The 72089-nt window shown below is 34.7% G+C and overlaps 2 non-coding genes across 2 annotated transcripts; both read right to left on the bottom strand.

Annotated features, from left to right (window-relative positions):
• Positions 1–18688: 18688 nt before the first annotated feature.
• Positions 18689–18759, bottom strand: TRNAG-CCC (transfer RNA glycine (anticodon CCC)). The gene has a single exon. It is a non-coding gene; the product is annotated as a tRNA-Gly (tRNA).
• Positions 18760–21667: 2908 nt separating this feature from the next.
• On the bottom strand, positions 21668–21741 carry TRNAN-GUU (transfer RNA asparagine (anticodon GUU)). The gene has a single exon. It is a non-coding gene; the product is annotated as a tRNA-Asn (tRNA).
• Between the last annotated feature and the right edge of the window lie 50348 nt (positions 21742–72089).

Genomic DNA, 72089 nt, shown 5'->3' on the forward strand with positions numbered 1-72089 from the left:
TCTCCCTTCGGTGAAAGAGCCTTGATATATTCTACAATTGAACATTTCACAAGGCATACTCACTTGTTCATTCAAAAGTACATGTACATTACTCTCTTGTGCTAACCATTGCAGCAAAGGAAAATCATTAAGAATAATGGTAGTCTAGCCTTATTTCTGGAAGGGCTCCTATACCAAACGATGTGCAATCTAATTGGGACTTCACATAGGGGATACCCCCTTGCATGTTGGTGGGTTCCAACATTGTCAACAGGTAGGTAATTTTTATGATTGCAAAAGTACTAGAGGAGGATCATTTTACTTGGGCCCACATTTAGTTTCTTGGTTCAGTAAGAAAAAACGTTCTATAGCTTTATTAACTACTGAAGCAGAATGTGTTGTAGATGCTACCTTTTGTACACAAATTATTTAGATGATAAAAACTCTACAAGACATCCAAGTCATTTGTCCTCAACCTATGCCTATTCTTTGTGAAAACACAAATGTCATAAGTATCTCCAAAACTATTTCAAGCATTAAAAAATTAAACACATTCCAATAAAGTATCATTTTATTTGAGAGCAAGCCTTGGAGCAGAAAATAAGGTTGGAATATGTTCCTTCAAAAGAAAAAATTGAAGATTTATTCACCAAACCTCTTCCATACAATTATTTTGAGTATCTTTGACAATAGTTGGAAATGATTTTTGTTTCTTCCCTCTGCTAATTATTTTAACACAACAGGGAAATATGAACTCACAGGGAGTTTTAGCTAAGCATAAGGTAGCATTTTATATTGTATACATGTTTCTTATGAAGGACAATCGTGTATGTACATGGTTCTTAACTTTGTCAACCACGTATTATTCTATGTGGTGAGGAAGGAGCAGCATAAAATCAAGGGGAACTTCTTGTGCTTCCATCAGTTCCTTTCTGAAATTCTGGTTCTGACATTGGTTTATTGCAAACTATTAATGATTTTTGGCTAATTCAGGATGAGTTTATGAGATGTTATTATTTTGTTGATCTATTTCTTTGATGGATTTCTTGTTTACATATTCATTAATGAAAAGGATATATATGTTACTAATGTTTCATTTGAAAAAGATAATGAGATCAAGACTTGGTTATGAAGAGTTGACACTGGTTCAGGAGGAGCATCTTCTATGCATCTAATGGCCCATCATTGGCATTATGGTTTCTTGAGAACTATTGGAAGATATATATGCTACTTCCACTCTGTCATGAATTATCAATGATGCATATATACTACCTGGTTATTAACTGCTAAAGTTATTGATGGTGCCTTATTAATTATTTTCATATTGTAAACCAATCTTCATAATGCACTTGATGAGGAGGATATATTTCATGCTTATTGTTATGGATTGTTCGCTGTTAGACATGTTGTTAATTAATCATATCTTCTTTGACTTCACATATGTTGTTGACGAGTCTCATGGAAACTAATCAATGTTATATTATATGTTATTTTAGATGGATGTATTGTATGATGAATCTATGTGTTATCATCTTTTGGCCATTAAAATACCCATGTTGTAAACATTGTAAAGTTCAATCATGTATGGGCTAATGGGATCAAGTCATGTCTTGTATGTAACCCAATTATTTTCAATGATTGATGTAAACATCAGATCACAAATTCATTGGTTATAGGATATGTCATATGTCCTTATTGATAGCTATGTAAATCCTTGTATTTGCATATATCTATAAGGTCTTGTATATGCTTAGGGGGAGCATGGTTAGTATGAAAGGTGATATCTTGTAGTTTTGCTTCTTAGTTCATATCAACATATTAGACTTATAGTGTTGATCATGACATGGGGTGTACTTATATCAACATGGTTCTACACTTTTCCCTTGATTTCAAAGTGGGAGAGAAGTATTGGTGCTTGCAGGATGTTGCCTTCAAGTCCAAAGGGGAAGGTTGTTGGCACTATGGCTACTATGTTTTCCTTGATGACAACCTGCATGTCAAATATGTCCTTAATGTCAACCTGGTTATAATATGATGTGTTTGATGATTATAGAACTGCTACAAATGACATGAATATTGCTACATGTATTGCATAAATGAGGAAGTGCATTGGCATCCTTGTCACAGGTTTAACTTGAGAAAATATGAAAATGTGAAGTTGGAAAAGTATACATGACCTATGTGAAGCAAAATTGCATACATACATGAGTTTAATAAACAAGAGTCACATACATGAACCTACCCATGGCAAATAGAAAACCATGAGATTTTTCGATGGTAATCCCCCACAATTTTGTGATGATAACATCCATTTCATCTCGTTAACAATTACCGACATCAATTACGAAAGTATTTTCCTGTGGTATTGGCAAGAAAATGACTATAAAAGGAGAAGGAGATCAAGGAGTTGGGCGTGCATTTGATCATATTACTCATGTATGATCTGATCTAGAATAGGTGTGTACCAAGGAGCAAGGAGGAGGATCAACTATAAGAGATATGGAGTTGTTTGAGAAAACTAATGAATGTATTGCAGGTATATTAGAGGGAAAATGAAGTGATCTAGTAATGTTTCATGATTGCAAATTAGTCTAAATTTGCTTATGTAGGGATTATGTAGAAGTTATTTGCAGTAGATCTATCTATGTTTTTTGCACCTTTCATATATGGTTGACTGACTAATTGTTTTGTGATTTGTATGTTGTCTACATTCTTGAATGTCATGTACATATGTGGATCTTCTTTCGAAAGGTCGTATATATAGTTTGAATAATTGTTGTTTGATTAATGTTGTCTCTTATTGATGAATATGGTCCTTTCTGCTATTAGTTGATGATTGACAGAGCTTGATGAAGTCATTGTGATGAAAGGTTTACTACCAGGGTTTAATAAATATTGATTTCAGATATGTACATTGTTCTTATCCATGCGAAGAGAATATATACATAGGTTGTAGAGAATGAAACGACTTAATTTAATGTGGATTATTTATTTGGTTGGATTCAGAAGTTATGTTTGCTATAGGGAAAGTTTGGTAGAGAGGCTGATCTAGCTAATAGTGATTTGAGATATGTATGTTGGTTTCATGTTCAACAATCATGTACATATGCTAATAATCTTAGTGATAGTTGTGTATACGTTCTGAACTAATTTGAGTTTGCAATGTTTCTCTCGCTATGAGAGTGAATGAATCTTCTGTTATTAGTTGTTATTCGTCAAGGATGTCTTAATTATTGTTATGTTGATTGATTGATCAAAGTTTGGTTCTTGGTTTGGTTGATATATGATTGGTTGATGATTATTTTATTGGTATGGGCATATTGGTTTGATTATTGATTGATTGTAGAGGTATATTTTATATTCAGTGATCCAGTACATCAATATACAATGGTTCAACTTGATCAATGTTTGGTAGCTTGGTATTCAGTTTACGGTTAATGTGGGTGGTGGTTTACATGATTTGGTTTGATGTAGGTAGATCTAGTATGAAAATTTTGAAATATGGTCTGCAAAGTTGCTAAGGGTCATAACCTTCAGTGAGGGGGTAGGAGCTTCATTCTGGTAGGAGTAAGTAAACTTGACAAGGAGTAGTAGCTTCCTTCCAATTGGAGTTGGAGAATTTGTGGAGCTTGTAGCCTCCTACAAGTAGGAGCTTTCATACTGGTAAGAGCATGTGCCAGTACTAGATGTAAGAATATTTTTTTATAATAAGAATTGAGTCAAAGATGACAACAATGATGGTTTTCTCTCAAAATGGGTTTCCACCTCAAATCTTGGTGTCCGTATGTGTTGATGTATTGATTATGTCTTATGGTCTATTTTCTTTTACTACTCATCATTAATGCGGAACGAATGGCTAATAATACAATGAGTTAACCATTGATGGAAATTATAGAAAAAATAGTAATTTTCATATACACGATTTTCACTCACTAAATCCGCGTACACACAGAAGTTTTCTAAAGAAAAATTGTGTGCACTTTTGTACATTAGAAATTCAATATTAATTTCAAATAAAAATATTGATTCCCCCACTCTCAACATTTTTCCTACATTTGACATGCATTAAAGAGCATTGGAAGGGAAACAATCTCTAATGGAATGTTGAGAAAAGAAAGGGATGATCTTCCTTTCCTTGTGATATATATTGATATCAACTCGAAGGATCATTTTTACTAGTAAGTCCCAGTTTTGAAAATTTGGATTTGAGACCTTCCAAAAATAGATTGAGGCATCAAATGGAATATATATATATATATATATATATAGATATAGGCAGGGGAATTATCCGCTTAGGTGTGCCACCCAATATCACTATTATGCACATAGATTAAGAATTTCTTCAATTTGAAATCATATGTAAACAGAATGCCATATAGAAGTTAGTGTTTCTATTTTGACATTGACATCCATGATTCTAGAGGATGCGATGTCAGTGACATCCCCTAATTCACTATTTCAATTTCTATAATAAAACTAAACTAGTAGTTAAAAACCCTAATTCACTATTTCAATTTCTATAATAAAACTAAACTAGTAGTTAAAAAATTGAATGTAGATTTAGTAGGATTGGATTTTAAAACAATTTTAATGGCATACACAATTTATTAAGATTGAAAAAAATTGAATGTAAATTTAGTAGGGTTAAAACAATTTTAATAGAATACGCAATTTTATTAAAAAGATTTCCATCTATGGGAGCTAACAATGTGGAGGAATTTGGGAAGTAAATTCCAAATTTGATGAATTTCATAATAAATTCTTTAAATGAATTATATTTTAATGAAGATTTAGTAAATTAAGTTTAGAATTTTTTAATTATGTTTATTTTTTAAGATTTTTTTTACAATTATCTTAATGATTTGATATTAAATTTCGCTATATGGCTTTTGATCGTATGGTAAAATCAAATTAACTCTAGATCTACCAAACACCCAGAGGGATCAAATCTTAAAGATGCAAACATTTCCTCAAGTTTTGCATGCAAAAAGATATTTCTATCTCGAAAGATTTGATCCCTCTAGACATTTGGGACATCCAAATTTTGGATGAATCTATCCTAGTTTTTACTTTATATATATATATATGTGTGTGTTGTTTTTCCTTTATAAATTTGAACCACTTAATAATTTATATTTCCATCTAATACAAAAACATTTTAACTGTGATATCCATTTACGAAATTTATATATCTAAAAAACTTATTAATTTTTACTTGTACAAATTTAATCTCACAAGAAATTATTTTAACTCTGAAATTAATCTACATAATTTATATATCAAAAATACATATTAACACATTTTTAAATATGATATCAATTTACTCAATTTGTATGCGTGAAATACTAATTATTTTTACTTTTTTTAAAATTTACTTCACACAAATACATTTCAACTATGATATTAATTTATGTAATTTTTGTAGGAAACTTTTTATTTTTGTAATTATTCCAATTTCATGCAATATTATACACTCAATCAGAGTTTACCTTTGTTTAATCCGATTCACATTCTGCAAATAATCTTATATGAATTTTTTACATTATAGGGAAAACATAATCTAATATTTTTTTTGTCATTCCCAATGAGGGATCAAAGAGAAGTGTAATGAGAAATGGGGTGTTTCTAAGTTTTATAGCCATGTGAGTTTTGTTGGGTGTGTGTTATATTCTTTACTAGCCCCACGCTTTATATGTTGTGCCACGAGCAGCCCCCGAAGATTTTTTTTGTGCAGATCCAATAATAATTGGTCAGACCCAAGGATGGGGATGGTCCCAAAGATGGTTGGTGGACCTACCCATGGTTTTGTGCATGGGTTTTGCACATGGTTTTAGGCACAATGGTTCTTTTCCCACGGTATTTTGTAGCTTCAGTCAAGGGAACTACAATTATGTTCTGATCCAGGGTTAATGGATTGGGTTTTATGAATGATTTGACATGTATATATATATATATATATATATATATATATATATATATGTATTGTAACATTGAAAGGAATATAATGAAAAATAAATCTGGTAGTCCCGATTTTGGGATCCATGGGAAAATATATATGTATATTTGTTTTATGTTCTCACCATTTTTTATATTTTCTGTTTGAAGAATTCGTTTGCAGGTAATTTTTCTATAGGGTTAAAACCTACATTTAGTATTAGAGTTGTTTCGGCTTCAAGGGGATGTCTGAAGAAAAACCTACATTTAGTATTAGAGTTGTTTTGGCTTCAAGGGGATGTCTTTGCTGCTGAGAGGTTTTTCTCGGGCCTGTGGTAAACCCTGTTCAGTGGGAGATCTGTGAGATCGATTCTTGCGGTGAAAAAGGATGGCGAATAGTGGAAAGATTGGAGATTGAGAAATTCAATGGAAAAACTTCTCATTTTTGAAATCTCAAGATGGAGGATATGTTGTTGGATAAAGATCAGAGGATTGCAGTAGATTTGAGTACTAAACCAACGAAAATGTCAGCAGAAAACTAGGCGAAATTAGATTAGAAGAAAAAGAGCACAATACGGTTGTGTATCTCAGATTCAGTATTGTTGAATTTATCAAGGGAAGCTACATCGAAGGCTTTGTGGGACAAGTTAGGGACTTTGTACTAATCTAAATCTCTGGTGAACAAATTGTTCCTACGGAAAAAGTTGTATAACCTAAGGATGAAGGATAGAGACTCGGTAAAAAAGCATCTAAACGCCTTTAATAATGTGGTAAGCCAATTGTTATCTGTTGATATAAAAATTTCAGATGAAGATAAGTGCATCAGTTTGTTTTTTTCTCTACCAGATTCGTGGGATAGTCTGGTTGTTGCTATAGGTAGCAATACAATTACTTTGAATTTTGATGAAATAGTCTCATCCTTGTTGTCGAAGGAGATGAGAAGGAAAAATATGGAGAGCCAGAATGGTCCAGATGCCTTGTCTTTAAGAGGATGGTCTTCGAACAAAAACAAAAATAAGTTCTCAAGTGTGAGATCAAAATCTAGAGGGAGATCTAAATCTCTAGGAAACCCTGCAAAGGTATGCTAGAAATGTGGAAAAGAAGGGCACTACAAAAAGGATTGTAGATGTAAAGCTCTCGTGAAAGGAAAAAGATTTGATGATACTCCTTCTGCAGAGGAAAAAACCACCTCAGATGAAGGTGAGGATGTGTACTTGGCTTCTTCTTCAAGTACACATGTAGATCATGAGGCATGGTTGATTAACTCGGGTGCATCCTTTCACTTCACTCCCCATAGGGATTGGTTTCACGAATACAAGAAATATTGGTCATGTCTTCTTAGGGGATGAAAAGAATGCCAGAATCATTGGACGCGGAAAATTCAAGTTGAAGTTGCAAGGTGGAAGTAGTATAACACTTCTTGGTGTTCTACATATTCCTGCATTGGCTAGAAATCTGATTTCTGTATGCAATATGGATGATGTAGGTGTAAAAACAATGTTCGAGAAAGATACTTGCAAGATGGTTTGTGGAGCACTGATATTGATGTCAGGAGTTTAGATTGGAACTTTGTACAAGCTTCTGGGTATCACTGTTATCGAGGGTGCAACAGTTCTTTGGTTCCTAAAAGTGAAGCAAAAAATATAGTGGCCTCTGTAGAAAAGGTCATGCTATGGCATCAAAGGCTTGGACATATTGGAGAGAAGGGCCTTTGAATATTGCATGGTAATGGAATGGTAGAAAGTGTATAATTTCTCTTTGGATTTCAATTTATGTGAACATGGTGTATATGGGAAGCAGAATTGTGTGAGTTTCCCCTCCAGTTCAAAGAGGGCGAAAGGGATATTAGAGCTTGTGCATAATAATGTGTTTGGACCTATGTCGGTTCCACCACTAGGTAAATCTATGTACTATGTCTCATTTATAAATGACTTCTTGAGGAGTACTTGCATATATTTCGTAAGGAAGAAATATGAAGTCTTTGATAGGTATAAAGAATTTAAGGCTCTAGTGGAAAATCATACAGAGAAGAAGATCAAGGAGTTGAGGACAGATAATGGTGGAGAGTTCTGCAAGAAGGAATTTGGAGAGTTATGTAAGAAGTGTGGTATAGCACAATTGAAGGCTACTCTATACACACCTAAAAAAAATGGAGTTACAGAAAGAATGAACAAGACGTTGATGGAAAAGTCAAGAATCATGCTCAATGGTGTCGGGTTAGGATAGGAATTATGAGCAGAGGCAGTGGATACTACATCTTGCCTGGTTAACAAATCACCTTCATCAGCATTGGAGGATAAGACTCCACATGAGGTATGGATTGGTCAGAAACCCTCTCTTTAACATATAAAGTTTTTTATTTTGATGCATATGTAAACGTTCCGAAGGATAAAAGAACCAAGTTAGATAGTGAATCATAAAGGTGCATCTTTATCAGGTATAAGGATGGTTTAAAAGGTTGTAATATTTAGAACCCATAAACAATGAAGGTTGTGTACAGCTAAGATGTGGTGTTTAGAGAAGTGAATGAGATTATTAAACATGAAGTACTACCAAAGGAACTTGGGAAGGTAGAGTTTTAGCTAAAGGAGGAAGAATCAGACTCTACAGTAGAACAAGAATCATAAAAGGAAGAGCCACAAACTTTAGCTTTGAGAAGATCAGTTCAAGAAAGAAGGTTGCTAGAAAGGTATATTTTGTCTGCTTTCTGTTCAAATTTTTCTTTATCTATTGTTGATGATGATCCCGGAACCACCAGGGAGGCAGTGGATTTAGAGGATGACAAAATCTAGAAAGAGGATATAGTTTATGAAATGATATCTTTGGACAAAAATGAGGCTTGGGATTTGGTGGAGTTTCTAGTTGGAAGGAAACCCATTGGCGGCAAATGGGTGTTTAAGAAGATGAGTGCAAAAAACAAGGTGGAGAAATACAAAGCTTGGTTGGTAGTAAAAGGTTATTCCCAGATGCCGAGAATTGATTTTGGTGATATTTTTTTCCTATTTCCAAGTTAGCTTCTATTAGATTAATTTGATCTGTTGTTGTTGATTTTGATTTTGGGGTAGAATAGATGGATGTGAAGACAACATTTCTTCATGGGGATTTGTAAAAAGATATCTATATGAAGCAACCTGAAGGTTTTGCACCAAAGGATAAAAAAGAACTGGAATGCTAGTTAAAAAATTCTTTGTATGGACTAAAAAAGTAACAAGGATGTGATATCAGAAATTTGATAATATCAGAACTGGATAATATGTTGCTGACTGGAAATGATAAATAAATTATCCAAGATTTGAAGACACAATTTTCCTTCAAATTCGACGTGAAAGATCTTGGTGCTGCAAACTATATTTTGGGCATGGAAATTAAGCAATATCGAACAAAGAGGAAGCTCTGGTTAAACCAAAGGAAGTATTTCGAGACAATATTGCAGAGGTTTAATATGCAGTATAGTAAATCAGTGAAGGTTCCTAGCATTATAGGTGTAAAGTTATTTGTTGAACAATGTCTTATGAAACAAGAATACAAAGAGGATATGTCTAGTGTTACATATGCGAGTGTAGTTGGTTGCCTTATGTATGCAATGGTTTGCATTAGACCAGACATTGCACATGTGGTGGGAGTATTGAGAAGGTTTATGTAAAAACTAGGGAGGACCATTAGACAATAGTGAAGCGGGTTTTAAGGTATTTGTGTGGCACTAGTGATTATGGTTTGTGCTACCAAGGAAGACCAGGATTGGACAAAGTGTTGGACATTTGTGGCTTTGTTGATGCAGACTAGGTTGGAGATATGGATCAAAGAAGATCTACAAGTGGGTATGTGTTTAACCTATTTGAAGGAGCAGTCAGTTGGATGAGCAAGAGGCAGTATGTAGAGGCATTTTCAACTACAGAGGTTGAATACATGGCAACTACTCATGCAAGCAAGGAAGAAGTTTGGTTGCAGAGATTGTGTTCAAGTATGGGGTTGGTGCAATGAGCTATAAGGATAGACTGTGACAACCAAAGTGCAATTTTCTTGGCTAAGAACCCTGCTTATCATTCGAAGAAAAAGCACATTGATGTTCAATATCACTTTGTGAGGGATATGGCTGAGGAAAAAAAGATGTTGCTGGTAAAGGTGAACACTTTAAATAATGTTGCAGAGGATTGATGATGACTATGAGCACTGAGAAGTTTTCTTGTTGTAGAGAAACAATGGGTGTTGTAGGGTTGGACCAATGACAAAGTTCTTCTGTTAACCCCTGTGTAGAAAGAAGAAAACAAGTGGGAGAATGTTGGGTGCAGTGTTTTTAAAACCGTTTTCAAAAATCGGTTACTAGTCAAACCGGCCGGTTAGCAAGGCGGCTGGTCCGAACCGGCCAAAAAACCCGGTTCTATATGGCATTTCACCTTTTTTTGGCCCTAATCGGTGAAAACTGACCGGTTCCGTCCTAAACCGGCTGGTTTTTGGCATGCCCACCGAACTATGCAAAATGGCGGATTTTGACTGTGGTTTAGGGGTTTTGGGGGGGTGGTAAAGGTGTTTTATCTCCAAAAACACCCTCTCCAAGCTATAAGAGACCCCTCTCACTCTCATTTGTCTCACACAACTGATTTGGAGTGTTTGTGAGTGTTTATGAGTTTGTTTGTGAGCTTGGAGAGTGTGGAGTTTTTTCTGAAGTAGTCATCTTGGAGTTGGAGTTGGAGCTACTTTGGAGATAGTGTGTAGTTGTCAGTGGAGTTGCCATCTTCAAGAGGAGGCTAAGGGAGCTAGTTTGCATTTCCAGGTAAGGATTTGCACTTGATAATTCCTCATTTGAGTCTGTTGTCCATGATTTTTTTTTTTTTATGTGTTATAAACTTCTCACTTCTATGATCTATCATGTATGCTATAAACTCTCTACCTCTATGCTATCAAATTTTGTAGCTTGAGCCTTGCATGTGCATTTGTTTTCCTACATTTACCTTTGGTTTTCCATGTTGCTTAGCTGCAATATTTTTTTAAATGGTAGATTTCTTTGCAAATTATTATTATTTCAAGCAAACATGGCTCCAAAAGGAAAGGACAGTGCATGGGCTCATTGTGATGTAATTGATGGAAAAATGATATGAAAATTATGCCATAAATCTATTGGAGGTGGGGGTATTCTTAGGTTGAAACAAAACTTGGCTGGGATAAGAGGCCAAGTAAAGCCATGTGATGCACCAAATGCATTGTTAGGTCCTATTAGGGCAGAATACATTTCCAAGCTTGAAAATTTTTATGAGGATAAGGCTAGGGAGAAGGCCATCCAAGATGACATTGCATTTCCAGGTAAGGATTTGCACTTGATAATTCCTCATTTGAGTCTGTTGTCCATGATTTTTTTTTTTTTATGTGTTATAAACTTCTCACTTCTATGATCTATCATGTATGCTATAAACTCTCTACCTCTATGCTATCAAATTTTGTAGCTTGAGCCTTGCATGTGCATTTGTTTTCCTACATTTACCTTTGGTTTTCCATGTTGCTTAGCTGCAATATTTTTTTAAATGGTAGATTTCTTTGCAAATTATTATTATTTCAAGCAAACATGGCTCCAAAAGGAAAGGACAGTGCATGGGCTCATTGTGATGTAATTGATGGAAAAATGATATGAAAATTATGCCATAAATCTATTGGAGGTGGGGGTATTCTTAGGTTGAAACAAAACTTGGCTGGGATAAGAGGCCAAGTAAAGCCATGTGATGCACCAAATGCATTGTTAGGTCCTATTAGGGCAGAATACATTTCCAAGCTTGAAAATTTTTATGAGGATAAGGCTAGGGAGAAGGCCATCCAAGATGACATTGCAAGGAAGAGGGAATTATTAGAAGCCATGAAAGAGAGTGGGTATGATGATTATGAGATTCAAGACTCCACTTCTATCCCTTCCACCAATGACACCTTTCACTATGTTCATCCCTCTGTTGGCCAACCATCAAAATGAACAAAGAGAACAAACATCCAAAGTTATTTCTCATCTTCTGCCAACATTGCCTCTTCTAATCCCACTTCCTCCCAGCCAAGTTCTCAACCCACTTTGGATCAACATTGGAAAAGACAATGCAAAGAAACTTCTCACCAATACATTGCTAGATGGTGGTATGATTCAGATATCCCATTTAATGCTGCTCGCTCACCTTATTACCAAGCTATGTGGGACTTTGTTATAGCTGCAGGAAAGGGCTTCAAAGGCCCTAGTATGCATGACTTGAGGGGAGCTCTTTTGAAAAAAGAGATATCTTCCATTGATGAGTATTTGGTTGATTTTAAAGATTCATGGCTCAAAACAGGTTGTTCCATTATGTCAGATGGATGGTCCGATGGAAAGAACCGCACTATCATTAATTTCTTTGTTTCTTGCCCTCAAGGAACCATGTTTTTGAAATCAGTTGATGCATCTGATAAGGTAAAGGATGCAATCCTTCTATTTGAGCTTTTGGATAACATTATTCAGGAAGTTGGGGAGCAACATGTTATGCAGGTCATCACTGATAATGCCTCAAACTATGTTCTTGCTGGAAAGATGGTTGAGGCCAAATATAAGACCATATTTTGGACTCCATGTGCTGCACATTGCATAGACCTCATGCTTGAGGATATAGGAAAAGTGAAGTGGGTAAAAAACACTGTAGAGCATGCCAAGTGCATTACAAAATACATTTACAACCACTCATGGGTATTGAAACTAATGAGGAAACACACTGGAGGCAAAGAGCTTGTTAGGCCTGCAATTACGAGATTTGCAACTCACTTCCTCACGTTGCAATGTCTCAATGGTCAACATAAAAACTTGCAGAAAATGTTTTCCTCTGGAGAATGGTCTGAATCACCAAATGCAAAAGACACCAAAAAGAAAGTGTTAGACACTTATTTTTGGAAAAGTCCTGTAGAGCTTGTGAAAATTACCGAGCCCCTTGTTAAGGTGCTAAGGTTGGTGGATGGGGAAAGATTGACCATGGGCTACATTTATGAAGCTATGGATCAGGCAAAGGAGCAGATACAGGCAGCTTACAAGGACAGATTAGCTAAATATGGCTGTATATGGGAGATCATTGATAACAGATGGAACAATCAACTCCATCGTCCTATACATGCAGCTGGGTATTTTTTGAACCCAAGGTATCACTATAAAAATCAGCTAGGAGATCAGCATGATGGGGAGGTCAGAGCTGGATTGATTGATTGCTTGGAGCGCATGGTCCCTAGCCATGTAAACTAGTTGGAAATACATAGACAGCTTACTATTTTCAATATGGCAAGTGGTACTTTTGGCAAAAACTTGGCAAAGATGGCAAGAGATGTGGACCAACCAGGTAAGCAATTCCAATTTCCATTTTGTTTTTCTTTTCAAGTTAAAATTGTTTACGTTCTTTACAATTCAAATTATAAACTAAGTTACTAATTAATGTCTTTTTCTTTGCAGCACATTGGTGGGAGTCATTTGGTGGCCAGTGTCCTCAATTGCAAAGGTTTGCAATTAGAGTCCTCAGTCAAACTTGCAGTGCTTCAGGTTGTGCGCGCAATTGGTCTGTTTTTGAGCGCATACACACGAAGAAGAGAAACCGTTTGGAACAAAAACGATTAAATGATATTGTTTTTGTGCAATACAACCTTCGACTGAGGAGGAACCAAATGATGAGCAAATCCCCTAATCTAGATCCCATTGTGTTGGACGATATTGATCCAACATCAGAATGGGTGGAGGAGACTGAAGATCCTATGTTTGAGGCTGATTTTGATATCGACATGGCTTTAGCGGGGGATGAGGCAGATTATGTGGCGGCATCAGAACCAAGATCAGTAGCGGCATCAAGGAAAGGCAAAGAACCAATGGAAGGCACTAGTCGTGCAGGTCGACAAACTCGTGCTTCCATTAGGTCCACTTCTATTGTCGTTGGTGGTATTGATACTGAGGTTGCAGATCAGGCTGAGGCATCCTCAGACTCTGAACCAATGATGTCTATGTAGCTCCTGATGATGATCCTGTGTCTAGTAGTGGTGATGGACTTGATGATTGATCATGTGTACATTGTAGACTTGTAGTAGGCCAATGGCCTCATAGCTTGCAGCATTGTTTTTGGACTTTATAGGCCATTTAGAGCCTCATTTCTTATGTATTTTGCTATTTTGTCGATGATATGTATTGTACTCGGTGCCATTTTGATATATTCACCTTTACATGGTATATAAATGAGCAAACTTTGCATATTTTGTCTTTATTGGCTTGGAATCATGGTTTTACATCTTAAAAATAGTTTTGTTTCATTAAAAATTAATTATTTAATGTATTTTTTTAAAACCGGTTCGTTTAGACCAAACCAGTCCCGGTTAGACCGGTTCCGGTCGGTAAACCAGTTCATTGGGTGGACCGGTCCGGTCACCGGTTCCGGTTTTAAAAACATTGGTTGGGTGTGTGTTATATTCTTTCCATGACTAGCCCCACGGGTGGTATGTTGTGCCAGGCACAATGCCCCATGATTTTTTTTATTTTTTTTTATGCAGGCCTAATAATAGTTGGGCAGACCTAAGGATGGGGGGCGGACCCAAAGATGGTGGGTGGACCTAACTATGGTTTTGTGCATGGGTTTTGCATATGGTTTTGGGCATGATGGTTTTTTGCCCATGGTATTTTGTAGATCCGGTCAAGGGAACTACATTTATGTTCTAATCCAAGATTAATGGATTGAGGTTTATGAATACTTCGGCGTGTATATATATGTATTATAACATTGAAAGGAATATAATGAAAAGTCAATCTGGTAGTCCCAGTTTTGGAATCCTCGGGAAAATCTTTGTGTATATTTATTTTCTGTTCTCATCATTGTTTATTTTTTCTGTTTGAAGAATTTGTTTGTAGGTAATTTCTATACAAGGTTAAAACCTACAAGTTTGTTGTCCCAATGTGAAGTGAGGTTACCATAGGTTACATATTATATAGTTTGATAATTTTTTAAGAACAAATTTTGTCACCACTGCTCCTTGTCTAAGGAAACCTTACTCTTTTTGCTTTCTTAAATGTTTAATTTCTTTTTCTCATCAATAATAATATACTGTATATATGTGTTTTTTTAAATTTTAATTCAGTCAAAATATTCAATATTATTTTTATTTTTCACCAATTAACTTACCTATACTTTTGTTTATAAGGTCTTAGATAGACTGTGATTGGGTGTTTTGTTAAGGGATTCCATGATGTGATGTCATTGGTTCAATTCTCCAACCCTATCAAGATGATATATTGGTATTAGACATAATAAAAATATAGTCCCACCAAACTTAAAAAAGAAAAACCTACCTATATTTTTTAAACTTTTTTAATAATGTTATGTGATAACATCTGTTATCTCCCATCTACATTATTTTAATGAGTTGATAGTGAATTTCACATTAGTTTAGATTCTTAAAGATGTCGTAATAAGCTTCTTAAATTAAATTAGAGCTTACATATGATAAAGTCAAAATATTTTGGAAGGTTTATAGTTTTGAACATGCTTTCAAACTTGGAGTTGTCTTTAGTGTGATTTTTTGGACTTTACCGTACCGAATCCGGTGGAAAAAATTAGGTGAAACCTTGATTTGTGTTATTTAAACTGGTTTTTTTCATAGTGTACTTGGATTGTACAGAGTTTACCCATCAAATTTGTAATTTCAATAAATTACGACTAGATTTTAGAGAAATTAAACCAAAACAGAAAAACTTCCAAAAAAACAAACTAAAAACAGTCGTTCAAAATTTGAAAAATTTGTAATTTTGAACCCGATTTCAAAATAATAAAAAATTGAAACCTATTTAGTTGTCTCATCGGATTCCACGATCGTTTAGGGGCACTGTTCATGGGTGCTGGCCAATGCATTTAAATCATAGAGCTAATTAAACGGAGCAGCTCGGTTAGTCATTATAAATAATGGAAAATTTGTAATATTTTTAATAGTGATCAATTATGATGTATGTTAGGTGCAAATGTATTTTAATTATATAAAAATAATAATATATAGATATAAATTTTTTAAATTTTTATTTTTATTTTTATTTTTAATTATAATTATAATTATAATGTGTAGTTAAATTGGTTTATAATTATGATAATGTTTATTAAAATTATAAGTTTCAATGGTGTATTTTGTATTATTTGAATATTCTAAGTTTGAATATATTTATGTATTCAAAAATATATTTAAAATTGGAATTTCAACTCAAAAATATGTAAGGTACAAAAAAATTAAATTAATACTATCACAGATTTTAAAAGAATGTTGATATGTTAAAACTATAAATACAAGACATATTAATATAGTTTTAATATCACTGTAGGTAATATTTAAAATTAGGCAAGTATATTTGCGTTTCTCTTCTTGTTAGGTGTATTTTGGAACAGAACTTCTAACATTTTAATCTAATCATCATTATCTTCTTGTTATGTGTATTTTGGAATAAGGCTTCTAAAATCCATGGTATTATAATAAAACCCATTTACAAATAAAGAATCTCCAAGAATCTCTAGAGTAAAATGGAAATAAATGTTTTGATACTTATTATGGATTGATGTCTATCAACATTTGCCAACCATTTAATTTATATAACTGTAATAAACATTTATAATACTTGCACATGCTTATATGTTATTATTTAATCAAAATAATTTACATTATTTCGTAATTTCATATTTTAATTTTATCATCTCTCTTTTTAAATTTAAATTTTATGATTTTTCTTGTATTTAAAAATATGGATCTATTATATCGATTTCATGATAATTTTCATTTTCAATTGTGGAGTCAACTGGTTTTGAACCACGAGTATGATTTGAGTCAACCAATTTTGAACCACTAAATATTGTTCATCAAAATTTTAATGATAAACCATACTTAGTGGTTCAAGAAGTTTACTCAAAATTTTGAAATGTAATTTACCTAAATAATTACCTTGAAAAATCAATATGAATCACAAAAATTTGTATTCTCAAACTTTGAGATCTATAAACATTTCTCCCACTCTTATTCAGATTAACAAAATAATATAGCAATTAAGAACAGAATTACATGCTTAAATGAAAAAATTCAAGGTTGAAGTAATGTGTAAGGAGGATTCTCCCACTCTTATTCAGATTAACAAAATAATATAGCAATTAAGAACAGAATTACATGCTTAAATGAAAAAATTCAAGGTTGAAGTAATGTGTAAGGAGGAATCTTAAATGTAATGGTCAAAATCCGAGTAACCATTGGGCTATGGGCTATAGTGTTTAACAAAAACAGTTATTCAATAAGTTCAGTCTCATTAGAAAAATTTAATGATAACTTCCTCACCTCTCATTAGAAAAATTTAATGATAACTTCCTCACCTAAGTTTCAGTCCCATGACCATGTTGAAATATCCTGAAAAACCATAACAATGTTCAAATATCCTGAAAAACAATAAGCGGTTTCCTCATTTAAAAAAAACAGGCAGGGTAGGGTGTATGTGTAATTTCCAACTATCTACGTGTACTGCGAAGCTTTTTTGTGCCATAAAAGTTGAGTTTTAATCTTTTTAAAGAGATGAATGAATTAACAGTAATGATCCTACATGAAAGGGAGTTTTGAAAAGGGAGTTTTGATTAATATTTTCCAAGCCAAAGCCATTTTCCTCAAGGATCGTGCTTGTGTTCAGGCAGAAATTTTTTTTGACTGTGGCCTTGTAGGAATTTACAGGTTAGAATCCCACGGGTGATGAGAAAGACTGTTGGAGATTGGGGATTATGTTCTGTTAGCATTAATTGTATAGCTTAACGCAATACTTGCTTGCTTCAGATTATTTTAAATTTTCGTCAACGCTGGTAAAAATTAAATTAATATAGAATTTCTACATCCCGTATGAATTCCTACCGTTGGGGCAGCATCGGTATGTTGAGGATTTAGTCAATGAGCAGCTTCACGATGGTCTCCCCTTCTGTCAGAAGCTATTATTTTTTCCAGGTAAGTTGCACATACATTTTCCAATGTTTTAATTATGCTGCTGCCTAATAGTTAATCCCTGTTAACACTTTTTTGCAGGTATTCGCTACCACGTACCCTTGTTTACTATCAATCTATTTAACCGGCTCATGCCAAAATAACCAAATTAAGGATTACTATCAATCTATTTAACAGGTTCATACCAAAATAGATGGATTATGGGAGAAACAACATACTGTAGCTGGATTTGCTGTGGGTGGATGCCCCAAGTCGAACGACAGTTGTGACAGTTCTTAAAGATTTAAGGTATGATTATGTCTGAGCCAAGGTTCAGACTCGGGACCTACCTTTAGTGACAGTTCTTGAAGATTTAAGGTATAATTGTGTCAGAGCCCAGGTTCGAACTGTGGACCTTTAGTGATTAAGATTTAAGGTATGATTAGGTCTGAGCGAAGGTTCGAACTGGGGACCTACGTTTAGTGACAGTTCTTAAATATTTAAGGTTTAATTATGTCTGAGCTCAGGTTCGAACTGGGGACCTACGTTTAGTGACAGTTCTTACAGATTTAAGGTTTAATTATGTCTGAGCTCAGGTTCGAACTGGGGACCTTTAGCGGCAGTCATTAAAAATTTAAGGTTTAATTATGTCTGAGCTCAGGTTCGAACTGGGGACCTTTAGCGGCAGTCATTAAAAATTTAAAAAGGTACAATTGTGTCTGAGCCCAGGCTCGAACTGGGGACCCTTAGTGATAACGAAAAACTGTGTCTGAGTCCCACCGCGAAAACTATTTTAAAACACTCCTACAAGAGGCATGACCGTACCTATAGAAAGTGCGCATCCGGGGAATCGAACCCCGGTCAGTACCGTGGGAGGGTACTATGATACCACTACACCAGATGCGCAACTGATATTTTCGGAACATGACGTCTATCTTCTGTAACTTTGACGGAAACCAACCAATGAGATTCGTTTTCATATGGTTTTCCTTTTTCTTCATTTTATCATCCAAATTCGAAAATCCAACGCTTTTTTATTTTCAGAGTGCACGGCACTGCTCTCGCCGGCAACAGATAATTAGCGACGAATTGTATCAAATAATTATGATTTTTATTGTTCGATCAAAATTTACCGGTACTAGAAATGAGGAAAGAGCTAACCAACCATCTCCAGGGTATTTAATGGCAGGGACGCCCGCAAGCGAAAACCATGTTTCGACATTAACTAATATTTTAACTTTCGCGTGTTAATATTTTGCGTGTTAATATTTTGACTTTCGGGTGTTATCGGCTAAGCGGCGTGCATATCCCAGGCATTAAATACCCTGGGGATGGCTAATTTGCTCTTTCCCTTTTACTGTACCTGTAACTATACCAAGCAGACTACGTAACCTGTTCAAAAAGAAATAACACGGCGGGCAATGCACAAACTACTACGAATTTGGCGCTCAAGCTGATGACCTGCTACTAATTAAGATCTTCATTGGCAATCTCGTAACTCTTATTTCAATCAAGATTTCTATCTTCGCCGCCTTCATTTATTTGTCGAAGTGGAAATGTGAATTGGAGAATTGTCATGGAAAACTGTCCTCTTTCTAATCGCAAGGGAGGAAAAAAAAGATTCATGCGCCATCGTTGGAGCAAATAAGAGAGGACTTGAGGGTTTACAGACTGGTCGTGAAGACAGTTTTTATTTCAGTAGCAGCTTATGGTACTGTTGTTCTGGGTATCAACTGTTTAAAGGAGTTCTATTCACAAGGGAGGAAACAAAAGATTCATGCACCATATTTCGAGCAAAGAAGATGCCTCTAGGGGGGTGTTGACGGTCTACAGATTGGTACGGAAGAAAGTTTTCAATAGTAGCGTATGGTACTCTTCTTCTGGATATCAACAATTTAGAGCTTCCGAACTTGGGTGTCAAGCATTTGAAGGGCTGCTATGTTATTAATGCTAGGAGGGCTTGAACTGCCGACCTTGGGTATTAAGAATTTGAAAGATTGCTCTAATATTCAGGAGGGCTTGAGCCTCCGACCTTGGGTATCAAGAATTTGAAGGGTTGCTACGATATTAATCCTAGAAGGAGGACTTGAACCTCCGACCTTGTGTATCAAGAATTTGAAGGGTTGCTATGATGTTAACGCTATAGGAAGGGTTCCAACGCCCGACCTGTTTTCATTTCAATAGTAGCTTATGGAACTGTTGTTCTGAGTATTGACAATGTAAAGCCCTCTGAGCTTGGTTATCAAGAATTTGAAGTTTAGATATTGTTGTTCTTAGTATCAACAATGTAAAGGATTGCTCTAAAACGCTAGAAGGGCTTGAACCATCGAACCTTCGGTATCAAGGATTCAGAAAAATTGCTATGATCTTGGATGAGACGGATGATTCGAATTCAGGAGATAAAGATGACCGCTAGGAGGGCTTGAATGTCCGACCTTGTGGGTAACAAGAATTCAAAAAAATTGCTATGATCTTGGATGTGAAGAATTCAGGAGATAAAGATTGATTAACAAGAATTCAGAAGAATCGCTATGATCTTGGATGTGAAGAATTCAGGAGATAAAGATTAGTTAACAAGAATTTTGAAGAATTGCTATGCTCCTGGATGTGAAGAATTCAGGAGATAAAATTACCGCTAGAAGGAGGAATTGAACCTCCAACCCTGTGGTTAACAAGAATTCAGAAGAATTGCTATGATCTTGGATGTGAAGAATTCAGAAGAATCGCTATGATCTTGGATGTGAAGAATTACTATGATCTTGCATATGAAGAATCCAAGAAAGAGAAGAATGGCTATGATATGATCTTGGATATGAAGAAATCAGACAAATTTAACCACAAGAATTCAAAAGAATTGCTGCGATCTTGGATTTTTGCTATGATATGATCTTGGATATGAAGAATTCATAAGAATTTAACCACAAGAGTTCAGAAGAGTTGCTATGATCTTGGATGCGAAGAATTCAGAAGAATCACTATGATCTTGGATGTGAAGAATCCAAGAGAGAGAAGAATTGCTATGATCTTGGATATGAAGAATTTAAGAGATGAAGAATTGCTATGATATGATCTTGGATATGAAGAATTCAGAAGAGTAGATATGTCTTGGATGTGTTGGATATGAAGAATATGGGTATGAAAAATTCAGAAGAATAATTATGTCTTGGATGTGAAGAATTTAAGAAAAGAAGAATTGCTATGATATGATCTTGGATACAAGGAATTCAGAAGAATAACTATGTCTTGGATGTGAAGAATTACTATGATCTTCGATATGAAGAATCCAATAATAATTATGTCTTGGATGTGAAGAATTTAAGAAATAAAGAATTGCTATGCTATGATCTGATCTTGGATATTAAGAATTCAGAAGAATAGCTATGTCTTGTATGTGAAGAATTACTATGATCTTGGATATGAAGAATCCAAGAAAATGAAGAATTCAGAAGAAGCTATGTCTTGGATGTGAAGAATTACTATGATCTTGGAAGAGAAGAATCGCTAAAATCTTGGATGTGAAAAAGGATATGAAGAATTCAGAAGAATAGCTATGTCTTGGATGTGAAGAATTACTATGATCTTGGAAGAGAAGAATTGCTATAATCTTGGATGTGAAGAAGGATATGAAAAATTCAGAAGAATAGCTGTCTTGGATGTGAAGAATTACTATGATCTTGGATATGAAAAATTCAGAAGAATAGCTGTCTTGGATGTGAAAAATTACTATGATCTTTACTATGAAGAATCCAAGAAAGAGAAGAATTGCTATGATCTTGGATGTGAAATGCGAAGAATTTAAAAGATAATTATTACCCGCTAGAAGGAGGGCTTGAACCTCCGACCTTGTGGTTAACAGCCACACGCTCTAACCAACTGAGCTATTCCAGCAACACTTTGGATTTGTTTCCGACCTTCTGACAAAAGAGCCCTATCAAGACACTGCTCTGCTGAGTTCTGTAGCGTACGGAGTGTTTATCAAACAACACTGAATGTAATGTTGAATATGAAAAATTCAGTCAGTCCAAATTATGCTGTAAGCGGAAGAGCAGAATTCCCTTGATCTGACCCACCGTTACCGTTACGCCAATATTCTCGTAAATTAAATTTGGCCTGTAAACAAAAAAACAGAATTCCCTAATCTATCTGCTGTTACCGACACGCCATTCTCATAAATTTGGTACGTAAACAGAAAAGCAGAATTTCTCATAAATATAATTTGCTCTGTAAAGTAAAAATGTAACTTCATCTTCGTCCAGTCCAGGGATTCCCGAGCAAACAGAAACCTTGAACTCTATCTTCCGTTGCCGGGATTTGAACCCGGGTCGCCTGGGTGAAAACAAGGTATCCTAGCGGGACTGGACGACAACGGAATTCACAAGGATTGGGAAATATATTTAATAATTAAAATTCCTAGTACTCAAATCAAATATCCTTTTTACTTTTCACTAGCTTTCGGAAGCTTCCACCTAGCGTGGTGTGCCAATGAGCCATTGACCCCAAAGTGGAAACCGCCCTTGATATTCCTTGGATCAGTTGTAAAATAAGTTAGTCTATCACATGTTTGTACCCGGAGAACCAGAGTATTTAAATCGTAGGTTAGAGGTATATGGAGCTTACTGAATTTAATTTAATAAATTATAAAAGGATTATCTCATATAAATTTATTTTAAATATGGATTTAAAAATAAAAAAATTTATGTATAATTTTTTTATAAGGTAAAATATAATATATTATTTTTTATGGTTTAAATTGTAATTTTGAGTACTATATAAAATATATAAGATTAAATATACATTTTAACCATAAATTATTTTTTTTTCATAATATATACATAATTTGTTTAAAATAATATATAATATGTATATAATTGATATTAAAATATTTGATATAAAATGTATATTAAAATATTTTATAGTGTAAATTAAAATTGTTTTTTATTATTTATATATATATATATGTCAATATTAATTTGTATTAAAATATTTTATTTTAACAAATTTTCTATATATAGATATATATGAAATTCATATCTACATGTTAACATAAATCTTCAAATAATTTATTTAAATTTTTTGTTGAAATATTTTTGAAAAGTATAAGATTTAAACATTTTACTCACATTTTTTTACTTCTAATTACTTTATAGCATATTCACTTTTTTTTATTATAACTGATATTATTTTTCTATTTAAAATATAATTTTTATTTTTTCAAACAAACAAACAATCTCAAACAAACCTATCCATTCAACAATATCTAATTATTAAAAAAATTATAAATTTATATTTTTTCAAAATAAAAATAAACTTTGTTTAACACTCATATTCAGGGTTCATGATCTCTTCGAAGGCCTATTCCAACAAAGCCATCAACTGACACGTGTCCCTGTTTTTTTGTGTCTACTTGCAATTCTCAGCTTCTATTAATCTTATCAATAATAAAATGTATATTTGTACTTTAATTTTACATGGTTTAGTATTAAAAGTTATATAAAACCATGGTTACGAAATTAAATGATTATACCATGTTCATTTTTTAATAGTTTTGATGTTTATTTTTAGCTCATACATATAATTTTTATTTGACTTTTTATTTTTGACATAATTTGTGTTACAATTAAATTTTAATATTTGGTTTTATTTACCTAATAATAATTTCTAGATCTAGAATTAACATGAATCTATTTTAGTGTGTATGTTAATTCTATTTTAGTGTGTATAAAAAAAGAGAAAGTGCAATATAAGCTTGACATTACTTAATAATTATTTAATCATTTTCATATTTTTGAAATTTTAGAAAAAAATCTTGGTGATTATTTAGCTAATTTAATTTCAAGTTATATAATAATTGTTTAATTATTTCCATATTATTGAAATTTTAAAAGTAAATCTGGGGACTATTTTAACTAATTTAATTTCAAGTTATATGTTTTTATTGTTTTTTACTCTAATTCAAATATATTTAAAATAAGCAAGAGTAGCTACTTTGTGAACTTTGTTCAAATGTGTCAGTGAGTTCATACCTTTTAAATTTCAATAATTAAATTAAGCTGTAAAAACGTCAGCTATATTGCCTTATTTAATTTTATATTTATAGTTAAATTAAATAAATATATAAAAAAAATGTTTTTGTGAAAATGCATTACTTTATATACTTTTGCTTTTCTATATTTACAACAAAAATACATCTAAAAAAACATAAAAATGATTAGTTGGATGAAAATGCATAATATTCTCAATTTATTAAAGGTTATTTAAATAAATTTAATTATTTGTAAAATTTAAAAGTGATTCAAAGTTTATTAACTTATTTGAAGGGATATAAATTTATCAATTTTATTTATAAAAATAAAAATTTAGAAATTTTTTAGGTTTATTAATTTTTTGTAAATTTTTATATGAAATAATATGTATTATTAATTTTATTAAAAAAAAAGAATAATTTTTTATTTCAAAATTAGAAATTACAAATATATATATGATTAAGTTATTTTCGAAATAAAACATTAATATCTATATCTAGATATATATGATGATGATGATGGTGGTTAACATTCGCTGAGACCAAACATTGGTCTATGGCACCTAAAGAAACAAATTATTTATTTTGATTTAAGATTCTATACATATACTCAGAAAGCTTGGAGAGAAGCCTCCTAACCTCAATATAATTTTGACATTGTAAAAGGTTATGAAGGTCAGTATTTTAACATAGATTGTGAAACTGAGATCTAATGTTGTTGCTCAATATAATTTTGACATTGTAAAAGGCTATGAAGGTCAGTATTGTAACATAGATTGTGAAACTGAGATCTAATGTAGTTGTACGTGGGGCACCCTAAGAGGAAGTGGTTTTCATCTTCAATGTTCCTATTCTCACATATATATAATTTATAATTTTGAAATAAATAACTATATATATATATATATTCATAATTATTTTGGTGTATAAATTTTGATAAATTTAATAATTTTTAATATGATAACATTAAAAAGTTTTGTAATATTTTTATAAAAAAAATAAATTTATAAGAATTTTATTTAGTTTTTACTTTTTACTTTTTTGGCCATTCAATTTAATTTTCAAATTATTAAATATTATTATTGGAGGGCATTTTTACTATGTTAATAATCCAATCCTTTTATTAATGTATTTTGATTAAATTGATATAAATAAGAAGAACTCATAGAATATATTAAAGTTGATGTGATAATTATGTTTAAATTATGAATATATTGAAATTCACTGGATGATTTTAAATATTATGGTTGATGTGTAAACCCACGATTTGATAACATGATTAATAGAATTGAATTGATTTATTATCCAAAATTATTAATAGAATTGTTAAGTGTAATAGTTAGGAATTCCAAATGCATGGATTGTAAAGGGGGTTCATTTATATGAACCTTAGTCGGTTAATAGATTGGTGCTTCAATTGGGATATTATGTTGCAAACATGTGGATATGATTTATATTGTTATCAACAATGTTATTTAATGTGTTTCTAAATGCATAGAGAGATAAAGAGGTGTGTCATGTGTATTATCACGAGAGGAGGAGGATGAATCCTTGTGCCTACCTAGTAGGCTAGTAGCAATTCTATTCGTGTAATGGGTTGAATATTGTGCTCACATAAAGTTACATGTTACCATGAGGGAAGGTTATAGGTTGGTCACTCACGAGGTATATACATTAACAAAGTATATTGTATTCTTTAATGATCATGAGTCTCTCACCATGAGTAAATGAGATGGAGTTAACACATGTATTTCCTATTCTACATTAGTTTCCACCCACCTTGAAAAAACATTTGCAACTAGTAGGATTGGGGTGGCCATAACTTGACCCTTGATACTAGTTATATTTATTGGTACTAGTGTTGATTGATTGGTACTCATTATTATCAGACAAAGTGTTATTTATGTGTGCAACATTTGAAATGGTATATTAAGTAATTTCACTCATTAAATTGCATTCATTTAATTAGAGGGGACATCTATGGAGAAAATAGATTTGATTTCATCATGCTATTTGAAATGGAAGCTAGGCATGAAATACACAAGTTAATAGAAATAATTCTTCTGCTATTTCAAGGTTTTATATTGAAATATGAAATCTAGATTATGAGGGTTAATTTTACTTATATTTTGGATTTATTCATTACTATTTGTTTTCTTATGCATGTAATAGACAAAATGTAAAAATAGAGATCAGTGAAATACAAACACATTCCAATCACAATAAGCACTAAGATATAATATGGGATACCCTTTCGGGAGAAAACCTAGCTGGAAGGTGAACCTGCTCTACTCTCTTTTGTCTAAACGAAAATGATGCAAACACAAAGGAGTAGGTACTCTCTAACCTGAAACTTGTGGTAGATGGGCTACCAATCTATAACAACCCCTTGTTGATTTTCCATGTAAATAAAAAAAAGACCAAGGTCATAGGACATGTATTCAAAGTTGAATGGTGGATAAATATTATAGTGGGAATCACTTGTGGTTTATTAATGGCTTTGGAAATTGGTAAAGGCATTAGCAAAAATTTAAAGAGGCAATAATCGACATTTAATTATGAGAAATAAAGAAAAATATGAGAAATGAAGGTGAAAAGACACAAATATGCATGCAAGGGAAATTAGAGAGAAAATGAAGTAAAATGAAAGAAAAAGGAGAAATCAATGATAAAAAGGCACCAAACAAATAGTTCACAACTTTTGTCAATTCAAATTTTGGATCCCTTACACTTTTGCACTCTTATACCATTCTTGGAGCATTCTAGCATTGGGACTTGGAGAGAAGCAAACTAGAAAGCAAAGGAATTCATGGGCAACATGAAAATAAGGTTGGATCAAAAGCTACATGAGACGTACATTGTAGGTAATAGGTTGCATGTGTGATTTCCTTGTTGAGATTTGGATGCATGGTACATGCATGTGGTTCTATGACTATTTTTTATTATTACCATGGATATTTTCCAGGATTGACAATGGTTTTTAGCCTTGTCTTTACATTTCCTAGATAGCCATGATGTAGTGGTTCTTTATCTAGAACTTTGATTGGTTCTAAGGTTCCCTATTGGTTGTAGGTTGGGATAAAATCTTTGGAGCCCTGGAACAACTTGGGTTCCTGGGAGGCTGTGGGTTGAGATGGGATATTTATAGAGCCATGTAATAGCTTGGGTTTCCTGGAGGCAGTGGGTTGAGATAGAATCCATGGAGCCCTTGATAGCTTGGGAAGAGACCAATCTATTTGGTACTAGTGATTTCTGGACCAGTTAGGTGAAATCACTATAGTTGAGGGTTGAGGTGGTTTGGCCTCTAGAAGCCCTGGTTGGTTCTATTTTGATATAACCCATACGATCCCACATTCATGCTTGGAATATGGTGTGGGGGTGATTGGACGAAAGAGATATTTTGGTTAAGCCAATCTATGGTCAGGTGGTACGTGGAAGTCCTCGACGTGGTTGACTTTTTCATATGTTAATATGAGTTATTTTTCCATTGTGACCTATGAGCCCATTAGTCATCATTGTTTTGATTTTATTAATGAATGTTGTATATTCTATTATGGTTATATGTTAGTTATATGCTTGGTTAGATGATGTGATTTTACTATGGATCTTGTTCATGATTTGATAAGTTATTGAATAATTGATGAATGCATGGGCTAACAAATGTTGTTGCTTCTAGTTTGAGAGGGAATTGAGCCTTCTTGATGATTCTCTAATGAAGTTAAGATGATCGTGATCATATATGCATTCATGACATGTAACTACTATGTTTACTACATGTTTTATGAAATTTTTATCATGACACTGGCATGTTTTGAGTGATTTCTAGCCTTAGCATTTATTATTTAGACTTGTTAGCATCTTAGACCTGATTTTGAAGAGTTCTGGGCATTTCTGGGTAGTGGCCTGTAGGCCATTCCTAAAAAATTGGCACAGATCTCACAACTAGAGGCACAAAACAAGGAGATCTCGGTCATAACCACATGTAGGAAGGCTTGCAGATGTGGTTGGAGCCTCCAACCACATGCACAATGTGTCAAGAGTGCAGTTGGGGTGTCAATCTTGTGAAAATGAGTTCTAGCTCAAGAATTGATCACCAGGGGTGGTTTTGAGGCTGCTAAGTGATCTAGTGTCCCTAAGGGGTGGTAGTATGTGTTCTAGTTTGTAGGCCTCACTTCCATAAATGGAACTTGGAGGTCAGGTCATGTCATAGTAGCACTCAACTCATGTTTACCCTGGAGAGATTGTAAAAGTGGGTAAATGTGGGAGGAGGTGGTTACAGATTGGTACCAGAGCAAGGTTACAACACTAGACCTTGGGGTGTATGTGATTGTTATGCATGCATGTTAGTTGTATATGTGTCTGCTATGCATCCATTGTTTTAGTTATGGTTATCATGTAGGCAATTAGTATTACAATTTTGTGTTAACATCCATGATGTTGATATGTTGATGCCATTATATATATATATATATATATATATATATATATATATATATATATATCATGCTAATCTGAATTGATTTGTGGAGATGTGATAGCCTCCCCTGAGATACACTGAGGTTTGATTTTTATTATGTATTCTATTTGGTTTATCTAACATGGTATGTTGTAGGATATATAATATCAAAGATGAAGAATAGAATAGTTGAGTACAGTCCATATGACTCTCCATACATGCTTGAAGAGACATTGGTAGGATGGGAGAGATTATTTGGGTAACATGGAGAAGGACATTCTCCTAGTTTTGAAGATACATTGAGATGTTTAAAGGAAAAAATTGTGAGTTGAAACGAAAACAATGAACGGTTACAATTGAGGTGCAGGAAAGGCATGGGTTCAGGAAAAGAAAGAAAAATTCAATGCAGTGATTCTTCAAAGACTTTCAGATTTGCATAAGCAGGGATAGTGGGAATCAGTCATGGAGATTGGCAGCAGGAGAGACAAATGGGGCATATGGTAGCAAGTCTCAGAGAAGACACATGATGGAAAAATATGATACCGTTAGAGGTGGTAGATCTTTGGATACACTTGATAGGAGGGGTAGCACTTATGGATTATAGCCTAGCTCTGTTCTAGGAGACATCACTACTAACATCCTTATAGGAGTAGTGAGAAGCATTATTTTCCATAAGAGTTCAAGAAAGTCAAGCCTCCTACATTTGATGGAGAAATGAGGAAATCAGAAGATGCAGAAGCATGGCTGAATAGGATGAAGAATCTCTTAAATTTGTGTGACTACCAAGAAAACATGAAAGCCAAGATAACTAACTTCAGCGTCAAGGGAAAAGAAAACATCGGTTGGGAATGTGTTAAGTGCATCAAAGGCATTAGAGATGACGTGCCGATTTAAGATCATTTTGAGAGACTATTCAAAAATAAGTACCTATCTAAGGGGTATTATGATAAAAGGGCCAAGGAGTTCTATGATATTACGATGTAGGTAACAAGGAAAACATGGATCTATATAAGAAGTTCAATGCAATTGAGGGAGGACATGGGTCTCAACCTATGGAGCAACATAATAAAGGCAATGGAAGAGAACCATTGTCGTGTTGAACCTGTGATATAGCTCATCGTAGGAAATATTTTCCTTTGTATCAGAGTGGCGTAGCAGAAGCGTGACAAGCCTCAGATTTATAATGCATAGGAGGTGTGGGTGGTTGGGGTGTAGCTCTGAGCATTCCTCGGATTTATGTAGTAGTTGATAATAGGAAGGAAAATCACCAGGCATCCATGATCGAGATGGAAGGTGGAACTAGAGGGAGAGTTTCAAGTAGAGCCTTAATGCATCCTACGGAGGAATAAGTTCATGCTCCAAGACTAAGCAATAGAGAAAGTTAAAGTGCATGGAAGCACCTTGGGGCCAAGAAAGCTACAGGGTATACTTTTGATCAGATGCAAGCATAATACCTGGTTTCCAAATATAACTAAATTCATTAAGGGAATTGAAATCCCTTGAGAGATGATAAGTGCATGTGTTTAGTTGCAAGGTAGCATGTTAGGTAGAACATGTAAGGTAACTGGTATATTGTTATATACATTTATGAACTAAAAGTTGTGTGTTTATGGAATTATGACATGTAAAATTGCATGGAAAAAGAGACTGCAATAGATCTTGAGGAAGGCTCAGGCTGAGCTTTCACTCATGAACACTTGGAAGCACTAGGAACCATGGGGGTTGATTCATGGTGTTTGTTGAAATTTTTGTGCTTTTGGTGCTTTGTGATTTGTTTGTGCTTGATTTTTGGTTTTGATTGTGTCTATTTCATGGCTATGCCACTTTTTTTGTGATGTTATATTGTTGTTTTTTTTTCCTTGTTTTCTTTATTTTTCCTTCTTGTTCTTTCATTTTATGTTTTGAGGGCCTTGGTAATTTGTTGGGAAAGAGGAAAGTTAATGGAGCTTAGGGAGAGATGGATGAAATCCAACAAGTAATGTAAGACATGAATGAAGCCCAGTGCATGAATAAAGGGAAACTAAAGGAAAAAATATGACAGCCAGTTGGGTTGGTTAAATCCATTGGGGTAAATGGATAGTGGTAGGAAAATAATGAGAAAGGTAACAAGAAAGGTAAAGTAAGTGGATCGGAGCTTTCATATGCCTTGGCTAAGTTTGGAACTATTTTTCTCAATGTAGTGCATGCATTACAAGGATAAAGGAAGTTCTCTTAACCTTGACCTTATGAACACTAGTAAATTATGTTGTGATCATGATTATGCTAATGTTTATATATATGTGTATGTATGTATCTATGAATGGAATTTTCTGATAAGGTTGTTAGGGGTCATTCTTGTGGTATAATTATTTCTTTATGAAGGTGAATGGCATGAAAAGGTTACTGGTTTTATGAGGAATCAAGTGGGCAGAGTAGCCTAGAAATCTCTAAGAGGTTAGTATCATGTGGATATGATTTTGATATTATGTGCTTATAAATATGCATGTGTTTATGTTATGGATATGAAGTGTTGAAGGTTACATTAGTGGAATGAAAGTAGTGTAGTATGTGATATGCTGGGATAATCATGGATAGTGAAAAGTGTAGAAATTAATAGACATTTTCCACTATTGATGAAATCCAATAGAAATCAGGAGATTACAAATTTACTCTACTATTATGCGAAATGGAAAACACAATTTAGAAACACATGAAATGACATGCAACCATTAAAACACCACAAGAAAACAATGATTTATAGGGAACCCAACTGGGAAAAACCCCTTTGCTACATTTCATTAATCAAATGAGAATGAGAAACTATTACAATGTCTCGCTTCGATACTGAAGCACAACCTGCACTATAAACATGTTCTCCTGTTGACTTTCCTTCTCTAACCAACACTTACCCAATTCAAGGCCCCAACTTGCTACTATTTCCTTGCACAATATTGGAGGAAATTAGCTCCTAAAAGTTAGGAATTTTCTCTTATTTTCTTGCACAATTCCCAAGTAATGATTCACCTAATTAACTGCCAAGCATGTACACTAAACTAGTACACAATTGATAATTACAATGTGCATTTTCCTCCACTGCATCTAGGAAATTCGAATTGCATGCATGTCTGGGCTATTTTTAGCTGATTGACTAGTTTAATTGAGACATCACTTATTTAACAACATTTCTACTACTCAACTAACCTTGAACTGACTCAACTAGTTACTTGAGCTCAACTAACTGAGTCAAATTTAACATAATTGAACTAGATTGCTAAATTTTAGCAATCACTACACACGCAACTCTAGTTCTAGCCTATGACTCCAATTTACTAAGTAAACTAGTAGACAAGGCCATGTCACACAAGTTAATTGCAATCCAAGTCATCCTTATGATGTGGAAAATCAAATTACTAAATTTGATTACGACACAAGTCAAATTTAGGATTTCTTGCTACAATTTCTAACACTCCCTCTTAGCAAGAAACAGATTTTGCACCACCCCTATCCTACACCCATGGAATTCAAATTTTCCACTTAAAAATTCCTTTGTCAATATATCTACATCATGCTCCTCAGTTGAAATGTATTGTAGCATCATAATTCTCCTCTGCAAACAATCCGTAAGTGATGTTACCTAATATCAATGTGCTTGGACTTGTCTCGAAATATTGGATTCTCAGAGAGTTTGATACAACTCTGATTAGAACAATAAGTCAATTTTGGATCCATCTCCTGACTGAAAAGACCCAAAAGTAGTTTCCCCATCCATATGGACTCATGTTTCTTGATTTACAACCATGTATTCATTCTCTGTTGAGCTGAGTGCCATAGGCATTTGTTTCCTACTATACCAGGAGATAATTGTAGACCCAATGTCAAAGATACAACTTGGAGTACTTTTCCTGTTTGATGGACTCCTTCTCCAATATGCATTAGTGAAGCTTTGGAGTTTCACTCCCTTTGTCCTCCTGTACCATAACCCATACTCGATTTTGCCTCTCATGTACCTCAACAAATGCTTTTTTGCCTTCCAATACAACTTGGCAGGCTTCACCATGGCTTGACTGAAATGATTAACTGCATATCATATGTCGGAACTTGTGTTCATTAGATACATCAAGGATCCCACAAGTTGTTTTCAAATGGTAGCATCTAATACTTCTCCTAAAGAAGCACTCTCCTTCCTCCATTTTGTACCTAGAGATGTATCCATAGGCTTATAGTTCTCCATATGAAATCTTTGAAGTATTTCAGAGGAATACTTCCCCTGAATCACAAACAACTCACCATCACCTTGCCATACTTCCAACCTAAGGAAATAATGCATCAAGCCCAGGTCCTCCTTCCAATATTGGATCAACTGCTCATCCCCTATAAGTATCAAGTCATAAACATACTAAACCAAGATACACAACTTTCCATTTACCACATTGTGATAGAGGTTGGCATATGCTTCACTTTTGGTGAATCCTAATCCATTGAGATATGTGTTAATCTAAGTGTACCATACTCGGGGCACCTGTTTGAGACCATACAAGTCTCTCTTTGGTATAAACACATGTGTCTCCCTGTCATATGTCTCAAATCCCACAAGTTTCTCAATGTAAATTTCTTCCTCAACAACACCATTGAGAAAGGTGGTCTTGACATCCATCTGGTGGATCTTCCACCCCATCTGTGCATCTAATGCTAGAATGGTTTTGATTGAGGAATATCTTTCTATTAGGGAAAATATTTACTCATAGTCCACTCCCTCTACCTGTGAGAAGCCGTTAGCCACAAATATATCGTTGTACTTCTCAATGCTCCCATCAACTGCATGCATCAATTTGTAGATCCATATGGAACCAACATATCTGTGGTCTTGACAACAACTCCCATACACTTTTCTTCATGATGGAGTCATACTCCTCCACCACGGAATCAACCCACACTGGTTGAGAAACTGCTTCATCAAATGAATATTTTTTTGTCTCAATGAGTTCTATAATGAGAGCCATATACCTAGTGCACATGTTTGATGATCTCCTCTGCCTGTGCACAGATGTAGGAGCTACCATATGCTCCCATACATCCTATACCAATCTGTTAGCTTCTCTCATTCTCTTCCTCCCCTCTCTAGAATATTCTGTTTGAGTGGGTGCCTCCACTCAACCTCTTGTCTACTTCGTTGCATGTGGCTACTCCACAACATCCACAAAACGAGAGGCTCCTCCTTCGGAACTAGAAGCTCCTCCTTTGGTGGGATAATTTTCTCTCGCTTTAGAGAGCATATCATAACCTTCTCCTCATCAAATTTGACATCTCTCCTCACTGTTGTTACCCTAAGTGATGGAAAATACACCCTATAGTTATGTGGTTTTTTTGTTTATCCTACAAAGACTCCCATCTCAATGGTAGGCTCAAGTTTCTTCTTTTTATCCTTGGAGACATGACAATACACAATAGCTCCAAAAATTCTGAAATGAGATACATTTGGTTTCCTCCCATAGAAATATTCTTCGGGTGTGATCATGCTAAGTATTCTATGATGGTTCCTATTGATCCAAGGGATACAAAATATGCTCAAAATTAAAAGTGCTTAAAATTTCTCGAAACTGGCACCAAACTATAATGCTCATCATCCTGATTCCTACACCACTTGGATCACCTCAATCCCACGTTGTATCAAATAGTTATAATGTTTTGAATTTTTTTCCCAACATTTAAAAGTTAACTTGTAGGTTGACTAGGTTGCTAACTGGGTAGTCCATATGATGATGCCATCAAATGACTGTGCAGGGTACAATGTTAGACTGACCAATCTAGGAGTGACATGTGGTAGGGTCATACAACTGGGTTGGAAGCTTTTTATTGATTAATTTGTTGTTGAAGTGATCCAATCATGAGGTGCCACATGGCCCAATGGGAGAGCTCCAGGTGGCCCTCTGTAATTGGTCAAAAAAATTTACAATAGGGCCAAAGGGCCTTGGCAGGGTTCAACCCCTAGAACTCCTGCAGAGCAATACCATGACCTACTGCCTTGCTACGCCATTGATTCTTAACATATGTTGAAGTCGAGTTATATTTGAATTTTAGTTGTTGGTGTGTTGGGGGAAGGGGCCTGATGGTTAGCCTTGGCCCTTGGGCATATTACACAACACACAACCATAGTGGTGGAAGAGAATAGTGGGGCAGGAAGTTAGCCCTCACCTTGGGCCATGGGACACCTACGACCAAGAGCAAAAGTGGAGGGAGCGGGCAATTAGCCCTACTCCTGGTCATATAGGTAGCCATGTGACCAAAAACTTCTAGAGTGGGGGCTAAGTCAGCGGTGGTGAGCGATTAGCCTGGCCCCAGCCACATGTGCCATATGACCTCTTCAAAAGGCTAAAATTTTAGTGGTAAAGGTCATTGGTATGATTAAGTAGGTGACAAAGTGCACCAATTGGGGCGAGAATCTCACCAGACCTAGGCAAATTTGTCACTCGATGATTAGCAAAAAGGTGGATTTCATAGAACAATTAGTCAGTTTTGTCAATTTGTAGGACATATAGCAGAGCTTTGTTCTAGGAAGCATATCTTGCTTATTTTTTAACCTTTTTGAGCTCAAGAAGAGCCTAGATAGGGGTTTTTGAGCATTCTGAACATAATGGCAATGTCATTTTTGCAATTTGAGCTATGTAAAATAATGTAATTTTAGATTTGAACATATAATTTAAAAGCCCAACATTGGGAGCTGGACCTAGAGACGTAGCCTAGGAGGGGTGAACTTCATCATCAAATTGTTGTTTGTATGATGTTGTTCATTGTCTATTTTTCACTGTTTTATTTCTTCAAACTTAACTAAAAACACTAAGTTTATGTGCTTTTGAAAATTGATCCATTTTCCACAAGAAATAAACTTTCTTGCAAACTTTTTATGAAACCTTCAAGTTTTTAATTTTAGATCAATTTGGCATCAAAGCATGGTTGTTTTGAAGGTTTGACTGTGTTTGCAAGTGTTTTCTTGATGTTTATAAGGTTAAATTTGAAAAGAGAAGGAGTGCTTGAAGTACCAAATCCTCAAATTTGTTCAAGGAGGTCCCAAACTCATCAAACTCCACCAATCATGGAAAATGAAGAAGGACATGAGGTGATGTCTAAGGATTAAATAGCTTTCAGAAAGGATTTTTGTGACATGTTTGAGATGGTGAAGGTTTTATAAGAAGAGAGGGAAAGAAGGTTGCATGGAGAGAGTTCAAATCATCCAAAAGGTAATGGTGGTGATGAGAGAAAACCTCCACCACAACCTCCTCCTTCACCTCCTTCAACAGCTACATATACTCCTCCTAGATCTCCAAAAGGACATGCTAAGTCTCTTTTGTTAAATCTTGATGTCAAGTTTGAATTGCCTACGTACAATGGGGAAGTAAATGCTGAAAAGTTGGATAATTAGGTTTGTTAAATTGAATTTTATTGTAGGATTCAAAGGATTAAGTATGATGTGACCAAGATCCGGCTTTCTTCTCTCCATTTGGAAAGTGAAACCTTCATTTGATGGGAGGCCATAACTCAAGAATATTTGAAGAAAAGTGGTAAAATTGTCTCTTCTTGGAACTATTTTTTAGTTGTTAAGAAGGAAATTTTATCCATTAGGTTACATGCAAAAAAATTATGGATTGGAATTTTTTTAGACAATCTAAATGTTAGAGTGTTCAAAGTTACACATAAGAATTTAGAAGAAGAGCTTTAATCTTGGGTGTAAATTTTCATCACAAGACACTCTCCTTAAATACATAGGTGGATTACATAGTTATTTGAGGCATACAATTCTTATGTTTAATCCCACCAATTTAGATGAAGTATGTGTTCAAGAAAGTCATTTAGAAGCAAGAGGCAAGAATGTTCCTCAAGAGACTAGCAAAAAGCCATTCAAATCTGGAGACAAAGGAAAGGGGAAGTTTAAAGGTTTTAAACACATACATGGCAAATGCAGAATATGAAGGATAAACATTGAATGCGTCTATTATTAACATGATATACATTTATAATACATTTTGACGACTCTTGGTTTCCATATACCAAGTGTTATATTGGACTCCCTTTGACTATTTACATTCCACACCAACTCTTAGAGGATTAGGTGTCCAACATTCCCCCCCTTAATGCGAAGGGGTATGTACGAGTCCACGAAGAGAGATGTAATAAAAATTGTGCAAAAATTCGTGGAAACACTAGGTTGACTGTTCTCTCTAAAATTTTGGCATAAGGTGGTGGTTTAAGGATGACCACCAACATTGGAATGCTTAGTGCAGTTCCTGAAACTCTTCCAAGTCTAGCAAGAAGCTGAAATATTATGCTAGAGGAAGTGTCCCTAATGATTTGGAGAGGGAGACCTTCAACTTGAAAAAGGGAGGTCTACAACCTGCAGTGGTTTAAGGATGAACACCAACTATGGAATGCTTAATGCAATTCCTAGAACTCTTCCAAAATTGGCAAGAAGCTAAAGTCTTCTACTAGAGGAAGTGTCCCCAATTATTTGAAGAGGGAGAAGCTCAACCTGAAGAGGGTGGTCTCAAACCTGCATAGATGGTTTAAGGCTGACCACCAACCAAAGGCATGCTCAAGGGCATCTTTGTCTCTGGCTACAACTCTGAATCTGAAGCTTGTAGATGACCATCACTTCCCCCCTGTCAGATACAATGTGAGATGATGGAGAAAACTCAACTGTAATACTTTTCAATACTCTAAAAGAAATTCTGACATATGATTGAAATTTCTTCTTGGATGTTGAACCCCATTTCCAAGAAGCAATCCATCCAAGGTGAATCTTTGTTCTTGCAAGAGGTTTGTTTTTGAAGCAGCTATTTGAAGAATGAGTGGTTTTATGAAAATTATCACATGGATGAAGATCAAAACAATGATATTTCATATGGGCAACTCATTCATAATGTTGGCATTTAACATTTTGCTATGGCTGCTATGGAAGAGGACCAAAAGTTGAATATGAATTTTCATAAAAAAATCCAACACTTTGAAACTAGATGGGCTTTGAGTAATCTAGAATATGAAAGGACACATCCTTGTCATATCCAAGACCAGTTCTATGCTTGTTATGAACAAGCGTTTCCCAAGGTTTGATGATGGGCTTGGGAAGTATATGCTGAATTTCTGCATGCAACTCAGCTCCTTCATTGGACACTAAATCTAAATTAACTTGTTTCTTATGGGAGTCTATTTCTATGTTATGTATAGAAACAAGTTGGGAATTATGACTCCATTGTTGTAATTCTGCTCGTTGAAGCTGAGCTTAAAGCTAAAAAAGGTCTACCTTCTCCTATGTATACTGCAAACATGTTTTAATATCACAGAGAATGTTCTTGTTGATGTTTACCATCTCATCTATAGTATAATGTATTAGAGTATTTAACAACTCTAATATATCATCATGTCAATCCATCTCAAAACAATTGAATTAGATGAATGGTGTTGGCTTTGACTACAAATGCACAATATAATTTAGAACTATATGTACCAACACATGAACTATTGCAACTTAACGTTATCCAATTATACAATACAATTGAAGAGGCATATATTCTCTGCTCAACACGTATACATCAACATAACTTGCATGAACTCGGTTATCACCACTCACAATTTCACTTCAATTTATATGCAGTGTTCAATACATATAAACTATTCAGTCCTCACCATTCATAGTGCATGAGCCACCTCAATCAAACCTCATATGAATGGATCTCAATATATATATTAAACCATAGACTTTAACATACATATATCGGAATTTAAAGAATGGAAATACACAAAAAAAAATTCAAAACACCACACCATATTTACATTGAGAAAAATACATATATGGCATCCCATAATACAACACATGACCTTCATATTTTCATCACATCACCATTCTGGCAGTTTCATATATCACACAGGACTTGACTTCAATTAAGGCATTGAAATGCACCAGGATGTTCAATGCTCCATCCAACATAAAACAACTCTCAAGAGTACTGCAATCTATTCAAGCGTCTCACCAATGTCAATCACTAGACTTGACTAACTACTCCAAAGCTCATACCTATTGCAGTAAATTGAGTTACATGATGAAAATCTAATCCTATTCAACAAATTATGTTAGGCATGAAGAAAAAGGCACGAACGACAGGTGGTACTTTGAGTTAAACCTCGTGAAAAATTGTGTCCTTCTTCCTCAATTTGTGCTTTGAAACCAACTCCAACGATTTTTAGAAAGTGAAAAAATTTAGACTCCACAACTCAGGAAGACAACTCAGGAAGAGAGGTGGAATGTCTGGCTGCATGAGGAAAGTAGTGTATTTGTAGGTATTAATGCATATGGCCAATGGGTATTAATGCTTAAGGGAGAGGGCTGAGAGGCCTAGGCTTGAGTGAGGCGAGCAGTCGTGTTCACCAGCATAAAGTAGCAACAACATTCAACAAAGTTGGAGTGGGAGGATACCAGCAACGTAATATGGGCAGTATTACACAACGTTGAAGTGGTATATGGCTTGGCTCTGAGAAAAGTTTTGGCGAGGGAGGTAACAATCAACATTTTTTATGCCATGGATTCCAAGCTCAACACATGAAACTCAATGAGTATGAGCCAGTGCAGGTGCAATACATTTCGTAGAGATGGTAGGATTGATGGACAACTCTGGGAAGGTGAGGCCCCAAATTATGGGTATGAATATTTTTGATTCATGAAGTTGCAAAATATGAGAGAGAAAAGAGAGAAAATGAGGAAAGGATGGTCGATGGAGTTGTCAAAACTGCATACAATCCACAAGACAGACTTACATATTCTTTGCACAAGGGCCTCTCCACTGTCTAGAGAGAAAATGACTATCAAGGTACCAGAATAAAACTTCACTACCTCATGTCAAGAACTTCCGGATATTACTGATTACTCCCTTGCTGTAATTCATGTGGCTTATTTGTAGTGGGCCCAATCGAAGCAACACCAACTGCATAGAGGCACATCAAAGGTCTCGACCAGATTTCATCGTGTACAACGAAGCTCTAGAAGCATTTGTGCTAGTGGTCGATATATAAATGGAAAGGGAGAGCCAATAAGAAAACGAAACAAGTTGTGTATGGGACAAGGAAGAGGGATGGAAGTGCAAATGTCCTTTCAGAATTATAAGAAGAAACAAATTAAAAATAGTACACAGAGAAATGGTATATTGCAAAGTTGTGAATTTTTAGAAGGGAGTTACTCCAAGATTGACAAGCTCAGAATGACAGAGGCATTTTTGCATGAATATGTATAGAAAAGAGTCTGACATAACAAGAAATCTAAAGTTGCAGGCAGAGTGGGAATTTTTTTTTTTTGGCAGAGAACGTGCACTGACACAGAGTAAATATAGGATCTAAGTCTTATTACATAGAAGAGTATATAGAGTGCATGTAGGAATTTTAACAGAGAAGGAGCGCTCAGATTCACAAATACCACAAAAAAAAGTGGCTCAAAATGGAGCAGGGACATCAATCACTCGCTCTAATACCATGTTAAACACACACATGTCGAATGCAGAATATGATGGATAATCATTGAATTCAACTATTTTTCACGTGATATACATTTATAATACATTATGATGACCTTGGGTTTCCATATATCAAGTGCTCTCTTGGACTCCCTTTGACTATTTACATTCCACACCAACCCTTAGAGGATTATGTGTCCAACAAAAGGAAAAGGCACAAAGAATGCTATAGTCAAGAAAGAGGGAGAGAAACTCACGTGTAAACATTTTTTGAAAGAAAGCCACGATGAAGACCATTGTTAGAAACTACATCGAGAAATGAGACTAAAGAAGTTTAACAACAAGGGGAAACAAAATACTTTTGCAACAACTCAACAAGATCTAGGATCTGATTTAGGTGATGAAACCAAAATCACAACCATGGGAATGAAAGGTAAAGCTTCTATTGCAAGTACTAGTTCTTCTAGTAAGCCTATTGAGTCTCAAAATTATAAAGAAAGAATTGAGCTTTTCCATATTAGGTTCATTACAAAACATACCAAAGTTGATACCTTGTTTGATAATGGATCCCAAGTTAACCTTATTTCTTAAGATATTGTCAAGGAACTAAATGTAGAAACTACACCTCATCCTAAACCTTACCCTTTGGTTTGGATATGTGAAAATCCAAAATTGCAAGTGACAAGAAAATGTAAACTTAAATTTTCTATCACTACAAACTTTATTGATGAGTTACAACTTGATGTTGTACCACTTCACAAATGTGGAATTGTTTTAGGGAGTCCATACTTGTATGACCAAAAAACATATTCTATCATCATGAGAAAAAATATCATCTTTATAAAGATGGAATTGAGTATATTTTTAGATCACATCACAAGAAGATGAACTTGCCTCTTGTAAGTGCTAGTAAAATGAATAGCCTTGTGCATGCTAGTAAGAATTTTGTATTATTGATGATAAAACCCAAAGATATTTTTGAATTTGAAGCCTTCCAAGGATGTGATTCAAAACTCGAGCATGATTTGGTTGGATTTGTTAACACATATGATAAGATGTTTTAGGAACCTGAAGGGTTGCCTCCTAAAAGAGGAATCTAACATGAGATTCAATTGCAGTAGGATGCACCTCTTCCAAACATTGGCATGTACAAAATGTCAGTTTTGGAGAATGCAGAGATCAAGAAGAAAATTCAAGTGCTACTTGAAAAAGGGGTCATCACGCCTGGTACATCTCCTTGTGGGTCTCCTACTGTCTTGGTTCCAAAGAAGGATTGTACATGGTGCATGTGTGTGGATTTTAGAGCTTTAAATAAAATCATAATAAAGAATCATTATCTTTTTCCTTGTATTTATGATTTGGTAGACCAGTTAAAGAATGTTGATTATTTAATTAAGTTAGATTTGAGAAGCAGTTATTATCAAATCAAGATTTCTAAAGGTGATATTTGGAAGATTTCTTTCAAGACAAAACAAGGTTTGTTTGAATGGTTGGTTATGCCATTTGGTCTTTGCAATGCAACTGCAACATTTATGAGAGTTATGAATGATGTGTTGAGACCATTCCTTCATGATTTTGTGTAGTCTACTTAAATGATGTTTTGATCTTCAATAAGACTTGTGAAGAGCATATCAAGCATGTGAAACAAGTTTTATATGTCTTAAAGAAAGGGAAATTGTATTTGAAGATGTCTAAGTGTGAACTTAGGAAAGCATATTTGGTATGTTTGGTTCATATTGTAGGAGGGGGTGAATTGAAGATTGATCCCTCAAAAGTTGAAGTCATTGTGAATTGGCATAAACCTAATAATGTAACAGAAGTTAGGATCATTTTGGGAGAAACCCAATATTGGAGAAAGTTTATTACTAAATTATCATCTATTTCATCTCCGTTGCATGCTTTGATAAGTGTTAAATATGTATTTCAGTGGGGAGGCAAGCAACATAATGCATTCGATACATTGAAAGAGAAAATTAGCACAACACCATTTCTTGCACTTCCATATCTTAAGCAACCATTTGAGATTTAAACCAATGCAATTGATTATGTCATGGGCATAGTTTTGATGCAACATTGTAAGATTGTTTGTTATCATTCTAAAACCTTTATCAATGCAATAATTAACTATCCAACTTATGATAAAGAGTTGTACTCTTTGGTACAAAGCGTGAAGAAATGGAAGCACTATTTCATGGGTAAAGAAACAATTATTCATACTGACCATCAACCTTTTCAATATTTATAATCGCAAACCAAGCTACAAGTTAGACATTTCAGGTGGATGTTGTTTCTACAGCAATTCCATTTGGCAATCAATTACAAGAAATGTGTATACAAGAAAGTTGCTCATTTGTTTTCAAGGCCTATTGTTAATGCATATGCCATTCTTAAGCATAACCCAATCATGCATGAAATTTATATTGAGCAATATGCTCAAGATAACAATTTTAAATATATTTATGAAACTTTGATTCAAGGAAATCATGTACCATCTTGGCAAGTTATGTGTTCAATAGGGTGAAATAGTCACGATTTTCGTTACACCAAAACCCACAGGTGTTAGTAAACAGACACATCGCTAGATTTAAGCACATGCCCGAAACACACGGGGAGCGTTGACCTTCTACACTGCCATTAACAGGGAGCCAACAATCTCCCCCCCAATGCGAGCCTAGTGTGTTTTGAACTCGAGACCTCTGGCTCTGATACCACTTGTTGGAATCATGATTGCCGTTACACCAAAACCTGTAGGTGTTAGTAAACAGACACATCGCTAGATTTAAGCACATGCCCGAAACACACGGGGAGCGTTAACCTTCTACACCGCCATTAACAGGGAGCCAACAATAAAATTGCCTTGTAAAAGTATAGTAATTTCTAGTCAATCTAGGTTGTTCATTAGGTGGAGATTTGATGGTAGAAGTTACGTTTAATTTAGGGTTTTTTGCCCTAGAAGGAAACCCATCACTATATATAAGGGAATTGTTTTGCGTCTATGTAGATCTGTATTCTGAGTGAGAAAGAGAGAGGAGATTGAGAGCAAAAAGGGTGTTACAGCGGATCTGCTGTAGGTTGTATCTCTTTAGTTTGCTAGATAATATAAAAGGAAGGACTGGTCGTTTCTCCGTGGATGTAGCCCAAATTCGGTGAACCACGTATATCTGTGTCTCTCTTGTTTTATGTGTTTTTTCTGTGTTTATATTTCTGCTATATTTTATGTGTTCCATTGCTTCGTAATATATAATTTTCTAACAACTGGTATCAGAGCATGGAATTCGCAGAGAGAAGACAGTTCCAAGAACACCACAAGAAAATGGTGTGTTCGAAAGTATGAACAGAACAATCATGTAGCGTGCAAGGTGCATGAGATTGCATGTAGGATTGCCTTTACAATTTTGGGAAGATGTTGTAGATACTGTTTTTTATCTAATAAACAGAGGGCCTTCAAGTTCCTTGGATGGTGGTGTTCCAGAGGAAGCATGGGCAGGTAAAAAGGTAAACTACTCCTTTTTAAAGCCTTTTGGTTGTGAGGCCTTTGTCCATATTAATAAAGAAAATAGAACAAAGCTTGAGGAAAAATCAAAGAAATGTACCTTTATTGGATATGGTGTTAATGATTTTGGTTATCGCTTATATGATTATGAAAATCAAAAAATCATTAGGAGCAGAGATGTAATATTCAATGATAAGGTCTTGTATAAGAATCAGTTGCACGAAAAGAAACAGGAAAAAGAAAACAAGGAATACACAGTTCTTGATGAGATCACTGAAAAAGTAAAGGTGCCTGAAAATAATAATAATCAACAACCACAACAACAACAACCACCATAGCAACAACAAGCACCCCAAACACTTGAAAGTGGTGTTAGAAGATCTACTAGGATAAGTAGACCCCCTGAACGATATTCTCCTTCATTATATTATTTATTGTTGACTAATTCTGGTGAACCCGAATGTTATGAAGAAGTAATGCAAGTTGAAAGCAGGAAGAAGTGGGAGCTAGCCATGGAAGAAGAGATGGACTCATTAATACATAACCAAACTTTGGACTTAGTTAGGTTGCCTGCAGGTAAAACTTCATTGCAGAATAAATGGGTTTACAGGCTAAAGGAAGAAGATGGAGGAAACCAGAGGTACAAAACTAAACTTGTGGTGAAGGGGTTTTCACAGAAGAAAGGTATTGATTTTGATGAAATATTTTCTCCTGTTGTTAAAATGACTTCAATCAGAACTATTTTAAGTCTAGTAGCAGTTGAAGATTTTCATCTTGAATAGTTAGATGTAAAGACAACCTTTCTCCATGGGGATTTGGAGGAAGAGATATATATGCAGCAACCACAAGGATATGAGGTAAAAGGGAAGGAGAAACTAGTGTTCAGGTTGACTAAGAGCTTGTATGGCTTAAAATAGGCTCCAAGGCAGTGGTATCTAAAATTTGACAAGTTTATGTCTGAACAAGGTTATACTAGGTGTCACTTGGATCATTGTGTTTATCTGAAAAAGAAAAATGATGGCAGCTACATTATACTGTTATTGTATGTGGATGGCATGCTTGTTGCAGGGTCTAACATGCAGGAAATAAATGTGCTCAAAAGAAAATTGGCAAATTCATTTGCAATGAAGGATTTGGGAGCTACAAAATAAATCCTTGGTATGAGAATAACTAGAGACAGGAAAAATCACAAATTAACATTGTCTAAAAATGAGTACATACAAAAGGTGTTGAAAAGATTTAGTATGCACAATGCAAAACCAGTTAGTACACCTTTTTCTAGCCATTTCAAACTTAGTAAGGAAATGTGCCCAAAGACCCAAGAAGACATGGATTATATGTCTAAAGTCCCATATGCATCAGCAGTTGGGAGCTTAATGTATGCAATGGTCTGCACAAGGCCTGATATTGCACATGCAGTGGGAGTTGTAAGCAGGTACATGGACAATCCAGGAAAGGAACATTGGATGGTAGTGAAATGGATTCTCAGATATTTGAAAGGTACCACAAATCAAGCATTATGCTTTGGTGGTTCAAACATTTCTCTATAGGGATATGTTGATGCAGATATGGCAGGTGACAGAGATAACAGGAGGAGCACTACAAGATACATATTTACTGTAGGTGGAACTGCTATTAGTTGGGTTTCAAATGCACTTTCAACAACAGAAGAAGAGTATGTTGCTGCTACAGAGGCTGGTAAAGAAATGATTTGGTTATAAAGGTTTATGAGTGAATTGGGTAAGAAATATGATATGGGCACATTATACAATGATATCCAAAGTGTCATTCATCTTGCAAAGAACTCAACATTTCATTCCAGGACTAAACACATACAGCTCAAGTACCATTTCATACGATCAGTGTTGGAAGATGGAGAGTTGAAGCTGCAAAAGATACACACTAGCCAGAATACTGCAGATATGCTAACAAAAGATGTAACCAGGGAGAAACTGAGAATATGCTCAGTTTCAATTGGTCTTCAAGTATGATGAAGAATATGAGAAATAGCCAAGTCCAAAGAGGAGTCATTATCCAGCAAATGAAGCAGCGGTGGATTTGCTATAATCAGCCTCCAAGTGGGAGATTGTTGGGTGTGGAGCCTGATTATCTTCTGTATTCAAAGGTATTGCCACATTGGACCCCAGTTTGAAATGGGGACGGAAACGTCGCCTGTAATATATTCGCTGCAGGGGGGGTCCAGGGGGGCCGACTGCGACCTTTACGGAGCCCCCCACTGGCGGGGGATTTCAAGGGCAGCGCCCCCGAAGCTAAGAATAGATGTAAATTTTCTTTGTAAAAGTATAGTAACTTCTAGTCAATTTGGGCCGTTCATTAGGTGGAGATCTGATGGTAGAAGTTATGTTTAATTTAGGGTTTTTTGCCCTAGAAGGCAACCCCTCACTATATATGAGGGAATTGTATTGCGTCTATGTAGATCTGTATTCTGAGTGAGAAAGAGAGAGGAGATTGAGAGTGAAGAGGGTGTTACAACGGATCTATTGTAGGTTGTATCTCTTCAGTTTGCTAGATAATATAAAAGGAAGGACTTTTTGTTTCTCTGTGGATGTAGCCCAAACTGGGTGAACCACATATATCTATGTCTCTCTTGTTTTATGTGTTTTTTCTATGTTTATATTTTTGCAATATTTTATGTGTTCCATTGCTCCGTAATATATAATTTTATAACATTATATATACTCTGTTAATAAGAATGATGAAAGACAATTCGATTATGTACTAATTTTCATAATTAGAATATCTATTTTTTAGAGAAAAAAATCATAATTTTATTCAATCTCTAACAAAATTATTGGCAGATAATAATTTTCAACGCCAATAATAATAAATAAATAATACTCATAAATCTATATATTTATATATACTCTGAATGTACTAGAAATGACCTACAAAATGTCATTTAAGCTCGGAATTGTTTCTTTTCCATCCTCAAGAATTGCTAGGAACAGGAAGACTCACAGTTTTCTGAAAATTCTAGACCAAGTTATCCAAGTCCAAAAGCAAATAGAACTCTATATTCATACGTTGAGCCTTTCCATGAAGTGAATCCATGTACAAGAGGATATTTTTTAATGGAACCTATTGCAGAAAGTTCTATTTCTCATTTCTCAGGGAATCATCAAATAACTTCTGACTATACCATAGCTTTTTGTAGAGCATTGTCCACATAAATTCCTTTTCAGCATTGATAGAAGAAAAGGTAGAATATTGATCTTCACTTAATATATGTTGCGGAGGCATACTAGATTGATATTTGTCCTCATAAGGAATCAAATGATCTTCATTGTGGCTATAAGTCCCCTAATGCACTTGCTAATGGCCTAGATAACCAAAACCCCACAAGTCAAAAACATTATCCTAATATGCCTCCCAAATAAGGAAAAAATCCTCAACATTGAACAAATCAACCTTAATATATTTGTGAGGTGTATGAGCATTACACTGTCAATTGTCCATTTTGACCTCAAGTGCATCAGATGTTGGATTGGAAGAGAAGAAGAAACGTGACTTTTCCCAAGCTGGGCACTTAGAATGGGATTCATTGGAATGAAAGGGACTATGAATTGTACAAACAACTGATCATGAGTTCGAGTTTGGTGTATAAAGTTTGGTATGTTATAATGCTATCTCTCTATCTTAGGTTGGGGGCTGCTACTTGTAATAAGCTTCGTGTCCAGGGGAAAGGAAATACTGGTTAACTTAGCAGTTTCTTTGATTGGTAATATTGGCCTTCTCGACTATGTAATGTCGATTTCTATCTTTTTTGGCAACATCCTTTCTCGCATGGGGATGTTTAATGGTTTCTGATTTTTTCTCTTGATGTTTCCTCTACATGTTGATAATTGGGTTCCCCATTTTAAGCTTGAATTGCTTGGACAAGCCCTGTGGAGAGTAAGGGTTCTGGTAAATGACCAGGGCCGATTCTACGGACTCAGGGCTTAGGGGTGCATGGGGGCCACTTTTTTTACTTTGGTGATACCTCCCACTCCCGGAGGGTTACTATTTATGTCTGCTTGCTAGCTTGGGTGGTGGAATTCTGAATGGACGTAGTGTTATCTACTACATCATTTGTTTTTCTGGTCATACATAAAAATAATGCTTGTCTTTTGGGTGGTTCTCTACATAAATCATCTTCCATATCCCCTACGTTGTATCCACTTCCAACCTCTGCACAATGGGATGGTTTACGAGCGCGGGAAGGCGGGAGAAGGGTGAAGAAAGGGGGGCTCACCTTGGCAGATATGGTGAAGTCTTAGGCTCGCAATGGAGCCTCTGGTCAAGGCGGAAAGGGTCGAAGACATCAGGAAGGCAAAGGAAAAGAATTTTGTTCATCTTCTTGTCGAACTCCATGACAGATGCATTGGAAAATGTACTCTAAGATTCCTCAGGCCACGATTCACACATACTGCAAAGGGACCCGACGTACGTGAAACAATTGATCAAAACCTGGAAGGCAGAGTTGAATTGAAAGATGGGCTTGAACCAACAACCGAATATTGAGGGGATCTAATCATGGGCACTGTGTACACTTGTGGTCGTCTCACCCTGTTTAGACAATCTGTCCATCTGTACTCATTGAAATGCATCGGGCCAAATAAATGGCTACAACCACCAACACAACAACACAAAGTGGGGTTGAGCTACATCTCTAAGAGATTCAAAAAGAGCTCCAGATTATTCAAATTGAGTTTTAGAATAAGAATGCTTGCTTGGGTCGCATTGAGCAGCATATTCGATGACTACCGCAATTTGTATTGCTAGGATCAAGTGCTAAAGATCCTGCTCTGGTGGAATCGGAAGATGATTAGTTGGCCGAAGTTATGCTTGTTAATTTTGGTTTGATTTTGGTTGTATATGTCGGGTATCATTTACATTTTCAGTGTCATGCTTACTAGTTGGTTTCCAAACTATCAGTCGTATAAGGCTTGGTTAAATAGATTCAAACTATTTATGTTTTGGATGGCTTATAATGTTATTTGATGGCCAATTGACCTGGTTTCCCACTGGGCAAGTTGAGGCCACCCAACGACTTATATATTTGTGACCTCCATGTTTATAGATGAATCAATGAAACGTACTCCTAAGCTTACAAAAAAAACTTTATATTTGTATTGAAAAAAACCCTTCCAAAAAGTCTCATTTCAACCTAGATATTTCTGTTACATAAATATGGCTTGTTTCTTTATGGTGACATTCAGAAAAAGGTTCAAGTCTGATTTTTTTTAACATTATAATTTTGTAGCTAAATATATATTTTAAAAATTACAAAAGCACAATTTATACATAATGTAGTGTATTTTAAATGTCTACATATATATTTTTTCCCTCTAGAAAATTCTATCTTTTATTATTTGTAGAACTTATTTGAATTGAATTTTTGTACATCTTTGTGTTTGTAATAAATGCTTTTGTCAAATTTGTAAAAAACAGAAATATGTTTTGAAGAATACAATATCTCTTTGCACATTCTCTCTATATAATGAAAAACACACACACACACACACACACATGTTAGTTATTGAATAAAGGATTTTTTCATGAATCTACTTGTGTCAGTTTTGTAGAGGAAGAAAATTCACCTTTGAAACTTCCATTTTCATAAAAAATTATAAACAATAAAAAAATTATTGCCATTATTATTATTATTATTATTTTAATTGGTCCCAACTAAAAAATTCATAAATATGTTTTAATTTAAATAGGAAAATTAATTTGAAAAATAAGTTTCAATTTAAATAAAAAATTATTTTTCAATTAAATGTGTGCATAGTTTTTAATTAAACGTGTGGACAGACAAGTTTTCACTTCTCTAATTAAAATGTATGAAAAAGGTTAAAAATTAACTTATTTTCCACTCTTAGATTCCACCTCCTGTAAATAGCAAAATATGAAATCTGAGCTCACATGCAAGTGCCTTTAGTTATACACATGTTGTTGTTGATCTTTTTGAAGTGGATTGTGTTATATAATCTAGTTTAATTAATCCAAACTGAACTGAATTGATCAACTCAACGTAGAATCGGGTTGAAGGCTTACCATTGAGATTAAGCACCGGAAGCCAATCATCACTACTACATGTAGGGGGTTTTAAGACAATATTTAAGACAATATTTGAGTCAATTGTCTTAACTTAAGACAAAAATAAACTTGTGTATTGTCTTAAATATATTCTCTAAGTGGGTGTCTCAAAATATAATGTCTCAAAAATTTGTCTCTATAAAGACAATATAGAACACATATTATTATTGTCTCTATAAAGACAAGAATTATTGTCTATTATGAGACAATTTGATTTGTCTCTCTAGAGACAATTTCATTTGTCTCTCTAGAGACAACTTCATTTGTGTCTCTTTAGAGACACTTATATTTTTGTCTTTTTAGAGACAATAGCTGAGAATAAAAACATATTGTCTCTATAGAGACAATACGTCCATAATTCAAACTATTGTCTCTCTAGAGACAATATAAAAAATTATTTAAAAAAAATAACTGCCCATCATTCAAACTATTGTCTCTCTAGAGACAATGTAAAAAATTATTTAAAAAAAAAAAATGTCCATAATTCAAACTATTGTCTCTCTAGAGAGAATATAAAAAATTATTAAAAAATAAATAAATAAAATCATTTTGAATGTTCTTTCAAAGTAGTTTCACATTCAAAGTTCACAAATAGTACTAGTGTATGAGAGAAACCACCACAGGAATTCCTTTCTGATAGAAACCAGCGCATATTGGTTATTAATATTACATTTGTTTAGCAAGAGGGGATTCAATTCATTAGTAAATTTACACCCAAGTTTTACTTTGTGTTCCAACAAAACTTGGCACCCCTGTAAATCTGTAGGTTTACTCTGCCAATTAAATAATAACAAGCTGTGTGTGTGGAGCGCTCAGTCTAGCATTCACATTTCCACACCACTAATTACTAACATCACAATGCAGCATTCCATGCTTGACGTGGTTTTCTTCCAAAAGACATGAAGACAAGCAACACTTCAGAAAATATTGCTCGAGCATTAAACATGTCAAACCAATAGCAGATAAAATGTGATGCTTAAGCAATAATACGACATAGAACTATTTCCTTCAAAGCCAAAGTTACAAAACATTGGCATGAATATAAGTGATAAATATATAAAAGTGAGTACTGACAATTGATGTCGGAACACTCCTATAAAATCTAAATCATGCCAGCATTAATACAGAGCAGAAAATGATTTCCTCCAAGACCACATGAGCTTAACATGGCCACCCATATATAAATGCAATGTCCAACCAACATATTTAATTACTTTCAACTTTTCAACAACGTGCCATCTTATAAAGCTTTAATATCTACTTCAAATGGGAGTCAGAAGTTTGGATTTAAGATGCTACCTTAGCTTTGATAAGAATTCCATCTCCCAGTTTTACTATAGTTAAAGAAGAATCTGTAGGCTGTTGAATGGAAACAACTTTAGATTTAGACAATGTGAATCTTTATGCAGAAATCAACCGAGAGCCCAATTAATGAAATGGCGATACCTTTATGTGTTCGACAGACAACATACCGACAAGAATACCCAATCAGGCTTGATAGCCACAATTATCAACTATGTAAACCAATTTCAGAGTTAAAATAAATCCTCAGACATAGCTAGAATTTTCAGAGAAAGTTTTAACAAGCCATAATATATTACAAGCAACAATCATCTCAACTAGCATTTCCCCCAACAGTACACAACGAAAGGCACTAGAGCATTCTTGAAATATTTGAAGAGTACAAAAAGTTCTTGTTTAATATGTGCAAGAGTATATAACAGAAAAAACTGTCTTAGCATATAAAAATAGCTCTGTAATGGAGTTGAACTAAGATATCTTAGAAAACTCCACCGATGAAAACATCTGCACAGTACCCAAATCACATATAGAGAGATGCGATAATGCTATTCTAAGCCCCAAATACAAATTAGAATTAAATGTTGGAACTCAAGAGCAAACTCCAATGATACAAAACTAATTGAATCTGCCAATCCCTAAATATGCAAAAGCATCTTAACAAGGATATTCAAAAGCATCATCATCGTCATCTGGAAGGGGTTGGGCCACAGCTGCTACAAGTTCTGCCTCGTACCTGAGAACATAAAAGATTGTAAGCCAAAGTTTCTATCTTTTAGAAATGGAACAAATTATTTCAATAAAATTTAACAAAAAATAATAAGAAAATAACATTCTACTTACTGCACTAGTTGACAGGTCAACTCAAATATTATGGCAGTGGTTTCGGAAGTGATATTAGAATATTCTACAAAAAAACTGAAATAAAGGCAAACTTTTGAAGATAATTATCACCATGTCTTCTTCAATTACCGCTCGTCCATATCAGGTCCATAATGTCTTTCAATTTCACCAATTGATCTGAAATCAATTCCCTTCCCTTCATTTGCATTAAAAACATCCTTTCAAGGTAATAAGCCCAAAATTCTCAGAAGTTTTATGCATTCGTTGTACCCTTATCCATACTGATATGCATCTTGCACTACAGAAGCATCTAACAATGATTGACATCTTAATAACCACTACTGTTTCTTGAAATTTGTAGTGAAATTCTTCCCGCCCAATGAGGATATTGAATTTAGGTACTAAAAATTCATTTAGATCCAATTGCCTAAAGGCTTTCCTATTTGATTTTATATTGCTTCTATGTGCTGAAATTATGTCCAATAAAATTTTAATTGAACTCCATGAAATTACTAAGGGTACTTATTTATGCCATTTCCTCATGGTTTTTAACTCTCTGTAGATGCCTTTTACAACATCCCTGAAGCCCTTTTCCAACGCTGATACAACCTACTACAGCCTACCCAACCTCTATTTCTCACTGTTATTGCCTATTAGAAATCACCCAGCCTCTGTTTCTCATTGGTTAAGGTTTATTACAAACTGCTCAACCTTTCTTTCTCCCTACCTGAGACTGTTCTAGGTTATCTGTCTGACTTCTATTTATTGCTAATCAAGGTCGATGACAAACTTCTCAAGCTTGTCATTGAAGAGCTTGAATGCATAGTACATACCCACATTGCTTGAGTGTTTGTAATTAACACCAGGGGCCTGTGGTCCTGTACAACCCTAGTCACGCTTGTTGAGAGTTTCCTATTGTTGCCCAAGGCTTGTACAGTCCTTCCGACACCTCTAAAATAGTTCCTAGACATTTTTTTCCTTATCTGTGAAATGTATGCAATTATTTTTCTTGTATATGACTTGTTACAGCCCTACCCACAACTTTGTATCACTACCACAACTTCGTATCACTGTAATGAACAACTACCTCAAGAATCCTGCATGTTGTTAATGTGATGTACACAAGCCCAAGGAAGTGTGTTTATTGTAGTACCTAAGCCCTGGTGCTGTGATTGGTGTTGTTGTGGCAATTCTACAGCTCTTACTACACTTCTATAGTGATTTGTGGTTGAATAAATACCAATTTTTCCTAGAAAAATAGTAATAGTAATTTTATGTTGACCCATCAAATATTAAATCATAGCATTCATTGACAAATAAAAATTCAAAACTAACTACAAACCAACTTCAGGATGTGATGTCTTCATCTTAGTGTTTGGTTGACTCTTCATTGTTGTACACATGCCAACCAATCCTTTGGTCATGCTACCCTTTCTCCAATATGTTGTAAATGCATAAAACAATCACAGAAAACTAAAAGCACCAACAATGAAACAGGGAATACCTAAAGACGAGATAGATTGCCATTTAAAAAAATCATTATATCTATCCAAATCAAAGTGACTCTTCATATTGCCAAGTGACACTTCATATTCCACTAACCTAAGCCTAATCAAAAGCAACTTAAATTAATCTAACTCATTACATAAAAACAAAGCTTAGAAGTCACATGGTTTGGGTTCAAGTATGGGTTTGGCAATGATTAGGTTCAGTTCAAATTCGAATTTTTTGAAGAGGTTCGAATGAGGTTTGCAATTAGATTCATATATATATATATATATATATATATATATATATATATATATATATATATATATATATATATATATATATATATATATATATATATATATATATATATATACATATATATATATATATATAGATATATATATATATATATATATATATATATATATATATATATATATATATATGTATATATATACATATATATGTATATGTATCTATATACATATATATACATATACATATACATATTAAGTTTAAAATGAAATATAGGATAAAATACTAAGATATCAACATCAATAAACATACAAAATGCTCTCACGAACATGGAAATTGCAAGGATAGATTACAAGCTTGAGTTGTGACATGACGTTATGAGTTTTAATCTATGGACTTGGTCAATGATCATGAGGTTCGATGAGGTTTGCCAAACCTCAAAAAAAAAATTAAAGTTTGCCAAACCTAAAAAAAAATTAAGGTTCGCCAAAATTCAAACCCCAAGGTTGAAGTTCAACGAATCTTGTGACATAGCAGCAAAGTACCATTGTGGTACCACGTACTTTATAAATGTGTGTGACTAAAGTACACCCTAAAGGCTATATGACCATCACACAAACTTTATCATCTGTACTGAAAACAATTAGTCTAACCTTTCTTGGTCCACAAAATTCTTTCACCTTAAGATTAATATAATTATAATTTCACACAACCCTAGTTGATTTATGCACGCCACTATGTAAAAAATGCAGCAAGTTTGATTTCTCCTAAAGGTGTTAACCAAAATCCTGCTAATAAATGTGAATAGACAACTTTGTAAAAGTTAAAATGGCACTATAGGTAAGGCCATGTTCTTGTGCACAAGAAGTTGAAAGTCAGAAAATGTATGCTTCAAGTAGCACACTTCATTAGAAAATGCCCAAAGAAATGAGTGGTAGCATGACTTTTGTTGAGCAGAGCGTCACAAGGAACTTTATATCCAATATACCAGCCAGAAAAATATTGATATGCAAATCAATAGATGGTTGGTTCAGTTCTATTCATGATCATTATGAATCGTGATTGCTAAGGCTGGTCATCTAAGCGTTCTAATTAGTATCATGAAGATGACATACGGGACTCTGAATTTGCTTTGAGGATGGGGAGAAATGTTCCAAGGGCCTTTCTAATATATACCCTTTAATTTTGTGGTATAATTGTCAAATCATCATCAGATTATTCATTTGACGGGTGCAATCATGCAATGACCAGTGAATTTTTCAAATTAGCATAAATTGTTGAAAGAGGGAGAAATATGATGGCTTCTTTGTGTGTAGTGCCTATCCTTTTGCGTCCTTCTCTGGCTTGGATTTGCTCTTGCCAATCTATCTGTGTATCCATCTCTATCTGCCTATCCATCCATCCATCCATTCAACTATATTCATGTTTGGATATACATATGTAAGCCTGCAGATCTATGTTTTATAGTGTGTGCTCTCCTAAAATTTGGGATATGCGTGCACATTATTTATAGGGTGTGCCTTGGGAAGTATGTATCCATTTTGACTTTTTCTCCATCTCATTTGCAAGGAGAAAAGATATATCGAACTAGTTAACATTAAATAACAAGGACTTGACAATTACTGTACAATAAATAAACCATGCTCATCCTGATTCAGGGACCAAATAAATTCCTTGGTCCATTAAATCAGAGAAACATACACCAGGGAAAATTCAGGAAAACAAAAATATTCGATAATACAAAAAATTACAAGCTACATAGGCAACATCCTCAAAGCTGCCAGCGCTCTAGTTGCACCTCTGCTTCAGTTAGGTCTTTCTGAGCTTTCTTCCTATGATAAAATATTGGGCAGTTACGACTGTAATAAGGATAGGACATCAATGTAAGTATAAAAGAGATAGTAATTGTAAAAAAAAAAAAAACTTCCTATTAATTAGAAACAAATACATGATCACACAAATGTTACAAAATACATCCATAATGTAAATTTAAATCATGTTATGAAAATGTAATACTTGAAATATAGCATTCAAAAACCTTGTGCAAAGAACATCTTGGTGCAGAGAGCCTTGGCACTGCTAACATTGTGTCCATAGTTTACCAAATAGCATTTCTAATTCCCCCACTGACATTGATCCAATATTAGTGCCATATGATAGAAAATCTAGGTGAGAACAATAGACACAAGGCCTACTTTAAATTCTCTAAATAAAGAGTAATGGTATTAGAATACCAACTTACCATTTGCAACTGTTTTTTGATACAATTATGCTTCTCTTCCTTTGCAATGTGAACAAAGTGTTTGATCTTCTTTGCTGCAATGGCAACATGATCAGGTAACATCATGAATTTCAGTATGAAGCAACTAACTAGACATTCTTATTATAAGAAAGCTAGACAGTTTCTTACAAGGAGAGCAGGCATGGAATCATGCAACCTCATAGATTTTTCCACATCAAAAAGATGAACCCTAGTAGCTTTCTAAAGTGCCAAACTGAAATAATAGTTACTCTCAATTGTGCACTACTATAAGCAAGGAAACCACATGTAGGACACCCTCTACTTGTATTAACTAAATACCTGATAGGTGTTTTACAACCAATACAACTAAGTTGTTTCTTGGCAAATTTCATAATTCCACTATTTGAAGGAGTTGATATGGAAACTACTCGTGTGTGACTACCATGAAGAAGATCCTTGCTTGCATTCTTCAAAATGGGCTCAAATATTCTCAACAACAGCTACAGAGTAAAAACGGGAACTAAAGAATTACTATCTATCATGATATATTTGAAACACTGGTGAAATTTTCAAAAAGAGCATAAACTTCAAGTGATGATGCTTTGGTCTTTCACCTTGCTCAGTTGATTCTCCAGATAATATTGTGGATCAATAGGGATGTTATTCTCCAGTACGTAAATTTGATCCTCAGATTTCTCATATTCTTGAGGCCAAGTAAACACATTAGTCATTATATCCATAATCCCTCTGTAAATTATGCCTACAAATAAAACATAACAAAATAGTTAAAATAACCATTTTTTAGTGCAATATCGAGACTTATGCTGAGCACAGAAGGGGTTAATTATTACCTTGGCACCTTTTGCAGCCTTTATGATGACATATGGAACATGATCACCCACAGTTGGAGCAGTTGTAGCATCCCTTTGTAAACCAGGGGCAACTTGGCTTTAAAACACGACATCAATTTAAAAAATCCAACAATGGACTCATTGTCAATAAAAAGCAAAATATTATAAGAGTCTTTAGATGCACTGCAGTAATAAAAATAGATATATAGGATTGAAATGGAACTAGAAGGCATTGCACCATTCATTATACTTGTTTTGAGAAGTTCTTTCCAGTATTTACCTTCCGCATGCACTTAGCTAGTTCCAAGTGTTCTACCTTGACTGCATAGTCATCTCCAGTCTTTGTCAGACCTTGACTCAATAAAGATATTGTTAGCACAGGCAAACAATAATGCCCTTAAGAATATGTTGATAGCTTTGATAAAGGATATGACCTGCAAACATCTGTTTCTTCCGCAGCTAAACAGTTTCAATTTTTCTCAGGATGAGATTAGAAATGTAGATATATTATATATTGTCATGTTTTGATTCTCTTCAATTGTATAAGAGCCTCCCTTGACACTTATTCCTCCCATTTCTAGCAGTAAATATTGACTGAATCCCTTCCAAGTACAAAATGTAGGGAGAAGAAACATGACAGACTTAGAAAGGAAACTTCCATGGCCTGCCCGAACTAGGTATATAGTATATACTTCTAACACTTGAAACCAGGAATATGTAATAAGTGACTTGCTCGTAATGTAAATCTCCTCTTCCCCCTATCATATTTTCTCCATTTCAAAAGTAACAAATGGTCAAACAAATTTGGTCATAAACATGCAGAAGGATTCATTGTTCTCACATTAGTTATCACCAAAAGTGACAAATCCATTCTATTCATTAACAAGTCAGAAATAGTGTTCTTGACATACTGCACTGCACCAGGAATGTCACGATCAATGAGTATTTTGTGAAGGCACTCTGTAACCAAGTTCTTCACCAGCAGGAAATTGTCCCTTCACACCGTTTCAATGCCTGTTGATATGGAATATTTAAAAGATCAGGAATATTTAATAATTAAGAAGGCATCAAATAAATTATTTTTCTAAGAGCATTTTGAGCCTTCACAAACACTAAGGCCTGTCTTTGAAACAAAAATATTAGGTTTTTCACCTTTAGTATCCATTTTGTCATAAGCATCTGGATTTGTCCACAACAACCCAGCATATCTTTTCTTGCTGATCAACAAGTATGGGTAGTATATTTTTTCAAATTCTAGTTTAATAGGCTGCATAAAAGCATATGTTAAATAACGCACTGATTAGATGCCAAAGATGCACCAAACAGATGCAGATAAGCCACAGGAAAACATAATTGATCATCTTGTCCTGTGCATATTTACAAAGATCTCATGGAAGTGGAATGTCAAAAGAAGAATAGTTTTAAAAAGAAAGGTGATATTAAAACATTCATCCCTACAAAAACATCATTAACAACTCTAGAGGCTTCACAGATATTTAAAATTCTTGACACTGTACCTTTGTAAATGTACCACTAATATAATTTGAGGCTTCCCTCCCTAGCGTCATGGCCTCTTCTACATTTGGTACACCAAACTGTATCATAACTAAATATGTATCTCCATATACAACCTAGATTCAAATATAAAAATACATTATCAAGCTTTACAGTAGAAATCTTGGTTAGGATCAGATCACCCATTATGATTTCAAGAACTTGGACTATCACCAGTATAACAAGTGTACTTCCTGTCATTATTGATCTAGTTCAAAGGTTACAAATGCCTTTAGTTGCTAAATAATAGCCTACCTCAGCATTGTATTGGTAACCACCAACTATTGTGAACCTTTCTTCAACTAGCCTCTTTGTATGCTCTATCATTTTTGACGGCCTGATAGGTGGAAAAAAAATGAGATGATTAATGATATGAAATTTTAAAACAATACGTAAAATCGATATTGTCTGATGGAATAGGGAATGTGTCAAAAGATCAAACTGGACTTGTAATCAAAATATAATAAGAGGGCCTAAGCATATCATATTAGTTGTACAAGTACACATGACTAATTAATGCAATTCAAGAACTCGATCTTATTTGTACAAGATTGTCAATTACAGTTCATATCCAAAACATTATGCCAGGAGGAAGAAAAGAATTACATGGATATAATTGATGCCAAAAATAATCAATGTGAAAGGCTGATACATGCATATATAGAATAAGAGTGGACTGCAAGCATCTCTATCTTGTAAGTAAAAGAAGCACCAATAACATTACAACTAGGAAAAACAAGGGGAGAATCAAGGTGTCTATGGATTTAATGTTTTTTTTCCATGGAAGAACTGTGAAATTACCATAGCTCGTCACACTCGACGAAATCTCCAAATAGGGAAATTGCCCAATAGTGGCACCAGTAAACCCATAAACTGAATTCACACTGATCTGCAAGTGCACACAGTCAAAACTATTTTATGTGTTTCACCAGCATACCTAGTTTTACTTTTATTCCATGTCCAAGAAATAATTAATACAGACTTGAAAAAGCTGTAATTACCTTCAAAGCCAATTGTCGGCCATCCAAGACAGCCTTTTCAAAAGGATCTTTAGCCTCCTAAACAAGATTACAGGAAGTTAAAAACTGAGATGCTAAGTGGAAAAAATACAAGCATGTAACATGAACATAGGAAGCACTTAGTTCACCACCTTTAGGACTGCCTTGGATCTTTTCTTGGTAGCCAGTAACTCTTCTAGGATCTTTGGTAATATGCCCTAGGTAACAGGAAAAAGAGCATTCAATTTAGCATCATAAAAATGGTCAACATATGATGGTTAAAAAGTAAATAATTAAATAAGTATCAGCGATCGTCACAAAAAGTCATCTATGAAAAATAATCCCATCCTGATCCAACGTCAAATAAATGCCAAATCCTACATAGATTTGTGAGTTATAACAAATCACAAGCAAGGAGAAAGTGTATACCTTCTGTAAAGTTGGCTTCACAAAAGTCTCACCCGATGGTGTTTTATTTACACACTCTGGCTGGAGATTAAATTTTGCAATGTCCTTTGACCTCACCAATGTTGAGAAGGATCAAAAGCCATTTTGTAACTGTTTTAGTTGATAGTGCAAATATCTCAATATTCCAATAATAAGCTTATATGGGGATGCCTAAGGGGCAGGGCTACTTAACAGATGCCAGGCTTATTAGTCTCTGTATGCATTTCTCTTTCAGACCCAGTATATATGTACAATTTTAGTGACAACTAAGACAATGAGAATGCTCAAGTGGCCTAATTATCATCATTCACAACTATCATGAAGGAGTAGGATGATAGGTTTTTATTTCATATATCAGATAAAAATTCAACCATCAAATTGGGAAGATCTTATGGAAGGAGTAGGATAAGAGATTTTTGTGAAAATTGGGTAAACATTCCATTTGCATCATGAAATAGAACATATTGAATTCACATGGTAAAGCATAATCCCAATATAGTAGAGTTTTCAAAATTGCATATCAAATTTATCATAATCAAACAAATAATAAAATTTAGGACCTGCAATGGTCTTGGTGATGCCCATAATCTGTAAGTACTCATAAATCCGTGAGTACCGAGCACAAGAGGCTACTCTAGCCCGAAAGGGACTTCTTCAACTTGCACACATGGGTATCCCATCCTAACAAAGATATTATATTTGAACCCAAGCTGAAACAAAACCATGAATCGCTCTTCCTGCCACTTGCATCTCTGGCCCTATCAAAATCCACTAAAGCATGCAACAGCTCAAAGCATTGTGCCAGTGTGCCCTTTAAGTACCTCGCATACCTCAGACCATGGAGCATATTTGCAGCAACCTCAACTCAACCATATATTAGCAGCCAAGCTGGACAATAAATTGGTGTCTGAGCCCCCCTTGTTTGTGAGACAAGGGATCTCATTCACACAACAATTTGACTGCTAAATTCTACCAAATATGTTAGGGAACCTATATACTTTTTGTACGCTGACGAATCAACCAAATTTGAATCCTAATCTACTGATAACTTCAAAATATGTATCATAAAAGTAGCCTATGGTTTATTTTCCATTATCCAAAACTTCTTCAGAACCTCAACTGCTTACTTACCCCTATTCGAGGACCACCTCACCTCAACTCAACCAAACCTCCAAGACCAAGAAATAACACATGAGGTGTATTTCCTTCATGTCAACTTCACTTGCCAGTTTCTTCTTGCACCATGGGATATAGTTTTTTAACTAACTTTTAGGACCAGGGCATCTACATATGACACAAATATAAGCATATCAAATTGATCATAATCAAACAAATAAAACAAGTTAGGACCTACAACAGTCTTAGTGATGCCCATAATATGTAAGTACTCATAAAAAAACAAAGTATCTTCAAAATTTGTTTTGTTGCACACATAATTAGTTTATGTTTGGACCCTCACAACCTAGTGCGCTCCTTAGAAGCTAGAGTGATGCATGTTCAAGTTATTAAAATTTAACACATATCAATCCTTTTTGTCCTCTTTTTGGGAGGCGCTACATTACTTGTGGGTGTGGAATGCTCATCACATTGAACATCCTCCTCATTATTTCTATCTCACATTCGTTGAAATTCAACAATGGTTTCTTGCCAAGGTTCAAGAATGACTATTGGATGATTTTGTGCAACAAGCAAATCATCATGTGCTTGTATCTCCTCCCCATGCTCACTCCCAAATGTTTCACTTGATTCCTATACACAACACACTTTAACTTGTTATAATAACATTAAAACCTCCAATTTATTTATTGCATTATTCATATAATATTATAAAAAACTAACCTCGGATCCATAACCAGTAATTATTTTTTCCCCTCGATTTATCATGTGTTGGTGAAGACCTTGGGAGCCATGTAATACAACATATTTTAAGTCTTCCTCTGAAGCTTCCTTTTGAAACTGGTGAACCTACATTAACAAAGATAATCATATCTATAAGGTAAAATAACTAATAAGATATAATTAACTCAACGTGACCATGGTTACTTTGCCTAAAATAGAAAATATAATAGATGGAAATATTACTTACCATACCACCATGAATACTATTATATCCACCAGAGCCTAATTTGTGAGATCCAATTTTTGACACCCTAGCTTGGGTTGCTTTTCTTGTATCTCGTAGGCATCTCTTAGCTCCTCCTTGTGCAGATGGCGTATAGTTTGGATTTCTAAGGAATTTCCTCTTAAACTTGCCATATTTCATAAGTTCATCCCACGTCACTTGGTCTGTGATCCAAACTGGACGTGGATACATCAAGTTTTTTGTCAAATTTGTCCTTAAATTTGACCTCTTTGAGTGCATGTATTTACTTGCAAGCTGTAAAATAAGTTCCTTATCAAATCCAGGATTACCAAATGCTATTACTAAATCTTTAAATAGTTCCTCTTTTTTGGCATTGGCTTGTTTCCTCCAATCCATTTGGATGGTATTTCCAAATAATTGTTCTGCATGACGAAAAATAAAGTGATAAAATTTCAGCCCTGTTTCATCCTTCAAGATATTTCCTTCTAAAGTGAGAAAGATTGTAACTTCTTGCATTCCTTTTGTGGTCACCAATGATATTGTTGTAGTCTTGGGGATTGAGGAAGTTTCCCTTATAGATACATTAGGCACTGTGTCACTTACTTCCTGCATTTACAATGAAATTGTGGAACTATTAAGAACCCAACCAAAATATGAAACTATTTTTCATGTCTAAAATAATGATCCTAAACATAACAAATGAAATTATAAAAAAAATAAAATAATTTTACCCGTTGATCTCTTGCAGGAGCTACACTCTCCAACAATGACATTTCCCATAACTGAATTTGTTCAATTATTTCTTGTCTGATTTGAAAATTTGTAGGAATATCTGGTAGGAGCCTTAACATTCTTGTTTGTGAGTCTATAAGACTCCTCAAAGAAACTTGTTCTGGTCCTAGTGGGAGAATGCTGACTAGACCCACATTTGATGTAGAGGTCATGTTATGGGGTTCTGGTCTAGGTGTAGATGGCATAACATGACCCTATATACCAACAGATTGTGTAAAGGGCATGTTATCGGGTTCTGGTCTAGGTGTAGATGGCATAACATGACCCTCTATACCAACACATTGTATACTTGTTGGAGTCACCCTAGAAACATCCTGCAAGGCACAAATATAAATAATAAGATGGAATGACAGATGAATAATGTTGAAATATGTAAGTAGGTTCGGTCTTCATAATGACATATCTAATCACAATTCTATGTAATTTATGTAAGAAAAGGAAAAAGAAGATTATTTTTGTTATGAATGAGGCATGGGTTTCATGAACACATGAAGAAGCAAGTCCCATTATAGAATGACAATATCTCAAAAGACTCATTAAAAGAAGGTCATGAAGGTGGCAAATGATCAATGAAATGTATAGTAAAGTTGCAAATAATCATGGCAACCAAAATACTAATCAGTACAGATAGGTGTCCATGAGGTATGTATAATAATTTTCTTTTAAAGGGTCCATCATAAGATGTAGTAGGGTTGAATTTATGGGTTTATATTTTAAGAAATACCCTAGTATTTAGAAACCTTAATCTTAAGGTATTTGTTCCCTATGATTTGATTTCTAGGGCATGGGATAAACTCTAGAATGACATAAATGGAAAAGAGTATGATCTAAGGTTTGAATTTAAGAAACCCTAAAAAGGCCTCTTGATTACATAAAAATCCTAGAAAAGTAACTTGAAATCATGTTTTGGAATAACATATTGCCTCGGTTACTTGTTAAAATAGTATTGTATGTACAAGAAGAAGAAAACGGATGGAGTGATCCATTTGAAGGCATGATGTAGCTCTTTGTAACACCTCATAAATCATGGAGTCGTTGTGAATTTTTTTTATTAAATATATGCCCTATATTTCTCAACAAATAACATAATCAAACTCACATAAATAAATGGTTGAATCTTACATCTTGCATAACATTAGATGTATATGGGGGCATTAATGATCCCTGCATGCCAACATTGGTTGTATTGAGGGGCATAAATGAATCCTTCATGCCAACAAAATGCACGATTAGTAAAAACACAAATATTAATAAATATATAGTGAAATACGTTAACTAAATGCACAAAAATATTGATCAAGTCTTACCACTATCATTACCTTAGATGTTTTATAAGGTGTTATAGGGGTTAGAATGACTTTAACGATTGCCTGCATTCCACAAACATAAATTAGCATAATATAATAAGGAATATAAGATAATTGAACATATAAAAGACAATATTCAAGCTTACCTCATGCATCATCATAGCAGCATCTTGCCCTTGTGCATTTGTTAACATTTCCATAAAAGTAGTGAATATCATTGAATCCCCCATAGTAGCATCGGTAACACCCATGGACCGTACATTCTTAAAAAAACACATAATAACATAAAAATAAGAAAACCTTGATCAAAAAACCGATAAGAAAATAGAATCGGTAACACAAAATATGTGTTGAGTGAGCATTGAAGATCTATCCAACACTTTGAGGCAAGCTTATGAGAGTGTTCCAACAAGCATTTAACTAGTCACAAACAAACTTTTGAAGTATCATTTTAAAGTTATTTCTAATAACAAATCCAACCTCTAACTAAATCAACAATATAAATAATACAAATACCAAAAGCAACATAAATACCTGGTCTGCCATTTTGTATAGAATAATGTAATAGAAATCTGCGAAGAAAAGTTTTTGGACATTAGTTAGGATCATTACATAAATAAATGTTGAAATATATGAAAACATGTAAAACCATAAAATTATTCTAAAATATGTTGGTTTAAACTTCTATGCATGTAATACTAATTTCATTGAGGAGTTCTCTGGATTATACTACAAAGGGTAATGCACTGTCTTGAATTATTGTCGCATAATGCAAAGTAATCTCTGTAGAATATCTCCTTGCTACCTATAAACATTACTTCACTATCTCATTGCAACCACAATCAACTCCAAACCAGACCTTGCTTGCCTCAAAACCCCAGACCATACCTCAAAATGATTTGTTGCCACATAAAAACCTTAGGGGTGATTCGTTGCCACAAACAATCCCTTATAGGTGGTTCGCTGCCACAATTGATACCTCAGGGATGATCTGTTGTCATCAATAGTGCCTCAGAGGTATCTTTTTATCTCAGAATTGCTTCATAGACATATTGCTGCCATAGTGAAGCCTCAGATTTAATGTGCTGCTATAGATAATGTTTTAGAGATAGGCCAATGCCTCAGATAATGTCTCAGGGATGATTTGTTGCCCAGATAATGCCTCAAGATAGTTTGCTGCCATAGTTAGTGTCTGTTCGATCATTTATATAACAACATTCAGAAGTTGGATTAAAGTGAGAGATTTTAGAAAATTAAATGAAAGTCTGGTTGGTTGACTCTCTGCAATTATGGATCGAAACCAACGAGGTTCCATATATGGTGCTCAAAAAATAAACAGTGTTCCTAACAAAAAAGCATCATTTTGTATATAAAATATTTAAATAAATTATCACCAGTTTATATTAAACTGTGAAATCAACATTTGAAAAGCAATGCATATGAAGCATATTAAGCATGCATGGAAACTACTAATTGGAGTCCAAAAAATTATTATGGTAGATGAAGCGATATGGTGTGCTGCCTTAGAAGAACACCAATATGCAATAAAGAACCTTGAAATATGCTTGGAAAGTGAAAAGACATAAAATAATGTAGAGCACTGGTGGCAGAGAGGGTATAAAAACTCAGAATTATGTTTAACCCTCCAATATAGTTAACCACACATGGAATAAGTGAATTCAAATGAATGACAATGCAGTGAATGCCCATGAGCTCTAGTTTCATCAATTCATGAGTAAATGTTGGTGTGGGATTAAACCAAATAATGCTAATTTCATGCCTCATACTTCTCAAAGACCCAAGCTACAAATATCATGGCTTGGTATTATACCTATGTGCAGATTTGTGCAGATTTGAGATGTTTATAGGAGAATCAATCATATTTCCATAACACCCCTCTCGAGCCTATTTCATGCTAACGAATTAGAGTCTAGTGCCAAACACATGATCACATATCCAAGCAAAAGATCATCCCAGTGCATCTCCTAGAATGGTGGATATCAAGTGACTCAATGTGGCCATTTATTGCACAGAAGTTGAAATATATAACAATGAGCCAATGGGGCATGCATTTTCATAAAAGGATGACCTCATTTCTCAAAACACACCTAAAGGAACTAGGATTGTTACAATGTTGTATGTTGGGTTAGGGTGCAACACTATCATGTTATAAGACACAATTGCATATAAAAGGTTATACTCCATCGGATACACAAAGAAAATTCCTTTTCTTGTCTTAATTAGAAAGGAGACAGTTTTTCATTGACAAGAAAGAATTGTTATTTAGAAAGGAGGCATCATCCAATGAAGTTCGAGATGGTGAAGAATGCACCATACAGTACATTTCAACTACTTATATTCAAGAAAATCCCATCTCACTTGTTAATAATGAAACTCACGAGTATGGGTTTAAGAATTCAGACGCAATTGAAAGATATCAAGATCATGTAGTTGAAAAAGAAGAGAAAATTGAACAGGTTTACAAAAGTGAAACTCACGATGATGAAGAACGAAAATCACATAAGAATTATAACAGTAGCCAAAATGATGGTTGTCCCATGTTGTCTGATGTAGTTTCTTTGAAATTTTGAGATCATCAACTGATTCATTCATCATACGATGAACCTCAAGAAGCTTATGAGAATATTTGAGTTTCAGATGTTGGTCTGCAACCTCATAACTCAGCTATTGAGGATGAAGTTCATGAAGACAAATTTCATTATTCAGAGTCCAGACAATGACAAACAGTTTTATGGCCTTGATGAATTGCATGGTTCGAAAGTGGACAGTGTCTCTAGTATGTATGAGCCAATGCCTAGTGTTTCCCAGCATGCAGGTGAGTCATCTCATTACAAGGTTGATTGGATTCATGTCTACACACAAATAGAGAGCGATACTTCAAAGCAGAAATTAAGTTGTTCATGTAATTATAAAGAAACAGAACTAGACACGGCTCAGGACATTGTTGATTCTTCAAACATTTTTGAAGGTAGCATTGATGTGTTCGCTAGTTCGGGAATGCCTTGACTCTGTTCTAGTTCCCCTAGTATTAATATTAATGATGTGTTCCATTTGCTATAATGATTTCAATACTCCATTAAACAAGCCCAACCTTACCGACAGTAATGATGTGTTCCTTGTTCAAGTATGGATGAATCTGTTCTTGAAAAAGCAGTCACAGCTGAGGAGAATGTTCAAAATAATCCCAATCCTACAGTTATACCAATGAATACAACTACACAAGGAAAATAATACCAATGCCAACATCTTTGCAAGGGAAATACATCAAATTGAAAGGAAAATATCTATGGAAAAGAAACCCTTTGTTGTCTTCCTTGAAACTTCTAGCTCAGCTTTGAGTTCCTTTTCAAAATAACAGTGAAAGCCCCAACATAAAAAAACTAAAACAATTTAGCGCCAAAAAGCTTTTTGGCCTCTACACCAAAAAAGTTTCGGTGGTTTCAGCTGTCTTGTTTCCATTTTAAGATGGCCTAGCCTGCTGTTTCCTGCTATATCCTGCCCATGTCTCCCACTTTTCATAAGAATGAGGGTCTTAATAACTATCTCCTGCCACCCACGAATAAATGAGTATGTACTCTGCTGCTGTTGGGCCTCATGCCCTTAATGCCCATCACATAAACCCTAGTCTTGTGGCTCTCAAACATTGGTGTTTGTCTCTCCATTTTCTCAACAAACCCTCCATTGCAATGGGGCAAATGAGGAGGAAGGTTTGGTTGATGACGAGGAGGAAGGTTTGGTTGTAGAAGCAAAGGTGTTGGTTCATTGCAGTGTGGAGGAAGGTTTGGTTGATGAAGATGCAACACCATTTTCCACTGGATTCGAAATGGAAAGTCATGGCAGGAATCAAGCATGGAATGGAGTAGTTCCGCCAGGCCCACTGTTGGATTTCGTTCCATCAATTCCTCCCAAAAGCCCAATTTCTTTCTCGTGCCATCTGCAGAATCTCTCTAGAACAAATCGAGGCGATTCTCTAGCCATCTCTTAGCACAACAGAAACAAAGTGACATTAGTGTGGCACTGTCACCATCTTCGTGAATCTACAAACATTTCTCAATCTTTTTCGTTCCTCTGTTCCTTGCAGAAACCCTATATGTTCCTTGAAACCCTCTATGTTCCTGTATATACTTTTGAATACAAATTGGCAAAACCAACGTAATTAAGGTATCAAACCAATGAGTCATGATCCTTATATGAAAAAAAAAAGAATGGCTCCAATCTCAAACCAAGTCCACGAGCTAAGCATCAAATCTACGTAACATACCAAATCCTGGTCAACCCCACACGTAGCCCAGAGTTCTAGTTTATAGCCAAACCAAAAAGGGAAGAACCCATAAGGGGTGCAAGTGTATGCGTGAACTGAAAAGAAACCCTGATTGTCGTCCTCCAGCTCTGAAGACACCAGAAAATCTGAAATACCACTTTCTTCCAAGGAACTCTTCAAACCACCGTTCCAAGGCTGGCCGATAGAGGAATTCTCCAAAGCTTGAGATTTCGATAGACACGAAACCGCTTGCAAAAATAAAAGCAGCTTTCAAACTACAGAGCCGCCCAAACCCTAAGCTTCAAATAAGCCATAATCTTGAAAACCGCAAATCCACTGAGATCTTGAAAACTGGAAATCCACCGAGATTATGGGTAGGCCACCTCTTATAGAAGAAAGATTGTGGTCTTAACCAGATGTCTGGCGAGGCCAGGGGCTCATTTTCCTCGTAACCGCTTTAGAGGCCAGAAAAGAAATCCAAACGCCTTGACTGTAGGTTTTCCAAAAGCAGCGGGTTTCCAGGTTTAGCAGGAGGAAAGGCTAGTCGGCTCCCACTTCGATTTTTCCTCGCGGCTTTTCTTACGGTTCGAAAACCAGGCTTGAAGCGGTTTCTTTGTTGATCGCAAGGCTCTCGGATGGCGACACATTTTGGCTCATCTAGAGTGATGCCACTCAGCTCTCCCCACGTGGCGGTGGTCAGAATCTTCAAACCACCCTTCCCCGCACCTTATTCTCCTTGCATCTTGGTGCTTTGATATCCCTCAGCGCCATCCATTTCGGCGGAAGCTTTCGACGGTCAGATCTCGTCGAGCTAGTTTTGCGGGCTGAGAGTGTGTTCACTATTTGAAAATATATTTTAAATTAAATTTTAAAATATATATATATATATATAGTATATATATATATATATATATATATATATATATATATGAGTGTTATTTTATATTATATAAAACATGTATTAAGTATAGTATAAAAATGACTCACCAAGTTTTAAGGAATGAGAAGGAATTTATGTAATGTGGATTTAGTCATTTAATAAATTAGATAATAGAGCTTAAATTTGTTTAATTATTATTAAAGTATTATGTCGAAATGAGTAATAAAAATTGAATTTTTTTATTTTAAAATATTATGTTGAAATTGATAAGTTGTTATTTTACTTTATTATTTATTGGAAGTGTGAATATTTATATTATTATTATTATTATTAATATATTGTGTGTGTGGTATTTTGATTTAATAATAAATTTAAGTGTAAATTGATTATCGATAAAGAATTTATTGTCAAACATATTAGGCATACCAAATGATTCATGGATGGTAATGGTGGTAGTGGTTCCAAGCATTTCAAACTATAAAATAAAGATTTAACGAGAGAAAATTAAGGTGGAAGAATCCCTAGTCTAACTTGAAGATGGATGAATCTATGATAAAAGATGTCAAGTGGGAACTTGATGAGATAAGACAAGATTCACAATGAAAATCATGCAAGTGATGGATAAATCACTAGGGGACAACAAGCACATCATTTCAATTGTGGGGACTTGAACCCAAGCTGCTCTAGTAAGAGCCAAGTATCTTGACCTACTAGGCTACAATGGAAGCATAACAATGGATTAAGCCTTCATGCAGGTGGATTAAGCATAACCTAAGACTTAAATGAGGATGACCTCATGTATGTGTTCCATTTGGATAAGCACAATATGTATAGTGATCATGGAAGTTTAACATGATATTGATGATTTAAATGATTGTACAAACGATAATATCTTAACATTGAATTTGACTCAAATGTCCTTGGGGAAGGAAGAATATTCGACAAGAGGTTAAGGCTCAAGATGACGAGACTCATTTGAAATTTAATGATGTACTTAGATGAGTATACCTATGATGTAATGGTTAACTTCCTAATAGAAAGAACAAGAAATGTATATTGAAAAAGTAATTGGTACCTTGATGAAAACATGACACTAATAGTACTCATGGGATAACATAATCCTGTCCAGGGTTGGACCACATCCTCACATAGATCCTAGAGGGATGTTGAACTGTTTATACAAGTAAATGAAATTAATTCATGATAAGAATGCTTATAGTGTATTTTTGCTCTATATTTGATAAGTATTGAGATGATTCTCATATTAACGATGTTTCGTGATATGATGGTATGTGGTAAATGTATATAGTTATAATGAGAGGTTAATGATGTATATGTGGTGCTTATTTAATTATTTGTTATGATAATGATGTTGAATTCTCATGATGGATATGATAATCATAGGGATCATGATGTAAATTGACATGTGGTTCATTTATTATGAGATGTCATGATATATCCTTGATGTTGATATGTTGATGTTATAACTTATGGGAGTATTTTATGATGTGAAACATGGGGTAATTGCATGCAAATTTTATGACATTCAAGAATATGCAGATCTTTACTATTCAAAATGTTGTGATAACAATCACTTTATGTTATCAGGATGAAATGAAAGTGTTGGCATATGGACTATTTCTTTGATACTATGATTATAAATAATGCATTGATTGCATGTTCAGATGTGGTGATTGACAGGAAATCCATGAATGGGATGAGAGGGCCAATTTATTTGATGATCTCATGGGCACCCATACCTGCGAGGGAGAATATGTAACACCATATGAACCAAGGACAACCGAAATCAACACTACATATGCTAGTGGTTCTTTTATATTGCATAGCTCTTGATGGATAGCTCTTGAGGGGCTATGGGACCATCTTGAGGGGCTATGGGGGAATTAGTGCCTGATATTGGCACTAATTGTCATTCCTTCTCATATGAAAAGTCATGAGCCTAGTCAATCTTGATCTGAGGCCAGTCCTATTTTGATAGGAAGAGCCCTAAGGTAAGGCTATGAGCTATGACCTACAAGCTTTGTCGGTACCCTCAAGACTAATCAAAGTGCCCAGTAACAAGGCTCCTCAAGTCAAATCCACTAGCCTGGGGTTGATATATTATTATAGAATAGGCCTATAAGGTTTGTTCAAGTCATCCTAGATCCTCTCCTAGGCGTCTTCTTCTATCTGACATAGAATTATATCTATGCACTTGTCCCTTCAATATATCCATAAGATGCCTTGTAAAATACCATACAGTGGACTGTTATTTCCTTTATGATGATGATGATACCTTATTTTACAAGCTTAATACTTACTATAATATTGTCTGTAGTAGAATCTTCCAAGGTGCTAAGTCAAGAATCTTTACTCAAGGTGATAGACTGATCCTCTTCTTGAGTTCAGGTCATAGTTATGTAGTTTCTCAACACTTACATATAATTTCTCCTCTTGCAACCTTTAACAATAGGTCTAGTCCCTTGAAATATTTGTAGAATTCTATTGCAAGTTTGTCCCTTTAGGGCTTTCAATAGTCCCAAAAGGATGTGAAATTGATCTTCCTTCAATGTGTCACAATTTGATGGAGTGAGAGGTTTATATTTCACAAGACTTGTATAAATATAATAATTTTTGAAGATAATTGTGTTCCTTTAGGGTGTTTGAGCTTTGGATCAAACCTTCTAAATAATCCTACTATGCCCCTATATAGTTTGGTCCTAGTATTTTTTAAAATTAGTTTCCTTTCTACCTATTAGGACTATCTATAGTCCAGAAAAGATTAGTTTAACTAGTAACTTGATCACCTTCACAAAATTTCACAAAACCTTATTATTTTCACATATTTTTAATGTGTTACAAGACCTGTGAATTTGAGCACATGTCTTAGATCTTTCTCCTAGAATTCTCAACCTCGCGATGATTCAAACTCTCTAGGTTTGAATTTCTTATAAGTTGTATTGAGTTCCTTTTTGAAGTTGAAGATGACAAAAATCTTGTGTGTCTATTACAACAATTAAGCCATCTAGTATACTTAATGAAATATCTATGTCTCATTAGTTTAATCTCATTTCTGAGCTGAGTAGCCTATGATTGCAACTCTGTGGTCTTGATCTCAAACAAACGTGTCTTTATTCTCCAACCTTGCATATGTTTTTCCAAAGACAATAATAACAAAAGGTCATTAATGTGAAATGATTTTTGATCTGGTATCCTCTTAACAATCAAAGGCATTCAATAGATGGTTAAAGTAGTGGTTGGGAGGAGTTCATTGTTAAAAACATCCAAGGGTTTCCAAACTAGAGAAACAAGGGCATGTGTTTGATTTATGGGCTAACGTTTGAAAATTTTATACGAGAAGAGGAGTTGGTGGG

The sequence above is a fragment of the Pinus tabuliformis genome, chromosome 3_2 (assembly GCF_031772625.1).
Source record: "Pinus tabuliformis cultivar Carrire ecotype Pingquan chromosome 3_2, CPIR1, whole genome shotgun sequence".
NCBI lineage: Eukaryota > Viridiplantae > Streptophyta > Pinopsida > Pinales > Pinaceae > Pinus > Pinus tabuliformis.